At 35.6% G+C, this 69,936-nt stretch overlaps 7 protein-coding genes and 1 long non-coding RNA gene across 22 annotated transcripts in view; 4 read left to right on the top strand and 4 right to left on the bottom strand.

Moving 5' to 3' along the window:
* The window catches only part of LOC125222573 (uncharacterized), a 17,204-nt gene extending 11,620 nt beyond the window's left edge, over positions 1-5,584 (top strand). For all 3 annotated transcript variants that reach the window (XR_007176582.2, XR_007176581.2, XR_007176580.2), the window contains 5 exons: positions 3,888-4,273; positions 4,450-4,559; positions 4,643-4,729; positions 4,797-4,905; positions 5,063-5,584. The gene's annotated coding sequence lies outside the window, so the exon portion shown is untranslated. The remainder of the gene's footprint in view (positions 1-3,887; positions 4,274-4,449; positions 4,560-4,642; positions 4,730-4,796; positions 4,906-5,062) is intronic.
* A 3,918-nt stretch (positions 5,585-9,502) lies between these two features.
* Positions 9,503-15,284, top strand: LOC125187182 (uncharacterized). Of its 2 annotated transcripts, XM_089065398.1 has the most exons (9): positions 9,503-9,925; positions 10,194-10,336; positions 10,416-10,598; positions 10,678-10,768; positions 10,851-10,983; positions 12,790-12,860; positions 12,934-13,026; positions 13,702-14,076; positions 14,271-14,368. In XM_089065398.1, the coding sequence occupies exons 1-7, from the start codon at positions 9,854-9,856 to the stop codon at positions 12,964-12,966; spliced, it is 726 nt and encodes a 241-aa protein (XP_088921524.1). In that variant the 5' UTR covers positions 9,503-9,853; the 3' UTR covers positions 12,967-13,026; positions 13,702-14,076; positions 14,271-14,368. The 2 variants fall into 2 exon arrangements, with proteins under 2 accessions (XP_088921524.1, XP_088921525.1); XM_089065399.1 differs by lacking the exons at positions 9,503-9,925; positions 10,194-10,336; positions 10,416-10,598; ... (2 more) ...; positions 12,790-12,860; positions 12,934-13,026 and adding exons at positions 14,452-14,538; positions 14,606-14,666; positions 14,766-15,284.
* Positions 15,285-20,041: 4,757 nt separating this feature from the next.
* On the top strand, positions 20,042-23,923 carry LOC125222642 (uncharacterized). 5 transcript variants are annotated; one of them, XR_016135391.1, is made up of 8 exons: positions 20,042-20,443; positions 20,631-20,728; positions 20,812-20,898; positions 22,624-22,993; positions 23,182-23,280; positions 23,377-23,442; positions 23,518-23,578; positions 23,681-23,923. XR_016135391.1 is itself a non-coding variant. In XM_089064477.1 (8 exons), exons 4-8 carry the CDS (start codon positions 22,823-22,825, stop codon positions 23,736-23,738), a joined length of 453 nt encoding a protein of 150 aa, XP_088920603.1. In that variant the 5' UTR covers positions 20,042-20,443; positions 20,631-20,728; positions 20,812-20,898; positions 22,624-22,822; the 3' UTR covers positions 23,739-23,923. The 5 variants fall into 4 exon arrangements, 2 of the variants coding, with proteins under 2 accessions (XP_088920603.1, XP_047981327.2); XM_089064477.1 differs by having other exon boundaries at positions 23,377-23,440; XR_016135390.1 differs by lacking the exon at positions 23,377-23,442.
* A 5,985-nt stretch (positions 23,924-29,908) lies between these two features.
* LOC148931616 (uncharacterized) lies at positions 29,909-30,257 on the bottom strand. Its single transcript, XR_016135243.1, has 3 exons — positions 30,211-30,257; positions 30,041-30,127; positions 29,909-29,973 (listed from the first exon to the last, which is right to left on the bottom strand). It is a non-coding gene; the product is annotated as an uncharacterized LOC148931616 (long non-coding RNA).
* Positions 30,258-35,808: 5,551 nt separating this feature from the next.
* Positions 35,809-36,840, bottom strand: LOC125222623 (uncharacterized). Its single transcript, XM_089063915.1, has 5 exons — positions 36,670-36,840; positions 36,384-36,481; positions 36,214-36,300; positions 36,086-36,146; positions 35,809-35,974 (listed from the first exon to the last, which is right to left on the bottom strand). Exons 1-5 carry the CDS (start codon positions 36,838-36,840, stop codon positions 35,921-35,923), a joined length of 471 nt encoding a protein of 156 aa, XP_088920041.1. The 3' UTR covers positions 35,809-35,920.
* Positions 36,841-36,912: 72 nt separating this feature from the next.
* On the bottom strand, positions 36,913-40,595 carry LOC148931615 (uncharacterized). Of its 2 annotated transcripts, XM_089063913.1 has the most exons (8): positions 39,884-40,594; positions 39,473-39,615; positions 39,211-39,393; positions 39,041-39,131; positions 38,826-38,958; positions 37,888-37,958; positions 37,721-37,814; positions 36,913-37,044 (listed from the first exon to the last, which is right to left on the bottom strand). In XM_089063913.1, the coding sequence occupies exons 1-8, from the start codon at positions 39,953-39,955 to the stop codon at positions 36,956-36,958; spliced, it is 876 nt and encodes a 291-aa protein (XP_088920039.1). In that variant the 5' UTR covers positions 39,956-40,594; the 3' UTR covers positions 36,913-36,955. The 2 variants fall into 2 exon arrangements, with proteins under 2 accessions (XP_088920039.1, XP_088920040.1); XM_089063914.1 differs by lacking the exons at positions 37,721-37,814; positions 37,888-37,958 and having other exon boundaries at positions 36,956-37,044; positions 39,884-40,595.
* Positions 40,596-56,047: 15,452 nt separating this feature from the next.
* LOC125201369 (uncharacterized) lies at positions 56,048-64,634 on the top strand. Of its 7 annotated transcripts, XR_016135649.1 has the most exons (13): positions 56,049-56,458; positions 56,623-56,720; positions 56,803-56,889; positions 56,957-57,053; positions 57,173-57,400; positions 57,941-58,086; positions 58,166-58,348; positions 58,435-58,525; positions 58,616-58,766; positions 60,756-60,863; positions 60,937-61,030; positions 62,630-62,937; positions 64,509-64,634. XR_016135649.1 is itself a non-coding variant. In XM_048099449.2 (12 exons), the coding sequence occupies exons 1-12, from the start codon at positions 56,345-56,347 to the stop codon at positions 61,327-61,329; spliced, it is 1,503 nt and encodes a 500-aa protein (XP_047955406.1). In that variant the 5' UTR covers positions 56,048-56,344; the 3' UTR covers positions 61,330-61,388. The 7 variants fall into 7 exon arrangements, 6 of the variants coding, with proteins under 6 accessions (XP_047955406.1, XP_047955405.1, XP_088921570.1 ...); XM_048099449.2 differs by lacking the exons at positions 62,630-62,937; positions 64,509-64,634 and adding an exon at positions 61,206-61,388 and having other exon boundaries at positions 56,048-56,458; positions 58,634-58,766; XM_048099448.2 differs by lacking the exons at positions 62,630-62,937; positions 64,509-64,634 and adding an exon at positions 61,206-61,388 and having other exon boundaries at positions 56,048-56,458.
* On the bottom strand, positions 63,249-67,610 carry APE1 (acclimation of photosynthesis to environment). The gene is made up of 9 exons (XM_048099453.2): positions 67,241-67,610; positions 66,850-66,896; positions 66,242-66,344; positions 65,826-65,912; positions 64,551-64,634; positions 63,992-64,045; positions 63,691-63,771; positions 63,550-63,595; positions 63,249-63,457 (listed from the first exon to the last, which is right to left on the bottom strand). Exons 1-9 carry the CDS (start codon positions 67,529-67,531, stop codon positions 63,402-63,404), a joined length of 849 nt encoding a protein of 282 aa, XP_047955410.1. The 5' UTR covers positions 67,532-67,610; the 3' UTR covers positions 63,249-63,401.
* Between the last annotated feature and the right edge of the window lie 2,326 nt (positions 67,611-69,936).

Raw genomic sequence — 69,936 nt, 5'->3', positions numbered from 1 at the left:
TGCAACTGCATTGTCGTTGAAACAGGGGGTAGGGCTGGATAGCTGCAGGTAAGGCAAATGCAATATGTATTGCTTGAAGGAACTGAAGGTATGAAGCTATTATCTGATGTGTATTTTTTTTCCAAGTTAGACCAAAACCTTCTAAGTGTAGGAAAGTTGATGGAGAAGGGAATGAGTGTGACTTTCGAAAATGAAAGGTGTGTCATTTCCAGCAAAGATGGAAAATTTCTCTTCAAAATTCTAATGGAAAATAAAGTCTTTGCATTTGATCCTTCAAAAAGAGGGAGCACAGTCATTACGCGTTTACCAAGGAACACTAATTACTCATTCCTTGAATGCATATTCGGAATACGAGGTATTTTATATTTATATATGCCATTCAAGAATGCGTCCCACTAGAAGTAAATACGCATCAGCCAAATGTCCATATTTACACGTCAAAAAATATTCCCCTTTCAGAAATCTAAGTTTTATTTTCGCCCTAAATTACGAAAGAGCAGCCGGTACCTGCACCCGAAAATGCGTCCTTGAATGTGTATTTGGAATAGGACGTTCAGCTAAGGGAGCTCAAATTTCGCGTTCCTTGAACACATATTTGAAATACAGCATATCTGGAACACGCATTTCAAGAATGTGTCTCATTAAAAGGAAATACACATTTTCCAAATGCGGTTTTTTCCATATTTATAAGACAAAATAATATTCCCCTTTCAGAAATCTATGTTTTATTATTTCTTATTTTTGCCCTAAATTACAAAAAATCCGCGGGTATGTCACCCAAAAAATCGAAATTTCCCCTACCCTCATTTGATGCCCCGAATACCAGCAGCGCGGGTATCCATACCCGATGTATCATTTCCTATTTACATCTCTCGCGATCCCTATTTATATATATTTTTTTACTTATTCGAAAAAAAATAGTATTACCGGTTGCAATTATGACAACTCATTGTCTGCCGACACTAGTTATAACGACAATTGTCATATGTATCATTTCCTATGTATATCTTATTCAAACAAGAAAAGTATTATCGGTTGCAATTATGACAACTCATTGTTGCTTTCTGACAATGCGAACAATAGTTAAAAATTACCGTATATAACTCTCGCAATTCTCCACTAACAATACTTTAAAAACTTTTCTATCTAGCTTTCTATCTATAGATTATCTATCTATCTATCTATCTATCTATCTCTTACTTTATCAATTATACATTCAAACTCATGTCAAACCAAATTCATACTTTTCAAGGCCAGAGGGAGTATAAATTATAGCATGGCACAGTTGGTTTACCCTTTAGTCTTGTTGCTTTGAGGCTGTCGGTTTGTATCCCGGCTCCTATGATCTATGGTACTCCCTCCGTCCCAAGGGAGATGACCCATTTCTTGGGCGGCACGAGATTTTATATAACTTTATATTGTGTGTCAAGTGGAAAGAATAAAGTAGAGATAAAAGTGTTTTCATTTTGAATAATAGTCATCTTAGTTGGATAAACTAAAAAGGAAAGTGGGTCATCTTCAGTGGGACGAAGGGAGTAGTATTTTTATACTATCACTATAATATTTTATGCTCCTTAATTATTTTACATTTTTCTTAATATTTCGTATTTTTATTCATTTTATGTGAAAATGTACTTTTTATAATAACTACTTCCTACTCCGTTCACGAAAAATAATTTTATTTGTGAACATATATTTTAATGAGAAATTAGTAAATTAAGAGATGGGGTGAAAAAGTAGATTAAATAGGATAGTAAAAAGAGAAAAAGTAATAGAGAAAAGATAAAGATTGGTAAGAGGGAAAATGAGAAAATGTGAATAAAGTATGAGATAATGTTTCCATTTAATGAAATAAGGCTATTTTTCTTTGACACACAAAAATGATAAAATGGGACTATTTTTTTTTAGTGACTGGATGAAATATATATTTACCAAATTATATATTGCAGATTTATCATTTATGTTTTTGTTTAGATTTTTTTTACGTGAATTATACTTTTTAGAATTATGATTATTTACAAAATTCTACATTACAGATTTATAATATGTGGTATCATGATATATGTATTAGTAAAATTTTAAAATGTTGATTAGTTTTAAAAATAAATCTTTGCAATCTTTGCATAGTTATTTCAGTTAGAATTTAATTCCATCATGATTTTTTTTGGTTGAAGAAGCATAGAAGAATTATGAAAATAGTATTATAAAATTTTGAATCATTAATATAATATGCGAAAATTAAAGAATTTATATAGTTTTTTTGCTAATTCGAAAAGGAAGAGTATTACCGGTTGCATTTAAGACAACTATTTGTTGCTTCCTCGATCTCCTTCACTTCATTTTCCTCCGATTTCCTCTGCCTGGTGGATTTTTCCTTCAGTTCCCTGACCTGGTTGATTCTCTACGCACCTAAACTTAAAACGTGTATTAGTTTATGGAAATCGTAGAATTTAACCTCATATAGATGCAAGAAATTGGCCTTATCACCCATTCATGGCATTACCAACCTTTCCAGTCGCTTTTGCTGCCCTGGTAAGTACACCCATGGGTTGAAGGCCCCTTCTCCTCCTGAATGACACGGATGTAAAATAGTAAAACACCGGACAATCATGGATAAATAAGTCAGAAAACTCACAAGCACACACTGCAGTTGCAAGCGCCCCTGCATTTCGGGCACTTCCATTCCTGCAACCTAGCTACTTTCTCCACCTCTTCACCGTACCTGGATCCAGGAACTTCAATTCACTTTCCACTTTGAGTACCTAAATCAAGAGCTAATCCTAGTAAACAGAAAACGTTTAGAACCTGTTCCATAGGCATCTGCGACATATCTTTACTGAACAAGGTTTCTTCTTCGTAAGATTCTTGCATGCTGCCGCGGGAGCCCTGGTTTTTTTACGACACTGCAGCAATGAGTTGTCATGTGAGAAAAAGAAACGAAAACCAGTTTAGGCACATTCATTTCCACAGACCACAGCTATATAAATTTAAGAGTGAAGTGAAATTCTGCAGCTCAATGACCAGATCAATCCAAGCTTAAATGAAATACTATAAATAAAAAAAATGAATCAGGAGTTTTCGGTATGAATAGGACTTACCTGATGGCAATATTCCCCTTTAGGAAATTGTGAAGAATATTACTACAAGGTAAACTATCTTCTTATTTAAGTTTTGTGGGTTTTTCCTAGTTGCATTTTTAAAATTATGGTCAGCACCACAGAACACTATCGGAAAACTTATAAGTACACAAGATGAATTCTGACAGTTGTGAATCTTAAAGATGCCTGGGGAGAATATGCACTCATAGAAATTAGTATGCACTACAACAAAAAGAACGGCTAAACAAATTTTTAATACTAATAAGGACACTAATTTGTGTGTCCAAACTAAATAGAAGAGTCCTAGAAAACAAAAGATTAAGATAATTTGCTCTCAACTTAGACACGCTTCCTTTTGGGTTCTAAATTTTGATTATTTTTAAAAAAAATTCAAATGATAGTCGCTACGTCTCAATTTTTGTTTCCTTAATAAATAAGTTTTTTTTGTAGTGATGGAAGTTATAGGAGTTACTCAGCTGTGGCTGTTATGACTGATAAATTGCTTAAATTGTTCTTCGATTGTAATTGCCAATACCCTTAATTTTTTAGACTCAATTATGGAAATAGTACTAATTAAATTGGGTTAGTGAATGAGAATTATAAGATTTAAGCTTAATAAGTATCATTAGAGCCATTATGTCACTAAAATACAGTAATACTACTAATAAAGTTAAAAAATATGCGTATAATAATGAAGTCAATATAGAATTTTCTTTTTGTGTGTTAATAGTTAATTTTGAATGAATAAATTCAGTGTGATATATTATTATTGTACGCCTCTGTTTACAGATCATTCCTACACACAGAAAGAGCTAAGATAGAAAGGCAACCATTTCTCTTAAAGGCGGGAAAAGGAATCGGCAAAGAAAATTTAATGCAGATGACTTTGAAAGATTCTAGGGAAAAATTTCCCAATTCTGCCAATATAAATATTGAGAACTGTCACCGCTGCACATTACGAAACCATCAGAACCACAGCGCCGGCAAGTTTAGATTTCAGAATGAAGGAAAATTTCCAGTGTTGGATATCTAAATACTACACAGAAATGGCGGTTGAAGCATCCCTAGGTAGTTCCGTGCAATCTCCGTCGGCAGAGAACGTTAAATCAACCGGAAAATCGCCTGCCGGTAGCCAAGTTTGTAATTCTGGTGACGGAGTATATTATTGCCATCAGGTAAGTCCTGTTCATACTGAAAACTCCTGATTCATTTTTTGTATTTATAATATTTCATTTAAGCTTGGATGGATCTGGTCATTGAACTGCAGAATTTAACTTCACTCTTAAATTCATATAGTTGTGGACATGAATGTGCCTAAACTGGTTTTCGTTTCTTTTTCTCGCATGTAAAGTCATTGCTGCAGTGTCGTCAAAAAACCAGGGCTCCCACAGCAGCATGCAAGAATCTTGTGAAGAAGAAACCATGCTCAATAAAGATATGTTGCAGATGCCTATGGAACAGGTTCTAAACGTTTTCTGTTTACTTGGATTAGCTCTTGATTTAGGTACTCGAAGTGGCAAGTGAAATGATGTTCTTGGATTCAGGTACGGTGAAAAGGTGGAGGAAGTAGCTAGTTTGGAGGAATGGAAGTGCCCGAAATGCAGGGGCGTTTGCAATGGCAGTGTGTGCATGTGAGTTTTCTGACTTATTTATCCATGATCGTTTGGTGTTTTAATATTTAACATCCGTGTCATTCAGGAAGAGAAGGGGCCTTCAACCCGTTGGTGTACTTACAAGTGCAGCAAAAGCGACTGGATTCTCTCCCGTCACCAAGATGTCAACTGCTGAGGGTTCAGCTAATGGAAAGGTTGGTAATGCCATGAATGGGTCTCTGGAAAATGTAGGCACCTTAAAGATAACAATTGCTGATTTTGTGATCTGCCGCATTATTTTTTTTTTAATGTTGTGTGATAAGGGGGTTAAATTCTATGATTTCTGTTAACTAATACACGTTTTAAGTTTAGGTGCGTAGACAATCTGCCAGGTCAAGGAAACGTATGGAAAAATCTACCAGGCAAAGGAAATAGAAAGAAAATGGAGTGAACGAGTCAACGACAACCTGACCCAGGAGATTGAGGAAGCAGATGTGAGTGGAAAAGTATCTTTTTGAAGGACTTTCTTGGAGGGCAAAATCGACAATTCAGTAGAGAAATTACCCTTGGAAGTTCAAGCCTCAACTATAAATAGTGACAACATGAAGAGAGGCGATCATCATCGATCATCATTCACAGTTCACTTTTCACTCTTAGCTCATCACTTCACACACATTTCTCTGCGCACTTAGCAATTATGGGTTAAATTCTGGGGATACGTGGTGGCCTAGTTAAAATTCTGTGGTGTAACACTGTCCTTGTGAAGGGCGAAGATACAATTTACTGTTTTCTGTCGTTTTGAGCCGAGACTTCGACATTTTAGAAGCTCGGCGTTTATCACTTCCGTGTTGAACCTTAAATATCGTAGTTATGGAAGTTTATGTTTTCTGTTTAGTTGTTTCTGATGTTTTGAATGTTGGTATTTACTGATTTGGATGCTTTTCGCAATTGATGTTTGATTTGGAGTTAAGATCGGGTTGATCGGGTTTGATTTGTCGTTGAATCGGTTGAATCGGAGTTGAGGTGTGTGGATCTGACGTATTGGAGTTGGTTTTTGATGATCTGAAGTTGAATTGTTGATTGGAGTTGTGGATCTGAAACGTGGTGTTCTGAATTTTGCATGGTTATGGATGTTTATTGTTTTCTTCTTGTTTTGCTCGACCTAGTAGTTTAGTTCTAGTCATTTCATGTTTGATCGTACTGTTTGAAGTTGGATCTGTGATTGCTCTGTTTTCATATGCTTGATGCTCTGTTTCACCTCTGTTTATTTATATTATTGGAGAAGATGGAGGTAGAAATTAGTTAGAGATCGAATCTATCGTTGGCCGTTGTTTACTTTCTGCAACTTTTCTGTCGCTATAGCTTAATCGGGGAAATGGTCCCCACTGCACTGTCTAGCTGTTTTCGAAAACCCGTTTACCTGGTCTGGTAGTTTAGTTGTTAAATTTCTCTAGTTAACGCGGGAAGGACATGTTTGGATATGGGGTCAACCATGGCCACGTGGTGATATGTATGTTCCCATGCACTAAAGTCTGCAATAGTATTTTTGTTGTGGTGCTGCCTGATCCTTTCATTGAAGCATGCTAGGATCAGTTAGCGTTGAGTAATTGATAGCAGCTGCTTAGAGGGGAGCATGGAAGGCTGGGTTTTGGAGATGACAAAAGCAGCAAAATGGTTCCTCAAAGGGTTCAACTTCAAGTAGCCGACGAAACAGTGCAGGTTTTCCCACATATCCTCACCTTTACGCTAAATCACTAGTTTTGAGTTTCAAGTCTTGATGAGAAACAAATCAAGATGTTTTATTCAACCACATGCTTATGGAGTGCAGGTGTCTTGTGGAGGTACGCATTCTGTTGCGTTAACACAGGATGGTCGCATGTACTCGGTGAGTTTTTGCAGACTTCACTTAAAAAACAAACATTCTAGACATATATAAACAATCTTTATCACACATAATGACAACGAATTCTGAATCACTTCAGTTTGGACGAGGAGACCATGGGCGTTTAGGTTATGGACGGAAAGCAACTACTGGGCATCCAGCTGAAGTGCCTATAAACATCCCTCCTCCTAAGGATCTGAGTGCGGAAGAAGGCAGTTGGTGTGCGACCCTTGTCGCTTGTGGGGGCCGCCACACGCTGGCTCTCGTAGAATGGCGTGATCATAAGCAGCAGCTCCTCTAAAGCAAGCTTTTCTTGCTTATGAGAAAAATATAGCTAGACTTTTATTGTACTACTTCAGGAGTCCAAACTAACTTAATTACCTATCTATGAACTCTAAATATCGATAGAATAATCGTGAGAGTCTACCTGTTCATCCAAACAAAACAAGGCATAGCCAACTATATATGACTATATAATATGAGGATGTATGTTTGGCTACAAATAAACGATTTTATTATACATTAATTAGAAAAAAATGTGAAATCTGCCTTCTTTATTTACCATGAATTTTAGGACGTTGGACTTTTGGTAATTCCTATAACCGAATAAGGAGATTTTGTGGTCTCAACCCAATAACCCATATCGTTTTAGATTCTCACTTGCTTTCTTCTATCTCCTTTTTCCTCTCTCGTACTTTATTAGTGTTTTTTTTTATTAATTACACTACACATAGTGTTTTTTTATTAATTATACTACACGTATTTTTCTTAATCTCTGTGCCATAAAGAAATACCTCCACTACTACGGATCACAGGGAGTAGTAAGAAAGCAATTGAGAAAATATGAATAAAGTAAAAGAAAATGTTTCCATTTATGAAATAAGACTAATTTCATGGACACGTAAAAATAGTAAATGACTATTTTTCATGAATAGATGAAATATATATTTACCAAATTATATATTGCAGGTTTATCATTTATGCTTTGTTTACATTTTTACGTGAATTATACTTTTTAAATTTATTATTTACAAAATTCTATATTATAGGTTTATAATATGTAGTATCATGACTTATGTATTACTAAAATTTTAAAATGTTATACTTTTTAAAAAGGATATTGACTTAATATCATGGAACTTTCAAAAAGTTGGATTTTTCCCACGAATTTTGAAATGGACAAATAATATCACGAACTTTACCATGAGTTTGTTATTTTCCATCAATGAAAAAATTCTAACAAATAATTTTATTTTACGAATATTTTTTTGTAATTTCTCGATAACAACTTCGAGAGCTTCAAGTTTTTCAATCTTTGAAGATAGTTTTTCTTGAAGCACACCTTCCAGAATTTTCTTCAATCTATTAATATAGCCTGAATTTTTTCATTGGTGGGAAATAACAAACTCATGGTAAAGTTCGTGATATTATTTGTCAGTTTTAAAGTTTGTGAAAAAAATCCAACCTTTTGAAAGTTCCATGATATTAGGTGCCAATATCCCTTTTTAAAAATGAATGTTTGCATAATTATTTCAATTATAATTTAATTTCATTATGAATTTTTTTTGGCCGAAGAAGCATAGAAGAATTATCAAAATAGTAGTAATATAAAATTTTGAATCGATAATATAATGTGGGAAAATTAAAGAATTTATATAGTTTTTTTGCATATTAAAAAAGGAAGACAGGTTGCATTTAAGACAACTTATTGTTGCATTACTAACAATTCGGACACTTGTTATAATAACAATTACCATATGTATCAATTCCTAGTTATCTCTTGCAATCCAAGTAATTTTTCGCTTATTAAAAAATGAATAGTATTACCGGTTCCAATTATGACAATACTTTTATAAACAATGGCGACACTAGTTATAACAACAATTGCCATGTGCACCTTTCCTTATTTATATCTCTCACAATTCTATATTAATTTTTTTTTTCTTATTTGAAAAGGAAGAGCATTACCGGTTGCAGTTATGACAATTCGTTGTTGCTTTTATGACAATGCCGACCATAGTTATAACAACAATTACCATACGTGTCATTGCACAACTCGCGTACACATCGTGCAACACATTGTAAAAATATAGATTTACATGTCATGTTACTTTATCCAGTGTGTTTGTAGCCATTTAAATTTTTTTTGTCAAATAACCTTAACAACTACTTAACGAAGAATGGTTCATTTTAATTTTAGTTATTTAATTCTAAAATTTTGTTCACGTAATTTATAATTTTAAGATTTTAATTATGTATATTTTTTTATTTTTACGTGATCTTAGAATTCTAATGTAATTTTATTTTAATTATACTCCCTCCATCCTAATTTAAGAGTTCTATTTTTCCATTTTCATCCGTCCCAACTTAAGAGTCATATTTTATTTTTTACCATAAATGGTAAGTAGGCTCAACATTCCACCAACTTATTTCACTCACATTTTATTATAAAAAGATTATATATAAGTGAAACTCATATTCCACTAACTTATTAAACCTACTTTTTCTTTCCATTTCTTAAAATCTGTGCCCTGACTAATTAGGACTCTTATGTTAGGACGGAGGGAGTATAATTTAACTACATAGTACAACTGCAAATTAAGTGAAACATGAATGATAAAATTAAAAAATTGAAAAAATGAATTGAGAAGTGGTGATCCATTATCGTTGCTTGAATTATAGAGTGTTTTTTTATTTAAAAATCGATGCAGAGTCAGACATTCATTTATTAGATGAAAATTGCTTGAATTGTTCTTCGATTGTCACTTCCAATACCCTTTATTTACACCCAACAATGATAAATTGATAATAGTACTAATTTAAATTGGGTTAGGAACGGGAGTTATAGGATTTAAGCTTAATAAGTACCATTAGAGCCGTTATGTCACTAAAATACTTTTAATACTATTAATAAAGTTATTAATATCGTGTAAATGAGAATGAAGTGAATATAGAAATTATTTTGTGTTAATAGTTAATTTTATATATAGTGTCTGTTTACAGATCAATCCTACACACACAACAGAGCTGAGATAGAAAGACAACCATTTCTCATGAATGCGGAAAAGGGAATCAGCAAAGAAAATTTAATTCAGATGAATTCGAAAGATTCTAGGGCAAAATTTCCCAAATTTGCCAATATAAGTATAGAAAACTGTCGCCGCTGCTCATTCCGAAACCATCAAAATTCTCCACCCACAGCGCCGGCGAGTTAAGATTTCAGAAGAAGGAAAACATAATTAACATCCGTGTCATTCAGGAAGGGAAGAGGCCTTCAACCCATGGGTGTACTTACCAATGCAGCAAAAGCGACTGCCGAGATGCCAACTGCTGAGGGTTCAGATAATGGAAAGGTTGGTAATGTTATGAATTGGTCTCTAGGTATTCATAAACATTCTCAATGCTTATTGTATTCATGTAAGATAGTGATTTCTGATTTACTTTTTCATATTGCTTTGAAATCATCTAGATTTTCATGATTAGTCCGTTCTTTTGTTTGAAATGTTTTCTCGTTAGTAATCACTATTTCCAATTAGCATCTCTGGTATTATATAGTTACAAATACCTTTATCACTGTGGCTTTACTTATCTTTATGGTTTGCTTCGTCTAATGAGCAACAGATCCTAAAATTGAAAGATGGGGAAGCATTATGCGTCCTCCGAGATATATTTCATGGGCGAACTGCAAAGCATGGAAGATCATGTCCGGCTGTCCTGTTTCATGTACACCTGCTATCAGTAATTAATGAGGAAGAGGGAGAGAAGTATGTCCCTTGATTTAGTAACAATTGACAAGTCAGAATTTATTATGCTGGAATAAATGCTTTTCCATTTTGTGTATAGGGTTGCGAAGCCGAATCCGAGCTCGTGGTTCAGTGTGCTAGAGAAATACTTTGCTGAATCTGAACATGTTCTTAAAATGTTGGGGAAGCATTATTTAGAGAAGGCTGCCGACCATGACGCTTTAAATGCTTCAGAAATGCTTAGGGTCTTAAATCTACTATGCATTCATGCTCTTGGCACGAAGTAAGAATCTTTCTGTTTTATGTTATACATGCCACTCCCTCTTTAATTCTCACCTTGATTGATTTTCTTTTATTCACAGAAAGCTAAGAAATTGGATAAAACACCAAAAAACACAATTTGACCCAAAGGCAGAAGAAGCTATACATAAGGTTTTTGAAGCAAAAGGCGAGGTAATTAAACATTGTCATCAGTAAACACACCAGCTGTGAAACTAGACTTATGTCAGATTTCTTCCTCTTCTCTTTGAAGCAGAAAATAAAAGAGGACGCTGCCAAAGCTATTGATGCTAGGGATGGGGAGCTGGAAGCAATTGTTTCTCTTAATAGATCTGCTGCAGAGCAAGCTCATGGAAAGCTGCTCGAGTCAGAGGCAATGCTTTTGAAGCGTAAGTTCTGCAATATTTTTACTAATTTTTATTGTTAAATAAGCGTCCGTGTTTGTGTGTCTGTGTGAAGAGATTCAAATGAGAATCCCTATTTAAATTGGGAACATGAGTACGGAGATCTACGACAAATGCATCACTCGGGATTGAATCCCATAGATGAAAATTCCATTTTTTGTAATGCCGTTAATTTCAAGGCGAATTTGTTGTGTCATAATAATGAATAAATAAATAAATATTAAAATTAGATGAAGTTTCATATATTTAAATAGATTTGATACAACTAATCTCTTATTATAATATACATAACTAAATTATCTTTATGTTAGTAATAAAATATTAAGAATGTTTTTTTAATTTTTTCTTGATAAAATAAACATTTTTAGAAAGTAAAAAAATATATATAAAAACTAAAATTTTAAATTAAATATTCATGATACAACTTGGATCCATCTTAAAATTTTTGTTCCATGTAATAATTTAATTATATATCCTACTAAAATACTCCATGACTAGAAATGGATGGGATGATGACATGAACACTCAAACTCATGATGATTTCTAAAACCCATGAGGCTACAAGAGGCATTTCAGCTGAGGGAGCACTATTTACACGTTCGTTGAATGCGTATTCGGAATTTGGAATATGCATTTCAAGAATGCGTCTCACTAGAAGTAAATACGCATTTGCCAAATGCGTTTTTTCCATATTTACAAGTAAAAAATTGTTCCCCTTTCGGAAATCTATATTTTGTTTTCACCCTAAATTACAAACAAGCCGCTGGTACCTGCACCTGAAAATGCATCCTTAATTGTGTATTTGGAATATGGTGTTCAGCTGAGGGAGCACTAATTAAGCGTTCTTTTAATGCGTATTTGGAGTATGACGAATCTGGAATACGCATTTAAAGAATGCGTTTCATTAGAAGTAAACGCATTTTCCAAATGCGTTTTTTCCATATTTATAAGTCAACAAAATATTCTTTTTTCAGAAATCTCTGTTATATTTTTTCTCTAATTTACAAAAAAGTCGAGATTTCCCCTACCTTCATCTGATGCCCCGAATACCAGCTGCGGGTACCCATGTCCGATCGATGTGTGTACCACACCCACAATTTTTCTTGAAATAACCCTTTCTATCATTATTGAGACGATTAGTCCTGAAAATTACAGGTCAATTTCATGCATGCGAGCACTTTGGAATGTGCTGCATGAGAATTGTCTTAACATAATAGCTCTCCAGAAAGTTTGGTCTCCTATTGCTTGTATCCTCAACCTTGATTTTTCAGCTTGCCTATTAATCAATCTTTTGACCTTTTTATAAATTTCAATGCTGAGTGGGATTCAAAACCACTTTAGTATTGTGTTGTGTAACTTGTAACTAATACTCCCTCCGTCTCACTTTAGGAGTCCCGGTTGAGTTCGGCACGAGTATTAAGAAATGTAAAGGAAAGTTGGTGAAAAAAGAAAGTGGAATGTGGGTCCTACTTTTTTATATTAGTTTTATAATAGAATGTGAGTGGAAAAAAAGTTAGTGGAATGTGGGGTCTAATACCATTTATGGAATATTTCAACCGGGACTCCTAAAGTGGGACACCCAAAAATGGTAAACCGGGACTCCTAAAGTGGGACGGAGAGAGTATTTACTTTGCTTTGATTATCGCATAACCTCTCCAACTTGTCAGCAAAGTATGATTCTGGCATAATAAATTACAAATGTAGGTTCAACTTTTGATAACACAGTTTATGAAATCTATGCGGGAACAAAAACTTGTCTAACCTTTTGATGCTATCTATCATTTAAATCAGTACATCAGACAGCTGATGCTACAAGAGTAGAGCCCACTATTGTGCTGATGAATCTGATGTACTGCTTCAAGGTAAGTAACACGGCAAATATTTTATTGTGTTATTTGCTGTTGAGCATGGCTAACTATAATCTCCTACCGCTAGATGTTGGGAAAGAGGATCTCTTACCTTACATGAAAAATGGTTTGCTCTCAGTGCTGAAGAAAAAGAAGAAATTGAGAAGAATATTACTACAAGGTAAACTATATTCTCGTTCAAATTTTGTGGGTTTTTCCTAGTTGCATTTTTAAAATTATGGTCAGCACCACAGAACACTATTGGAAAACTTATAAGTACACAAGATGAATTCTAACAGTTGTGAATCTTAAAGATGCCTGGGGAGAATATGCACTCATAGAAATTAGTATGCACTACAACAAAAAGAACGTCAAGGACATTTTTAATACTAATAAGGACGCTAATTTGTGTGTCCAAACTAAAATTAGGAGACACAACTAGAAGAGTCCTAGAAAACAAAAGATTAAGTTAATTTTTCCTCAACTTAGACACGCTTCCTTTTGGGTTATAAATTATGATTATTTTTAAAAAATTTCAAACCATAGTAGCTGCGTCTCAATTTTGGTGTCTTTAAAAGAGTAAGTTTTTTTTGTAATGATGAAAGTTATAGGAGGTACTCAGCTGTGGCTGTTATGAGTGATGAATTGCTTAAATTGTTCTTCGATTGTCATTGCCAATACCCTTAATTTTTTGGACTCAATTATGGAAATGGTACTAATTAAATTGGGTTAGTGAATGAGAATTATAATGAGAATGCAGTCAATATAGAAATTATTATTTTTATTGTGTTAATAGTTAATTTTTGAATGAATAAATTCAGTGTGGTATATTATTACTGTACGCCTCTGTTTACAGATCATTCCTACACACGGAACAGAGCTAAGATAGAAAGACAAAGAAATCGGCAAAGAAAATTTAATGCAGATGATTTTGAAAGATTCTAGGGCAAAATTTCCCAATTCTGCCTATATAAGTATTGAGAACTTTCGCCGCTGCACATTACGAAACCATCAAAACCACAGCGCCGGCAAGTTCAGATTTCAGAAGAAGGAAAACAGAATGAAGGAAAATTTCCGATCTTGGATATCTGAATACTACACAGAAATGGCGGTTGAAGCATCCCCAGGTAGTTCTGTAGCATCTCCGTCGGCAGAGAACGTTAAATCAACCAGAAAATCGGCTGCCGGTAGCCAAGTTAGTAATTCTGGTCACGGAGTATATTGCCATCAGGTAAGTCCTATTCATACCGAAAACTCCTGATTCATTTTCATTTTTATTATATATTGTATTTCATTTAAGCTTGGATGGATCTGGTCATTGAACTGCAGAATTTGACTTCACTCTTAAATTTATATAGCTGTGGAAATGAATGTGCCTAAACTGGTTTTCGTTTCTTTTTCTCACATGTAAACTCATTGCTGCAGTGTCGTCAAAAAACCAGGGCTCCCGCAGCAGCATGCAAGAATCTTACGAAGAAGAAACCCTGTTCAGTAAAGATGTGTTGCAGATGCCTATGGAACAGGTTCTAAACGTTTTCTTTTTACTAGGATTAGCTCTTGATTTAGGTACTCGAACTGGCAAGTGAACTGAAATTCTTGGATCCAGGTACGGTGAAAAGGTGGAGGAAGTAGCTAAGTTGGAGGATTGGAAGTGCCCGAAATGCAGGGGCATTTGCAACTGCAGTGTGTGCATGTGAGTTTTCTGACTTATTTATCCATGATCGTCTGGTGTTTTACTGTTTAACATCCGTGTCATTCAGGAAGAGAAGTGGCCTTCAACCCTTGGGTGTACTTACCAGGGCATCAAAAGCGACTGGAAAGGTTGGTAATGGCATGAATGGGTGATAAGGCCAATTTCTTGCATCGGTTATGGGGTTAAATTCTATGATTTCCATAAACTAATACACGTTTTAAGTTTAGGTGCGTAGAGAATCTGCCAGGTCTGGGAAACTGAGGAAAAAATCCACAAGGCAGAGGAAATCAGAGGAAAATGGAGTGAAGAAGCCAGTCTGCAGCCTGACCGAGGAGATCGAGGAAGCATGAGAGCGGAAAATATCTTTTTGAAGGACTTTCTAGGAGGGAAAAATCAACAATTCAATAGAAGAATTACCCTAGAAGTTCGAGCCTCGGCAATAAATAGAGACATGAAAGAGATTGAAGAATGAAAGATCATTTATCGCCTTCACTTTTCCGCTCTTAGCTCATCACTTCACACACAATTCTCTATGCATTTAAGCATTTATGGGGTAAATTCTGGCAGATTGGTGGTAGTCTAGTTCATTTCCAGTGGTGTAACACCGTCCTTGTGAAGGGCGAAGATACAATTTACTGTTTTCCGTTGTTTTGAGCCGAGACTTCGACGTTTTAGAAGCTCAGTGTTTATCATTTCCGTATTGAACCTTACGTATTGTTGCTATGGAAGTTTATGTTTTCTGTTTAGTTGTTTCAGATGTTTTGATTGTTGGTATTTACTGATTTGGATGCTTTTCGCAATTGATTTTGAATTGGAGTAGAGATCGGGTTGATCGGGTTTGATTTGTTGAGAATCTGTTGAATCGGAGTTGAGGAGTATGGATCTGACGTATTGGAGTTGTTACTGTTTTTATTATATGTTGGTATGTTGATTGGACTTGTGGATATGAGACGTGATGTTCCGAATTTTGCATGGTTATGAATGTTTATTGTTTCTGCTTGTTTTAGTGGCCTAGTAGTTCAGATCTAGTTGTTCTGTGCGCAATCATAATGTTTGAAGTCGAATTTGTTTTCATGTTCTTGATGCTTTGTTTTCACCTTGTTTATTGGGATCGTTGGAGAAGATGAAGGAAGAAGTTAGTTAGATATCAAATCTGTCACTGGCATTGGTTCACTTTCAGCAGCTTTTCTGTCGTTATAGCTTAATCGGGAAAATGGTCCCCACTGCATGTTTACGTATTGTCTAACTGTATTCGGAAACTCGTTTACATGGTTTGGTACTTTACTTGTTAAATTTCTTTAGTTAAATCTCATTTCCGTTAGCCATGCATGCTTACGTACTTTCTATGTACCCTAGGTCCAGCAGATAGATTAGTCATTTCTTAATTTCCTCTTAGTCTAGTAGTTAAACAAGTCTTAACCCATGAGTTGCGTGGCAGCAGCCGATCCCTCCGTATTGAACCTTACGTTACATATCGTTGCTATGGATGTTTATGTTTTCTGTTTAGTTGTTTCAGATGTTTTAATTGTTAGTATTTACTAATTTGATGCTTTTCGCAATTGATGTTTGAATTGGAGTAGAGATCGGGTTGATCGGGTTTGATTTGTTGAGAATCTGTTGAATCGGAGTTGAGGAGTATGGATCTGACGTATAGGAGTTGAAACTGTTGTTGATTGGATGTTGGATTGTTGATTGGAGTTGTGGATGTGAGACGTGATGTTCTGAATTTTGCATGGTTATGAATGTTTATTGTTTCTGCTTGTTTTACTTGGCCTAGTAGTTCAGATCTAGTTGTTCTGTGCGCAATCGTCCAAAGGAAGATGACCCATTTCTTGGGGGCACGAGATTTTATACAACTTTATTTTGTGTGTCAAGTGGAGAGAATAAAGTAAGAGAAAGAATAAAACAGAGATAAAAATGTTTTCATTTTTAGTAATGAGTCTTCTTAGTTGAATAAACCAAAAAGGTAAGTGGGTCATCTCTCCAGTGGGACGGAGGGAGTAGTGTTTTTATACTATCTCTATAATATTTTATGCTCCTCAATTATTTTACATTTTTTCTTAATATTTCATTGTTTTATTCATTTTATGTGAAAATATACTTTTTATAATTATTACTTCCTACTTCGTTCACGAAAAATAACTTTATTTGTGAACATATATTTTAATGAGAAATTAGTAAATTAAGAGATGGGGTGAAAAAGTATATTAATAGGATAGTAGAAAGAGAAAAAGTATGAGAGAGAAGATAAAGATTAACAAGAGAGAAAATGAGAGAATGTGAATAAAGTATGAGATAATGTTTCCATTTAATGAAATAAGGCTATATTTTATGGACACACGAAAATGATAAATTGAGAATGTTTTTCGTGAATGGATGAAATATATATTTACCAAATTGTGTATTGCAGATTTATCATTTATGTTTTTGTTTAGATTTTTTTAACGTGAATTATACTTTTTAGAATTACGATTATTTACAAAATTCTACATTATAGATTTATAATATGTGGTATCATGATATATATTACTCCCTCCGTCCCCATTAGGAGTCACACTTCCGTTTCTGCACTCATTTTATAAAAATGGTAATAAATATTTAAAGTGGAGAAATGATAAAGTAAGAGAGAGAATAATGTAGAGAAGACTTTTATCTATATTATTCTTTCTCTTACTTTACCATTTCTCTATTTTAAATATTTATTATCATTTTTATAAAATGAGTGCAGAAATAGAAGTGTGACTCTTAATGGAGGACGGAGGGGGTAGCTGTTTTACTAACAATGTTGATACTTAGTTATAATGACAGTTATTCTCTTGCAATCCAAGTACTAGTTTTTTGCTTATTCAAAAATGAAAAGTATTACTGGTTACAATTATGACAACTAATTGTTGCTTTTATAGACAATGCGACACTAGTTATAACCACAATTGCCATATGTATCATTTCTTATTTTTTATCTCTTGCAATTATGTATTATATACTCCCTCTGTCCTAGCCTAAGCGCGATGTTTCATTTTCGCACATGTCTTGCAAAAATAATACTCCCTCTGTCCCACTTTAGGAGTCTCGGTTGAGTTCGGCACGGGTTTAAAAAATACAAAGGAAAGTTGGTGAAAAAAGATAGTGGAATATGGGTTCTACTTTTATATATTAGTTTTATAATAAAATGTGAGTTTAAAAAGGTGAGTGGAATGTGGGGTCTATTACCAATTATGGAATATTCCAACTGGGACTCCTAAAGTGGGACACCCAGAAGTAGTAAATCGGGACTCCTAAAGTGGGACGGATGGAGTAAAAAATAGTTAGAGCGAAGAGAAAAGTAAAGTAAGAAAGAGAACAGATAAGACTATCTTCTACTACAATATTGATACGAACTCACGTGGCGGAACCACAACGAGGGCCATGACGAGGCGGCTTCGAGAAGGACTTGCCACGTTCATTCAAAAATCCACGCGGGAGGGGCCTATGAAGACGGAGGAGCCGCCGGTGAAGATCGTGCTGAAAAATGAAGGCCAACCGGGGAAGGAGGAAGCCGTAAGTCAAAATTTGCACATGCAGCTGGATTCATTAAGCATTATGCCTATCGAGATAGCGTCCAAATGCTCTGAAAGTGGCACCAATGTCTTCCCCCTCGAAAGAGCTTCGCGTGGGTACCTTGCACGCCTCGATCGGAGTCCGGTGGAGAGAGTTATGGGCGATTTACTAAAGCCGCGCAGAGAAATGCGGGGAGCTCCAGAAGGAACACCCGGGCGGGTTTTTTGCACCCTGAAAATCACCCGACCGGGTGAAATGGCGAATGGCAAGGAGGAGTCCAGAAAGAACACCCGGGCGGGTTTTTTGCAGCCCGAAATTCACCCGACCGGGTGAATTGTCCGATACTTAAGATTTTGTGGGCCAAATTTGCTATTTTTGGTCCCTTAGTATAAATACCTTTTGATGTCATTTCTTTTCCTAGGTTTTTGCTGAATTAAAGTTTCTACCCTAGAGAGTTTCCTCTTTGAGGATTGTATCCAATTCCTTCCTTGAAGGTTGCTTGTTTCCATCTTAGATTGATTCAAGTAGAGGTATGCATCAATGGAGTGTATCCATTGAGTAGTGGAGCCAAGGGGTGATAGAGCTAATGAAAGTTGCCTAGGGTTGTCTCCATCTTTTTTGTTAAGATCCTATGGTTGTAGCTCTCTTATCTCATCTTTATACACATTCTTTCCATTCCTAATCTTCCATCCATTCTTGTTTAGATTCAATTTTTGTTGGTTGGATCTTTATTATCTTTTGCCTTGTGTTGATAAATTGAAAATCAATATCACAAAAATAGTTAGATCAAACATCATTAAATGGGTAATCCTTGGGAAATGGATCATAAAATACATGGATCCTTATCAAATATTATCTCTCTTGTGATATTTCCTCTTCATTCTAACTATTTATTATCATTTTCCGAAACACATGAGAAAATGAAACGTCTCGCTTAGTCTGGGACAGAGGGAGTAGTTTTTTTGCTTATTTGAAAAGGAAGAGTATTATCGGTTGCAGTTATAACAACTCATTGTTGCTTTTATGACAATGCGAACCCTAGTTATAGCAACAATTGTAATATGTATCATTTCATATTTATTTATCTCGCAATCCCCTATTATCTAGGTTGCAAACAATGCAAGCACCTAAAAGTTCTCAATATCCCATTGTGGAAATTTTGGATCCGTTCACTTGCATTTGGTTACATATGACTTTATATTACACATAGTGCAAACATCAATGCAAAAATAAGGATTTACATGTCCTGCACTTTATACGGTGTGCTTCTAGCCGTTTAATTTTTTTTTGGTCAAATAACCTTATCAACTGCTTAACGAAGGATGAGTCATTTCAATTTTAGTTATTTAATCCTAAAATTTTGATCACGTAATTTACATATTTAATCATATTCCCTCATTCCCATAAAAATATAGGCAATGTGTATGACATGAAAATTAAGCCAAAATTAAAGTAAGAGAGAGGAGGATAATGGTATGATAAAATAAGAGAGATCGGGAGAATGGTAGTTAAAGTAGTGTTAGTAGAAAATTGGACCTACATTATTAAATTGATATATCATTGCAAAAATGAAATGCACATATTTTTATGGGTCGGACGAAAATGGAAAGTGGACATATTTCTATGGTACGGGGGTAGTATAATTATAAGATTTTAATTATGTAATATTTTAAATTTTTACGAGATCTTAGAATTTTAATATAATTTTATTTTAATTATATATTTTAACCACACAGTACAACTGCAAATTAAATTGGAGTGAATGGGAATTACTATTGGATACTATTAGCTTAATAAGTATCATTAGAGCCATTATGTAACTAAAAATCTAAAATACTGTAATAAAGTTATAAATATGCGTATTAATGAGAATGAAGTCAATATAGAAATTATTATATCTATTGTGTTAATAGTTAATTTTGAATAAATAAATTCAGTGTGTTTATGTGAGTAGACTATGACTGTACGCCTCTGTTTACAGATCATTCCTACACAGAACAGAGCTAAGATAGAAAGACAACCATTTCTCTTAAAGGCGAGAAAAGGAATCGGCAAAGAAAATTTAATGCAGATGACATCGAAAGATTCTAGGGAAATTTCCCAATTTTGCCAATATAAGTATTGAAAACTGTCGCCGCTGCTCATTCCGAAACCATCAAAACCACAGCGCCGGAGATTTCAGAAGAAAGAAAACTGAATTAAGTAAAATTTCCGGTGTTGGATATCCGTATACTACACAGAAATGGCGGTTGAAGCATCCCTAGGTAATTCTGTGGCGTCTCCGTCGGCAGAGAACGTTAAATCAACCGGAAAATCGGATGCCGGTAGCCAAGTTAGTAAATCTGGTGACGGGGTATATTGCCATCAGGTAAGTCCTATTCATACCGAAAACTCCCGATTTACTTTTTATTTATTGTATTTCATTTAAGCTGCGATGGATCTGATCATTGAGCTGCAGAATTTCAATTCACTCTTAAATTCATATAGCTGTGGAGATGAATGTGCCTAAATTGGTTTTTCGTTTCTTTTTCTCACATGTAAACTCAATGCTGCAGTGTCGTCAAAAAAACAGGGCTCCCGCAGCAGTATGCAGGAATCATACGAAGAAGAAACCCTGTTCAGTAAAGATATGTCGCAGATGCCTATGGAACAGGTTCTAAACGTTTTCTGTTTACTAAGATTAGCTCTTGATTTAGGTACTCGAAACGGCAAGTAAATTGAAGTTCTTGGATCCAGGTATGGTGAAGAGGTGGAGGAAGTAGCTAGTTTGGAGGAATGGAAGTGCCCGAAATGCAGGGGCGCTTGCAACTGCAGTGTGTGCTTGTGAGTTTTCTGACTTATTTATCCATGATCGTATGGTGTTTTACTGTTTAACATCCGTGTCATTCAGGAAGAGAAGAGGCCTTCAACCCATGGGTGTACTTACCAATGCATGTATAGTTTAATTTTGATTGATGCAATCAATAAAACGTGTTTCAAAAATGCATACATGGAAAGCGTAACTAGTTTTTCAAATTCGTTAAGTCATTTATTCTTTCTTAGAATTGAAGTTGTAGGCCTTTGGAGAAAGGTGATGGAGAGAGTTATAAATCATGGTGACCTTATCAGTGTATATAGTACGGAGTATTATATATTTATTACCTAAGAGCATCTACAATGGATGCCCTAGTAGAAGCCCTAGTGGTTGCCACGTCAGCATGCCCTATCTTTCTGCAATGGTGGAGCCCTAGTGCATGCCCTATCTCTTATCCACTTTTCATTTCAATTTTAAATCATTGTTTTTTAATTTTGTTTTTATTTAAACTAAAATACCAAAATAGTATATTATATTAAACACCACAAATGCAAAAAATAAAAAACTACATTACTTAATTTAAAAGTGAAACTACATCATATACTTTGCTTAAAAAAAAAACTACATTAAAACTAAAATACTAAATTAAAAAAAACCAAACTAGTCATCTAAATTTGGTGTGTGAAAAGTGAAAAAAATGGAGTATTTATAGTGTTTTTAATTAGGATTTATATAATTTATAAAAATAAAATAGTGACGAGGGTATAAGCTAATTTCAATCACTAAATTAAGTTTTTACTCTCTATTCCCTTTGTCAATAAACAGTAGTCTCCTTTTTCTATTTTGGTTGGTTCTACAAAATTAGCCCATTACCCTGTTTGGCAACTTTTCACTCTTATGGCTGGGTTCATTCTTCACAAATAATATTTCAATTACTTTATAGAATCTCTTTTATACTTTAACAATTTTGTATTAAAAACTGTGTCATTCCGAAATCCCTAATTTTAGGGGACAGTTGATTGCAAAATAATTTGTTGTATCATAATAATGAATAAATAAATAAATAAATATTAAAATTAGATGAATATTAAATAGATTTGATACAACTAATCTCTTATTATAATATACATAACTAAATTATCTTCAAATTATAATAAAATACTAAGAATGTTTTTTAAAAATTTTCTTGATAAAATAAACATTTTTAGAATGTAAAAAAAATATAAAAAATAAAATTTTAAATTAAATATTCATGTTATAACTTAGATCCATCTTAAATTTTTGTTCCATGTAATAATTTAATTATATATCCTACTAAAATATTCCATGACTAGAAATGGATGTGATGATGACATGAACACTCAAACTCAGGATGATTTCTAAAACCCATGAGGCTACAAGAGGCATTTCAACTGAGGGAGCACTATTTACACGTTCCTTGAATGCGTATTCGGAATACGGCGTATTTGGAATATGCATTTCAAGAGTGCATCTCACTAGAAGTAAATACGCATTTGCCAAATAATAACTCTACACATCATTCCACTAACACTACTTTTCACTTACTTTTTCTCCAACTCTCTTACTTTTTTCTCTTCTCTCTTACTTTACCAATTATACATTAAAAACCGTGCCATACACAAATTACTCTATTTTTTGTGGACGGAGGGAGTATTATTTTTATTGAGTTAATAGTTAATTTTGAATGAATAAATTCAGTGTGATATATTATAACAGTACGACTCTGTTTACAGTTCACTGCTACCCATAGATACAAAGACAACCATTTCTCTTGAAGGCGGGAAAAGGAATCGGCAAAGAAAATTTAATGCAGATGACTTCGAAAGATTCTACGGCAAAATTTCCCAATTCTGCCGATAAGTATTGAGAACTGTCGCCGCTGCACATTACGAAACCATCAAAACCACAGCGCCGGCAAGTTCAGATTTCAGAATGAAGGAAAATTTCCGGTGTTGGATATCTGAATACAACACAGAAATGGCGGTTGAAGCATCCCTAGGTAATTATGTGGCGTCTCCATCAGCAGAGCACGTTAAATCAACCGGAAAATCGGCTGCCGGTAGCCAAGTTAGTAATTCTGGTGACGGAGTATATTGCCATCAGGTAAGTCCTATTCATACCGAAAACTCCTGATTCATTTTTTTTATTTATAGTATTTCATTTAAGCTTGGATGGATCTGGTCATTGAACTGCAGAATTTAACTTCACTCTTAAATTCATATAGCTGTGGACATGAATGTGCCTAAACTGGTTTTCGTTTCTTTTTCTCGCATGTAAACTCATTGCTGCAGTGTCGTCAAAAAAACCAGGGCTCCCGCAGCAGCATGCAAGAATCTTGCGAAGAAGAAACTCTGTTCAGTAAAGATGTGTTGCAGATGCCTATGGAACAGGTTCTAAACGTTTTCTGTTTACTAGGATTAGCTCTTGATTTAGGTACTCGAAGTGGAAAGTGAATTGAAGTTGTTGGATCCATGTACGATGAAAAGGTGGAGGAAGTAGCTAGTTTGGAGGAATGGAAGTGCCCGAAATGCAGGGGCGTTTGCAATTGCAGTGTGTGCATTTGAGTTTTCTTACTTATTTATCCATGATCGTCTGGTGTTTTACTGTTGTAAATCCATGTCATTCAGGAGGAGAAAGGGCCTTCAACCCATGGGTGTACTTACCAGGGCAGCAAAAGCGACTGGAAAGGTTAGCAAAAGCGACTGGAAAGGGCCTTAAAGATAATAGTTGCTGATTTTGTGATCTGCCGCATTATTTTTTATCTAATGTTGTGCTTCTGAAAATTAACAGGATGTTTTATCTGCTAGAAAGAAAGGAAGAAAGGGAAGGAAAGTTTGGATATAGATGATAATACCTCTTTGAAGAGAATGAAACATTCTAAACTGGCTGAAACCAGCCATACTATTCGTGAAGAAATTGTGCTGCCACTGGAAACCGGCCAAACATTCAAATTGTGTTGAATTGATAATTATACTTGTACTTTTTACTGTGTGTGTGTGTTTGAAGAGATTCAAATGAGAATACTTATTTAAATTTAGAACATGAGCATGGAGATCGACGACAAATGCATCACTCAGTTGTTCCAGGGAGCTCCTCTTCTTCATAAAGGCCTGCTGCAAATGCCTTCGCCATCTCACTCAAATTAGCCTTAGCCAGATTTGCCACCGAATATCGGCTTTTAGTGTTAGTCCTCTCAGGGCTGTAGCGCTTAGCCGGTATCCCACGAGCGCTTCTTGGTGGAAGTATGTACCGCCCAGTGTCACCATTAATGGCTGCATTTTCATCTTCACCAGAACCGTTAGGAATAACAATTGTACAATCTGAGTTGGTTTCAGGAATTACCTCGGATATCACTAGAGGAGGACTTAACTGCGGTGTAGCCGGCTGAGGAGGCTCTACAATAGACGAGATAGGCTCGGCGGTGACACTAACTTGCTCTGTTGGTTCCACTGTTGAGTTGCCTAATTGTGGTGACGCAGCCCAACTAAGGGGTCTAATGCTATCACTCGAATTCTCCCCTTGGCTATCAACACTCTCTTCCTGACCCCGGTCTGGGCTTGGAAAAAATATTCACATTTTAGGAAATTACAGTTCATGGTCGTTATTATTTTCCTAGAAACCGGGTCATAGCATCGGTACCCTTTTTAGTTAATCCCATACCCCAACAAAACACATTTAAGAGCACAAGCAGAAAATTTACTTCTTTCATGTTTGGGAATGTGCACATAAACAGAGCAGCCGAAGACATGAAGGGGAAGCGTGGGGGGTTCGGAAATTTTAGCTAGGGCCCAAAGAACCTGTAAGGGGGTTTTCATTTCCAAAATTTTTGTAGAAAGGCGGTTTATTAGATACACAGCAGTGGCAACAGCTCCTGGCCACAAAAGTTTTGGGACATTTGAATCAAAAAATAGGGCACGAGTGACTTCCAAGATTAACCAATTTTTTCGTTCTACTACTCCATTCTGTTAGGGGGTATAAGGGCAAGTTATTTGATGAACTAGACCTTTATTCCTAAAAAACTCAGCCATCTCCTTATTAACAAACTCCCCACCGTTATCATCAGATCGAAGAATTTTAATAGGAGTTTGAAATTGTGTTTGAATCATAGTGAAGAATAAGACAAATTTTTCAAAAACTTCAGATTTATTTTTCAAAAATATATCCAAGTTAATCTCGTGCAATCATCCACAAATATGAGAAAGTATCTAAAACCGTGATCACCAATAATAGGCGTAGGGCCCACACATCAACATGCACTAAAGAGAAAATATCTTGAACACGAGCCTCACTAGACTTGAAAGACTGTCTGTGGCTTTTCGCCAAAACACAAGATTCACACGAAATGTCTTTAAACTTAGAAAATTTGGGAAAAAGAAATTTAAAATAACCCGAGGAAGGATGTCCCTATCTGCGGTGCCACAACTAGGCTTCTCGGTCAGCAGATTCGTGAGCAAGCATCGTCGTGCCAACTTGTTGAGTAATCTCATCCACATAGTAAAGACCTTGACGCTCAGTGCCATGCCCAATTATCCTCCTGGTCCTGATATCTTGTAACACACAAAAATTGAGATGCATCAGTAATGTACAATTGAGATCTTTAGTCACATGGCTAATGGACATGAGTTTATGGGATAGTTTGGGCACATAGAGGCAGTTGGAGAGTTTTAGGGTTGGCGAAATTTCTATGGTCCCACTCCCACGAACGACAGTTAATTCCCCATCAGCGGTCTGGATTGAACTTTTAGTTGCCTCATCAAACATTGAAAAATCATTTTTATCATACGACATCGTATCCGTAGCCCCACAATCAAATATCCATCCACTCTCCTTAGGGTCGGTTCTACTTTGAGCCATACATGCAATTGAAATTTTTTCTAAGGGTTTGGGGTGGCATATGATATTTTAGGCAATTTTGGAACTGATTTTCGAGATTTAACATGTTGGGGGCCAATTTGGACACAAGGAGTTGTATAGGGGTCAAATTGCACATTTATCACATGATGGGGTGCTATTTCAGTATCACAAATAAACTGAGGACCTGATTGCAAGAAAATTGGTGGATTAGGGCTGGTATACCCTAAGAGCATCCCCAGTGGGGATGGACTTCCCATAGCCTTCCCGACGGACTTCCCAAAAACACCTCCTGCCACGTCATAAAGACCTCTCATAGCCTTCCCAGCACTGCCACGTAGTATAAAAATACTACTCCCTCCGTCCCACTGAAGATTACCCACTTTCCTTTTTGGTTTATCCAACTAAGATCACTCATTACTAAAAATGAAAACATTTTTATCTCTACTTTATTCTTTCTCTTACTTTACTCTCTACACTTGGCACACAAAATAAAGTTGTATAAAATCTCGTGCTGTCCATGAAATGGGTCATCTTCCTTGGGACGGAGGGAGTACCATAGATCATAGGAGCTGGGATACAAACCGACAGCCTCAAAGCAACAAGACTAAAGGGTAAACCAACTGTGCCAAGCTATAATTTATACTCCCTCTGGCCTTGAAAAGTATGAATTTGGTTTGGCATGAGTTAGAATGTATAATTGATAAAGTAAGAGATGGATAGATAGATAATCTATAAATAGAAAGATAGATAGAAAAGTTTTTAAAGTATTGTTAGTGGAGAATTGCAAGAGTTAATGAAAAACATACGGTAATTTTCAACTAGTGTTCGCATTGTCAGAAAGCAACAATGAGTTGTCATAATTGTAACCGATAATACTTTTCATGTTCGAATAAGATATACATAGGAAATGATACATATGACAATTGGCGTTATAACTAGTGTCGGCAGACAATGAGTTGTCATAATTGCAACCGGTAATACTATTGCTTTTCGAATAAGTAAAAAAATATATATAATTAGGTATCACGAGAGATGTAAATAGGAAATGATACATCGGGTATGGGTACCCGCTGCTGGTATTCGGGGCATCAAATGAGGGTAGGGGAATTTCGATTTTTAGGGTGCAAGTACACGCGGAATTTTTGTAATTTAGGGCAAAAAATAAAACATAGATTTCTGAAAGGGGAATATTATTTTGACTTATAAATATGGAAATAACCACATTTCAAAAATGCGTATTTACTTCTAGTGAGACACATTCTTGAAATGCGTGTTCCAGATACACCGTATTTCAAATATGTGTTCAAGGAACGCGAAATTTGTGCTCCCTAAGCTGAACGTCGTATTCAAAATACACATTCAAGGACGCATTTTCGGGTGCAGGTGCCGGCTGCTATTTCTTAATTTAGGGCGAAAATAAAACTTAGATTTCCGAAAGGGGAATATTTTTTAACTTGTAATTATGGACATTTGGCTGATGGGTATTTAGTTCTAGTTGGACGCATTGAATGGCATATATAAATACGCCGTATTCCGAATATGTATTCAAGGAACGCGTAATTAGTGCTCCTTCAGGTGAACGCTTAATTAGTTGGACGCGTCTTTGCTGGAAATGACACACCTTTGATTTTCGAAAGTCACACTCGTTCCTTTCTCCACCAACTATCCTACACTTAGAAGGTTTTGGTCTAATTTGGGAAAAAAAATTGACATCAGATAATAGCTTCATACCTTCAGTTCCTTCAAGCAATATATACTGCATTTGCCTTACCTGCAGCTATATAGCCCTACCTCCTGTTTCAACGACAATGCAATTGCCAATATCTCTTAATAGGTGCAGTGGTTGTAGTGGCTTGAAACTCTCTATTGTTTCTAATTATCTTTTAACTACTATTTAAGATTGGAGGGAACTGATTAACGAGTTTTGCAATAGCCTCTTGCGATTAGAGATTTTTCTATTTTATCTTTTGTTTTTTTCTGTCCAGCGCCAATCACATGTAATCTATCATTCTCTAGCTTTCTACATATATAGGGGTTTAGGCCTGTCAAATTGGGTACCCGCGGATACCCGATCCGAAATTTTCAGGTACCCGATCCCGAAATTCCCAAAATCCAATACCCGATACCCGACCCGAATTTTATTTCGGGTACCCGAATACCCGACTCGGGTATCTAGTCCTGAAAGATCGGGTATCCAGTCCCAATTGTGATTTTTATTTTTTATTTTTATTTTTTGAAAATTAACTACAAACTTTTAGAATTTATTTAATATTATTTAATTCAAATTTAATACAAAGTTGAAGTACTAATATTCAAGTAAAAATAACTACAAACTTTTAGAAATTCAAAATTCTTATAGTAGCTCGAATTTAAGAGAAAATAACTACAAACTTTTAGGAATACAAAATTCGTGTAGTAGTTCGAATTTAAAAGAAAATAACTACAAACTTTGAAAAATACAAAATTCATAAGTTATACATATTAACATGTTTCGTCCATCCACAATAAGTCAATAACCATCAAAATTCATAAGTTCAAACATTCATCCTTTATAAATATCACAATTCAATAATTCATAAGAATCAAGATCTAACAATAATATCATCAAAAAATTCAAAATTATAAATATTACAAGTCAATGAAATTAAAATGTAATTAAAAAGTTAAATTACATATCTTATATGCTAACTATTAAGTACTCCCTCCGTCCCAGTGAAGATGACCGACTTTCCTTTTTAGTGTGTCCCAACCAAGATGACCCGTTACTTAAAATGAAAACACATTTATCTCTACTTTATTCCCTTTCTCTTACTTTACTCTCTCATCTCAACAAACAAAATAAAGTTGCATAAAATCCCATGTCACCCAAGGAAGGGGTCATCTTCCTTGGGACGGAGAGAGTATTAATTAATTTATAGTTAAGAAATTAAATTACATTTAATTATAATAAAAATATAATTTATTAATTTTAGAAAATAAATCGGATAATTCGGGTATACCCGATCGGATATCGGGATAGCCGATACTCGATAATCCAAAATTCATACTACCCGATCCCGATCCGATACCCAAAAAATCGGGTTTCGGGTATCCACTTATCCGACTTTTTCGGATTTGGATATCGGGTATCTATAGGGGTTAGTTCCATAGTGAGAATTACATTTTATGTAAGAATGGGAGAACACCACCCGGAGCATATAATATTTTAATGATATAAATCACCACATTCGTCGTGATATTATATGCATTACAAAAAATGGAATTTTCATCTATGGGATTCTATCCCGGAGTGATGCATTTGTCGTCGATCTCCATGCTCATGTTCTCAATTTAAATAAGGATTCTCATTTGAATCTCTTCAAACACACACACACAAATACGGACCCGTATTTAACAATAAAAATTAGTAGTATATTACAGAACTTATCAGGTCAACACAATTTGAATGTTTGGCAGGTTTCCACAGGCAGCACAATTTCATCACGAATAGTGTGGCTGGTTTCAGCCAGTTTGGAATGTTTCATTCTCTTCGAAGAGGTATTATCATCTACATCCAAACTTTCCTTTCCTTTCTTTCTAGCACATAATACATCCAGTTAATTTTCAGAAGCACAACTTTAGATAAAAAAAATTATGCAGATAGTATGATTTGTTTCATGCAATGTGTGTGCAGGGTGCAGATCAAACAGGTCTAGAGGATTCATCTTCTCCACTTGGCACACAAAATAAAGTTGTATAAAATCTCGTGCCCCACAAGAAATGGGTCATCTTCATAGGGACGATTGCGCACAGAACAACTAGATCTGAACTAAGAGCGGAAAAGTGAAGGTGATGAATGATGATTCATTCTTCGATCTCTCTTCATGTTGTCTCTATTTATTGCCGAGTCTCGAACTTCTAGGGTAATTCTTCTGCTGAATTGTCGATTTTGCTCTCCTAGAAAGTCCTTCAAAAAGATATTTTCCGCTCCCAGCTGCTTCCTCGATCTCCTCGGTCAGGTTGCAGACTGGCTTCTTCACTCTATTTTCCTCCGATTTCCTTCAGTTTCCCTGACCTGGCAGATTCTCTACGCACCTAAACTTAAAACGTGTATTAGTTTATGGAAATCATAGAATTTAACTCCATAACTGATGCAAGAAATTGGCCTTATCACCCATGAATTACCAACCTTTCCAGTCGCTTTTGATGCCCTGGTAAGTACACCCAAGGGTTGAAGGCCCCTTCTCTTCCTGAATGACACGGATGTTAAACAGTAAAACACCAGACGATCATGGATAAATAAGTCAGAAAACTCACATGCACACACTGCAGTTGCAAATGCCCCTGCATTTCGGGCACTTCCATTCCTCCAAACTAGCTACTTCCTCCACCTTTTCACCGTACCTGGATCCAAGAACTTCAATTCACTTTCCACTTCGAGTACCTATATCAAGAGCTAATCCTAGTAAACAGAAAACGTTTAGAACCTGTTCCATAGGCATCTGCAACACATCTTTACTGAACAGAGTTTCTTGCATTTTACCCGCCCTACCTCGCTACCTCCTGTTTCAACCACAATGCCATTGCCAACATCTCTTAATAGGTGCAGTGGTTATAGTGGCTTAAACTCTCTATTGTTGCTAATTATCTCTGAGCTAGGGTTTAAGATTGGAGGGACCTGATTAACGAGTTTTTCAAGTTTATAATATGACTGTGGCAGATTTGGGTCGTTTCTAATATTTTCTTCCACCTTTGTGTACATGCTTGTTTTGACATAGTGCCGCAGTTAATAGAGATGCAGTAGATTAGATAGAGATGTTATGTTTATATTCTGTAATGTTTGTCTTCTGATATTTGGCTGATTAGGTTAAACTATTGTTCGGTTGATATGGGTCTAGGCTTTTATTAAGGTTTGTTAGTATTTTATTTATAAGACAATGTTTCCTACGTTGCATTGATCAAAAAAATTTAATTTTAGAGATCAGCGTCTATGATCATGCCTCTTGCGATTAGAGATTTTTCTATTCTATCTTTTGTTTTTCTTCTGTTCTTTTACGGCGCCAATCACATGTACTCTATCACTCTCTAGCTCTCTACATATATAGGAGTTGGGTCCGTAGTGAGAATTACATATTATGTAAGAATGGAAGAACACACCCGGAGCATATAATGATATAGATAACCACATTCGCCTTGAAATTAACTGCATTAGAAAAAATGGAATTTCCATGTATGGGATTCAATCCCCGAGTGATGCATTTGTCATAGATCTCCATACTCATGTTCCCAATTTAAATAGGGATTCTCATTTGAATCTAAGTATGAGAAGATGAAGACATCTGATATAAGACTAGTTTCATAACTGGTGTATTTACTGATGAGAATGTTTAATTACCTGGCCTCTTGCTTCAAAAACCTTATGTATAGCTTCTTCTGCCTTCTGGTAAAATTGTGTTTTTTGGTGTTTTATCCAATTTCTTAGCTTTCTGTGAATAAAGGAAATCAATCTAGGTGAGAAATGAAAAGTGAGTGGCATGTATAACTTAAAACATAATGATCCTTACTTTTTCCCAAGAGCATGAATGCATAGCAGATTTAAGACCCTAAGCACGTCTGAAGCATTTAAAGCATCATAGTCGGCAGCCTTCTCTAAATAATGCATCCCCAACATTTTAAGAACACGTTCTGATTCAGCAAAGCATTTCTTTAGCACACTGAACCACGATCCCGGATGCGGCTTTGCAACCCTATACACATTTGGACTTATAAATATGGAAAATATTTACACATTTGACTTATAAATATGGAAAGAACGCATTTGGCAAATGCGTATTTACTTCTAGTGAGACGCATTCTTGAAATACATATTCCAAATTCCGAATACACATTCAACGAACGTGTAAATAGTGCTCCCTCAGCTGAAATGCCTCTTGTAGCCTCGTGGGTTTTAGAAATCATCATGAGTTTGAGTGTTCGTGTCATCATCCCATCCATTTCTAGCCATGGAGTATTTTAGCAGGATATATAATTAAATTATTACATGGAACGAAAATTTTAAGATGGATCCAAGTTGTATCATGAATATTTAATTTAAAATTTTAGTTTTTATATATATTTTTTTACATTCTAAAAATGTTTATTTTATCAAGAAAAAATTTAAAAAACATTTTTAATATTTTATTACTAACATAAAGATAATTTAGTTATGTATATTATAATAAGAGATTAGTTGTATAAAATCTATTTAAATAGCATATAATAAGAGATTAGTTGTATCATATAATAAGAGATTAGTTGTATCAAATCTATTTAGTTATAATATTTTCCGGTTGATTTAACGTTCTCTGCCGACGGAGACGCCACAGAATTACCTAGGGATGCTTCAACCGCCATTTCTGTGTAGTATTTGGATATCCAACACCGGAAATTTTACTTAATTCAGTTTTCTTTCGTTTGAAATCTCCGGCGCTGTGGTTTTGATGGTTTCGGAATGAGCAGCTGTGACAGTTTTCAATATTTATATTGGCAAAATTGGGAAATTTCCCTAGAATCTTTCGAAGCATCTGCATTAAATATTTACAGTCACATAAACACACTGAATTTATTTATTCAAAATTAACTATTGACACAATAGGTATATTAATTTATTATATTTTGACTTCATTCTCATTTATACGCATATTTATAACTTTATTACAGTATTTTAGATTTTAAGTTACATAAACGGCTAGAAGCACACCGTATAAAGTGCAGGACATGTAAATCTTTATTTTTGCATTGATGTTTGCACTATGTGTAATATAAAGTCATATGTAACCAAATGCAAGTAAACGGATCCAAAATTTCTACAGTGGGATATTGAGAACTTTTCGGTGCTTGCATTGTTTGCAACCTAGATAATAGGGGATTGCGAGATAAATAAATATGAAATGATACATATGACAATTGTTGTCATAACTAGGGTCTGCATTGTCATAAAAGAAACAATGAGTTGTCATAACTGCAACCGGTAATACTCTTCCTTTTCAAATAAGCAAAAGAACTACTCCCTTCGTCCCAGACTAAGCGAAATGTTTCATTTTCGCATGTGTTTTGGAAAATGATAATAAATATTTAGAGTGAAGAGAAAATAACGTAAGAGAGATAATATTGTAGAAGAGAGTTTTATCTACGCTATTCTCTTTCTTACTTTACTTTTTTCTTCGCTCTAACTATTTATTATTATGTTCGCAAAACATGTGCGAAAATGAAACATCTCGCTTAGGCCAGGACAGAGGGAGTATATAATACTTAATTGCGAGAGATAAAAAATAAGAAATGATACATATGGTAATTGTTGTTATAACTAGTGTCGCATTGTCTATAAAAGCAACATTCATATGTTATAATTACAACCGGTAATACTCTTCATTTTTGAATAAGAAAAAAAATTAGTAGTACTTGGATTGCAAGAGAAAAATAGGAAATTTATACATATGGTAATTGTCATTATAACTAGTATCAACATTGTTCGTAAAACAACTAATATATATCATGATACCACATATTATAAATCTATAATGTAGAATTTTGTAAATAATCGTAATTCTAAAAAGTATAATACACGTTAAAAAAATCTAAACAAAAACATAAACGATAAATCTGCAATATATAATTTGGTAGATATATATTTCATCCGTTCATGAAAAATAGTCTCATTTTATCATTTTTGTGTGTCCATGAAAAATAGCCTTATTTCATTAAATGGGAACATTATCTCATACTTTATTCACATTTTCTCATTTTCTCTCTTACTAATCTTTATCTTCTCTCTCTTACTTTTTCTCTTTTTACTATCCTATTTAATCTACTTTTTCACCCCATCTATTAATTTACTAATTTCTCATTAAAATATATGTTCACAAATAAAATTATTTTTCGTGAACGGAGTAGGAAGTAATAATTATAAAAAGTATATTTTCACATAAAATGAATAAAAATATGAAATATTAAGAAAAATGTAAAATTATTAAGGAGCATAAAATATTATAGGGATAGTATAAAAATACTACTCCTTCCGTCTCACTGAAAATGACCCACTTTCCTTTTTGGTTTATCTAACTAAGATGACTCATTACTAAAAATGAAAACACTTTTATCTCTACTTCATTCTTTCTCTTACTTTACTCTCTCCACTTGGCACACAAAATAAAGTTGTATAAAATCTCATGCCGCCCAAGAAATGGGTCATCTCCCTTGGGACGGAGGGAGTACCGTAGATCATAGGAGCCGGGATACAAACCGACAGCCTCAAAGCAACAAGACTAAAGGGTAATCCAATTGTGCCAAGATATAATTTATACTCCCTCTGGCCTTGAAAAGTATGAATTTGGTTTGACATGAGTTTGAATGTATAATTGATAAAGTAAAGGATAGATAGATAGATAGATAGATAATCTATAGATAGAAAGCTAGATAGAAAAGTTTTTAAATATTGTCAGTGGAGAATTGCGAGAGTTATATACAGTAATTTTCAACTAGTGTTCGCATTGTCAGAAAGCAACAATGAGTTGTCATAATTGCAACCGATAATACTTTTCATGTTCGAATAAGATATACATAGGAAATGATACAAATGACAATTGTCGTTATAACTAGTGTCGGCAGACAATGATTTGTCATAATTGCAACCGGTAATACTATTCCTTTTCGAATAAGTAAAAAAATATATATAATTAGGGATCGAGAGAGATGTAAATAGGAAATAATACATCGGGTATGGGTACCCGCTGCTGGTATTCGGGGCATCAAATGAGGGTAGGGGAAATTTTGATTTTTTGGGTGCAAGTACCCGCAGATTTTTTGTAATTTAGGGCAAAAATAAAACATAGATTTCTGAAAGGGGAATATTATTTTGACTTATAAATATGGAAAAACCGCATTTGGAAAATGCATATTTACTTCTAGTGAGACACATTCTTGAAATGCGTCTTCCAGATACGCCGTAATTCAAATATGTGTTCAAGGAACGCGAAATTTGTGCTCCCTTAGCTGAACGTCGTATTCAAAATACACATTCAAGGACGCTTTTTCGGGTGCAGGTACCGGCTGCTATTTCATAATTTAGGGCTAAAATAAAACTTAGATTACCGAAAGGGGAATATTTTTTTACTAAATATGGTCATTTGGCTTATGCGTATTTACTTCTAGTGGGACGCATTCTTGAATGGCATATATAAATACGTCGTATTCCGAATATGCATTCAAGGAACGCGTAATTAGTGCTCCTTGAGGTGAACGTGTAATGGTTGTGCTCCATCTTTTTGAATGATCAAATGCAAAGACTTTATTTTCCATTGGAATTTTGAAGAGAAATTTCCCATCTTTTTGTTGGAAATGACACACCTTTGATTTTCGAAAGTCACACTCGTTCCCTTCTCCACCAACTATCCTACACTAATTAGAAGGTTTTGGTCTAATTTGGAAAAAAAAAATAGACATCAGATAATAGGTTCATACCTTCAGTTCCTTCAAGCAATACATATTGCATTTGCCTTTCCTGCGGCTATTCAGCCCTACCTCCCTACCTCCTTGCATTTGCCTTTCCTGCAGCTATTCAGCCCTACCTCCCTACCTCCTGTTACAACGACAATGCAATTGCCAACATCTCTTAATAGGTGCAGTGGTTGTAGTGGCTGGAAACTCTCTATTGTTGCTAATTCTCTTTCAGCTACGGTTTAAGAATGAAGGGAACTGATTAACGAGTTTCGCTATAGCCTCTTGCGATTAGAGATTTTTCTAATTTATCTTTTGTTTTTTTCTGTCCAGCGCCAATCACATGTATTCTATCAGTCTCTAGCTTTCTACATATATAGGGGTTAGTTCCATAGTGAGAATTACAATTTTATGTAAGAATGGAAGAACACCATCCGGAGCATATAATATTTTAATGATATAAATCACCACATTCTGCATTACAAAAAATGGAATTTTCATCTATGGGATTTAATCCCGGAGTGATGCATTTGTCGTCGATCTCCATGCTCATGTTCTCAATTTAAATAAGGATTCTCATTTGAATCTATTCAAAAACACACACACACACAAACATGGACCCGAATTTATCAATAAAAAGTAGTATAAATATTACAGAACTTATCAAGTGAACACAATTTGAATGTTTGGCTAGTTTCATTCTCTTCGAAGAGGTATTATCATCTACATCCAAACTTTCCTTCCCTTTCTTCCTTTCTTTCTACCAGATAATACATCCTGTTAATTTTCAGAAGCACAACATAAGATAAAAAATAAAGCAGCAGATCACAAAATTAGCAACTGTTATCTTTAAGCATTCTCCAGAGACCCATTCATGCCATTACCAACCTTTCCAGTCGCTTTTGATGCCCTGGTAAGTACACCCAAGGGTTGAAGGCCCCTTCTCTTCCTGAATGACACGGATGTTAAACAGTAAAACACCAGACGATCATGGATAAATAAGTCAGAAAACTCACATGCACACACTGCAGTTGCAAATGCCCCTGCATTTCGGGCACTTCCAATCCTCCAACTTAGCTACTTCCTCCACCTTTTCACCGTACCTGGATCCAAGAATTTCAGTTCACTTGCCAGTTCGAGTACCTAAATCAAGAGCTAATCCTAGTAAAAAGAAAACGTTTAGAACCTGTTCCATAGGCATCTGCAACACATCTTTACTGAACAGGGTTTCTTCTTCGTAAGATTCTTGCATGCTGCTGCTGGAGCCCTGGTTTTTTGACGACACTGCAGCAATGAGTTTACATGTGAGAAAAAGAAACGAAAACCAGTTTAGGCACATTCATTTCCACAGCTATATAAATTTAAGAGTGAAGTCAAATTCTGCAGCTCAATGACCAGATCCATCCAAGCTTAAATGAAATACAATATATAAAAAAAATGAATCAGGAGTTTTCGGTATGAATAGGACTTACCTGATGGCAATATACTCCGTCACCAGAATTACTAACTTGGCTACCGGCAGCCGATTTTCTGGTTGATTTAACGTTCTCTGCCGACGGAGATGCTACAGAACTACCTGGGGATGCTTCAACCGCCATTTCTGTGTAGTATTCAGATATCCAAGATCGGAAATTTTCCTTCATTCTGTTTTCCTTCTTCTGAAATCTGAACTTGCCGGCGCTGTGGTTTTGATGGTTTCGTAATGTGCAGCGGCGAAAGTTCTCAATACTTATATAGGCAGAATTGGGAAATTTTGCCCTAGAATCTTTCAAAGTCATCTGCATTAAATTTTCTTTGCCGATTTCTCTGTCTTTCTATCTTAGCTCTGTTCCGTGTGTAGGAATGATCTGTAAACAGAGGCGTACAGTAATAATATACCACACTGAATTTATTCATTCAAAAATTAACTATTAACACAATAAAAATAATAATTTCTATATTGACTGCATTCTCATTATAATTCTCATTCACTAACCCAATTTAATTAGTACCATTTCCATAATTGAGCCCAAAAAATTAAGGGTATTCGCAATGACAATCGAAGAACAATTTAAGCAATTCATCACTCATAACAGCCACAGCTGAGTACCTCCTATAACTTCCATCATTACAAAAAAAACTTACTCTTTTAAAGACACCAAAATTGAGACGCAGCTACTATGGTTTGAAATTTTTTAAAAATAATCATAATTTATAACCCAAAAGGAAGCGTGTCTAAGTTGAGGAAAAATTAACTTAATCTTTTGTTTTCTAGGACTCTTCTAGTTGTGTCTCCTAATTTTAGTTTGGACACACAAATTAGCGTCCTTATTAGTATTAAAAATGTCCTTAGCCGTTCTTTTTGTTGTAGTGCATACTAATTTCTATGAGTGCATATTCTCCCCAGGCATCTTTAAGATTCAGAACTGTCAGAATTCATCTTGTGTACTTATAAGTTTTCCAATAGTGTTCTGTGGTGCTGACCATAATTTTAAAAATGCAACTAGGAAAACCCCACAAAATTTGAACGAGAATATAGTTTACCTTGTAGTAATATTCTTCTCAATTTCTTCTTTTTCTTCAGCACTGAGAGCAAACCATTTTTCATGTAAGGTAAGAGTATCCTCTTTCCCAACATCTAGCGGTAGGAGATTATAGTTAGCCATGCTCAACAGCAAATAACACAATAAAATATTTGCCGTGTTACTTACCTTGAAGCAGTACATCAGATTCATCAGCACAATAGTGGGCTCTACTCTTGTAGCATCAGCTGTCTGATGAACTGATTTAAATGATAGATAGCATCAAAAGGTTAGACAAGTTTTTGTTCCCGCATATTCCAAAACACAATTAAGGATGCATTTTCAGGTGCAGGTACCAGCGGCTTGTTTGTAATTTAGGGTGAAAGATTTCCAAAAGGGGAACAATTTTTTACTTGTAAATATGGAAAAAACGCATTTGGCAAATGTGTATTTACTTCTAGTGAGACGCATTCTTGAAATGCATATTCCAAATTCCGAATACGCATTCAACGAACGTGTAAATAGTGCTCCCTCAGCTGAAATGCCTCTTGTAGCCTCATGGGTTTTAGAAATCATCATGAGTTTGAGTGTTCATGTCATCATCCCATCCATTTCTAGTCATGGAGTATTTTAGTAGGATATATAATTAAATTATTACATGGAACAAAAATTTTAAGATGGATCCAAGTTGTATCATGAATATTTAATTTAAAATTTTAGTTTTTATATATATTTTTTTACATTCTAAAAATGTTTATTTTATCAAGAAAAAATTAAAAAAACATTCTTAATATTTTATTACTAACATAAAGATAATTTAGTTATGTATATTATAATAAGAGATTAGTTGTATCAAATCTATTTAAATATATGAAACTTCATCTAATTTTAATATTTATTTATTTATTCATTATTATGATACAACAAATTCGCCTTGAAATTAACGGCATTACAAAAAATGGGATTTTCATCTATGGGATTCAATCCCGAGTGATGCATTTGTCGTAGATCTCCGTACTCATGTTCCCAATTTAAATAGGGATTCTCATTTGAATCTCTTCACACAGACACACAAATACGGACCCTTATTTAACAATAAAAATTAGTAAAAATATTACAGAACTTACGCTTCAAAAGCATTGCCTCTGACTCGAGCAGCTTTCCATGAGCTTGCTCTGCAGCAGATCTATTAAGAGAAACAATTGCTTCCAGCTCCCCATCCCTAGCATCAATAGCTTTGGCAGCGTCCTCTTTTATTTTCTGCTTCAAAGAGAAGAGGAAGAAATCTGACATAAGTCTAGTTTCACAGCTGGTGTGTTTACTGATGACAATGTTTAATTACCTCGCCTTTTGCTTCAAAAACCTTATGTATAGCTTCTTCTGCCTTTTGGTCAAATTGTGTTTTTTGGTGTTTTATACAATTTCTTAGCTTTCTGTGAATAAAAGAAAATCAATCAAGGTGAGAATTAAAGAGGGAGTGGCATGTATAACATAAAACAGAAAGATTCTTACTTCGTGCCAAGAGCATGAATGCATAGTAGATTTAAGACCCTAAGCATTTCTGAAGCATTTAAAGCGTCATGGTCGGCAGCCTTCTCTAAATAATGCTTCCCCAACATTTTAAGAACATGTTCAGATTCAGCAAAGTATTTCTCTAGCACACTGAACCACGAGCTCGGATTCGGCTTCGCAACCCTATACACAAAATGGAAAAGCATTTATTCCAGCATAATAAATTCTGACTTGTCAATTGTTACTAAATCAAGGGACATACTTCTCTCCCTCTTCCTCATTAATTACTGATAGCAGGTGTACATGAAACAGGACAGCCGGACATGATCTTCCATGCTTTGCAGTTCGCCCATGAAATATATCTCGGAGGACGCATAATGCTTCCCCATCTTTCAATTTTAGGATCTGTTGCTCATTAGACGAAGCAAACCATAAAGATAAGTAAAGCCACAGTGATAAAGGTATTTGTAACTATATAATACCAGAGATGCTAATTGGAAATAGTGATTACTAACGAGAAAACATTTCAAACAAAAGAACGGACTAATCATGAAAATCTAGATGATTTCAAAGCAATATGAAAAAGTAAATCAGAAATCACTATCTTACATGAATACAATAAGCATTGAGAATGTTTATGAATACCTAGAGACCAATTCATAACATTACCAACCTTTCCATTATCTGAACCCTCAGCAGTTGGCATCTCGGCAGTCGCTTTTGCTGCATTGGTAAGTACACCCATGGGTTGAAGGCCTCTTCCCTTCCTGAATGACACGGATGTTAATTATGTTTTCCTTCTTCTGAAATCTTAACTCGCCGGCGCTGTGGGTGGAGAATTTTGATGGTTTCGGAATGAGCAGCGGCGACAGTTTTCTATACTTATATTGGCAAATTTGGGAAATTTTGCCCTAGAATCTTTCGAATTCATCTGAATTAAATTTTCTTTGCTGATTCCCTTTTCCGCATTCATGAGAAATGGTTGTCTTTCTATCTCAGCTCTGTTGTGTGTGTAGGATTGATCTGTAAACAGACACTATATATAAAATTAACTATTAACACAAAATAATTTCTATATTCACTTCATTCTCATTTACACGATATTAATAACTTTATTAGTAGTATTACGGTGTTTTAGTGACGTAATGGCTCTAATGGTACTTATTAAGCTTAAATCCTATAACTCCCGTTCCTAACCCAATTTAAATTAGTACTATTATCAATTTATCATCGTTGGGTGTAAATAAAGGGTATTGGAAGTGACAATCGAAGAACAATTCAAGCAATTTTCATCTAATAAATGAATGTCTGACTCTGCATCGACTTTTAAACAAAAAAACACTCTATAATTCCACCAACGATAATGGATCACCACTTCTCAATTCATTTTTTCAATTTTTTTAATTTTATCATTCATGTTTCACTTAATTTGCAGTTGTACTATGTAGTTAAATTATACTCCCTCCGTCCTAACATAAGAGTCCTAATTAGTCAGGGCACAGGTTTTAAGAAATGGAAAGAAAAGTAGGTTTAATAAGTTAGTGGAATATGAGTTTCACTTATATATAATTTTTTTATAATAAAATGTGAGTGAAATAAGTTGGTGGAATGTTGAGCCTACTTACCATTTATGGTAAAAGTAAAATATGACTATTTTGGACGGACGAAAATAGCAAAAATGGACTCTTAAGTTGGGACGTATGGAGTATAATTAAAATAAAATTACATTAAAATTCTAAGATCATGTAAAATAAAAAATATGCGTAATTAAAATCTTAAAATTATAAATTACGTGAGCAAAATTTTAAAATTAAATAACTAAAATTAAAATGAACCATTCTTTGTTAAGTAGTTGTTAAGGTTATTTGACAAAAAAAATTTGAACGACTATAAACACACTGGATAAAGTATAGGACATGTAAATCTATATTTTTACAATATGTTGAACGATGTGTACGCTAATTGTGCAATGATACATATGGTAATTGTTGTTATAACTATGGTTGGCATTGTCATAAAAGCAACAACGAATTGTCATAACTGCAACCTGTAATGCTCTTCCTTTTCAAATAAGCAAAAAAAACTACTCCAGTATATAATAGTATAGAATTGCGAGAGATATAAATAAGAAATTATATATATGGCAATTGTTGTTATAACTAGTGTCGCCATCGTCTATAAAAGTAACATCGAGTTGTCATAATTGCAACCGATAATACTCTTCATTTTTGAATAAGCGAAAAATACTTAGATTGCGAAAGATAACTAGGAAATGATACATATGGTATGTGGGTGTGTGTGGGTGAAGAGATTCAAATGACAATCCCTATTTAAACTGAGAACATGAGTATGGAGACCTACGACAAATGCATCACTCCAGGATTGAATCCCATATTTGAAAATTCCATTTTTTGTAATGCAGTTAATATTTTATATCATTAAAATGTTATATGCTCCGGGTGTGATAGAGTACATGTGATTGGCGCTGGAAAAGAACAGAGAGAAAAAGAGAGAATAACCCCATATTGTTTCTGATTCTTTTTGACATAAAGATTTTGGTACTTTCCAAGTAGTACTATTACTCAGCAACTTACACAAGTCATGGCTCCTTATGCGTTTACAGTCTCATGTTCCGTTGTAACAGTTAATCAAATTGGTCTTGCAGTATGTATATCTATTATTTCACCACATATCTATTCATGTAGCATATTAATAGGTATTAGTAATTCATAATTAATATGGTTTCTCAAAGAGAGAATGAATGTTTTATTTAATTCATTATTCTTAATCATAATAAAAGACTCAACACATATTTATAATATGTGTAAAAGATTTTTTATAAATTAGGAACAAATAAAATCCTAACGCTACGAAATAAATAAAAGCCAAACAACTAGGCCTGTCAAATCGGGTATCCACAGATACCCGATCAGAAAATTTCAGATATCCGATCCCGAATTTCCCAAAATCTAATATCCGATATCCGATCCGAAAATAATTTCGGGTATCCAAATACCCGACTCGGGTATCCAGTCCCGATAAATCGGGTATCCAATCCCGATTTTATATTTTATTTTTATTATTTTTTAAGAAAATTAAAAATTCATAAGTTATAACATTCATTATTCATCCATAATAAACATCACAATTCAAATATTAATCCTAAATTTGACTTAAAAGTGAAGGATTTTGAGAGTATATTTAATTATTTAATTTTTTAAAATAAAAGAATGAATATTTAATTTATTAGATTAATTAAAAATTAAAAAAATCGGGTAATTCGGGTAATTTGGGCATACCCGATCGGATATCGGGTAACCCGATACCCGATAATCCAAAAATCTTATACCCGAACCCGATCCCGAAACCCGAAAAATCGGATATCGGATATCCAATTACCCGATATTTCGGGTTTGGATATCGGGTATTCAATATCCGATATCCATTTTGACACCCCTACAAACAACTATAACAATAATCATAAAATAAGCTAAATAATACTCCCTTCGTTCCATAGTAATGGAGGCATTTTTTTTCGGCACGGAGATTAAGAAAATTGTGTTAGGTGAGAGCATTCCCAATACTCTCCCTAAAAACTCCCTTATTTCTCCCTAACTCCTGCCACATCAGCGCCACATCAGCACCAAAATTTATCCCCAGTTTTTAGCCAACTTTTAGCCAACTGCTCCAATGGTTTCTCCCTTATTTTTCCCTAACTCAACATTTCATTTTTACATCATCACTAATATTGTTTCATTTTCCCTACAAATGTGTTTAATAAATAGATTTATAATGAACAATTCATCGTTGTATTAATCATTGGAAAATATAATATAACGAGAAAAAAAAAACTACAAAAAAAAAAAACGCCGAAAAATCGTCAAATCGCGCCTACAGTGGGCGCCGATGATTCGGCGATAAATCAGCGATGAAACGGGAGTTGGCGTTAATTCGGTAGAATTAATGCCGAAAAAACGCCGAAACACTCCCAACGGTCGGCGATAACTCGGCGATTTTCGGCGAAAAATCGCTGAGTGTTATCGCCGGACCATTGGGAATGCTCTGAGTTAAGTAAAGGAGAATAAATTGGAAAATGAAAAAGACAGAGAAATGAAGAGAGAAAAAGTAAGAGGGAGTAAAATAGGTGTGGAAAAATGTGTTGACTTTTACTTATAAGGGAAATGACTCTATTACTATGGAACGTACTAAAATGGCAAAATGACTCTATTACTATGGATTGGAGGTAGTAATATAAAGATTATAAGTTCACTTCTAAAATAAATAAATAATTTCTATGCCTCTGTCACATAGTATGCCTCAAATATATAAAGCATGTACTACAGACAGCAGTGGAATCTGGTAGGCCCTCGGCATTTGTTACTGATATTATATACTCCTATTTTTAGCAGTGGTTCGGTTTGCAGGAGTATATATATTATATTTGGTTTCTGAGATTGAATCTCACAACCAATCCTGGATAGATAATCATTTGATAATTAGTCACAGTCCATCATTAATATCTATTAATGACATTTGACGTTTGTCAATATGTTCGTTTATCAAGTAAATGCTTATATTAAAGTGAGTAGTACTTTAAACTACTATCTTTTGTTGCTATAATTCCTTTGGGGTTTTATTAACCAAGTGATCACTGTAAAAAAAAAGAGTAATTATGCTTAATGAGTTTGTCGTGCAAAGAAATTACAATTTAGTGAATAATTGTCTGAATACAATTATAGCTCAAATAGATGTTAAATGTCTATTTATAAAATAGAGTCATTTCTCTACAATGGGAAATGATCCAAGTGTTACAAGAGTTGTGGCTTTTCTAGAAAGCTAGTGCTCCATTTTTCAAGAAACTCCAATCCCCAAAGCATGCTCCTGCAAATGATGGGACAAGTCAATAAATTGTACACGGTCAAAAGGTATAATGAATACTTCATCCGTCCCAAGATAAGTGACCTACTTTTTTTGGCACGGAATTTAAGGAATGGTATTAAATAAGTTAAAGTGGAGAGAGTAAAGTATGAGAGAGGAAAAAATAGAGGAGAGAAGAGAGAATAAAGTAGGTGGAGAATAAAGTAAGAGAGATAATTTTTTGCTAAAAATGGAAATAGGTCACTTATAGTGGGACACTCCAAAAAGGAATACAAGTTACTTATCTTGGGACGAAGGGAGTATGAAATAGTGTATGAATAGTGGAATAATGTGGAATAGTGTTGCAGATGACTTCTCCAAAATCTACCACTCTCCCTTTTGTTTCAACATGTGCAAAATGGGTAATAGACTGATAGGAATGGTTGGGCATTATCAGCTACACGAATATATGTGTAGTAGTCAATGATCACATATTTTTGAAACGATCACATTTCATTCAAGTTCACTACGAAACAGGGAAAATTCTTCTTTTATTCTAGGAAGCTAATTGCATTCCATCTTAATAAAGAGGAATAGATTTATTCCAACTCAGGGAGTGACGCATAAGCATTATGCGTCACTGTTAATGAAACGTATAAGCGTTGTGCGTTTTTACGCAGCGACGCATAACACTGATGCGTCTCTACAGATGAAACGCATAAGAATATTGCGTTTTACAGTGACGCATAACACTTATGCGTCTTTGCGTAATAACGCATAAACATTATGCGTCTTTGGTCGGGTTTAAAAGACGGGCAGAGGCAGCAGAACAGAACAGAACACTTCTAAATCGGGCAGAGGAGCAGCGGCGAATTTCAACATTTTCAACCGGCGATTTCCAGCTTTTTCCGGCGAATTTCAATGGTTTGCAAACATCTTCCAGTAATTGTTCTTCAATTTGGCTACATTCATCTTTTATTGCTTAATTTGTGTAGATTTTCCCTAATTTATCAAAATTAGGGTTTATGATTGTTGAATTTTGGACTCCTTGCTTTGGGCTTTCCTTATTAATTGTTTGGGCTAGGTTTATGTCAAGCCCATGTGATTAATTGTTGGCCCAAATCGAGCCTGGCCCGTTTACTTATCCAGAGCAGCTGGATGTGTGACACCTGGCACCTCCACTCGGATCCTGGCTCCCAGCCGTTGGATGTGTGTTGTGTTTGTTAAGTGAGAGAAGCCTGTTAGACTTCTCTCATTCAGATACAATCTCTCTCTCTCTTTCTTGCTTTCAGAAACCGCCGTCTCTCTCCCTTCTCTCTAGTTTTCCGGCATAACTAGCCGGAGTTCTTCTTCGAGCTTTCAGTTCCACTGATGATACTCAGTTTCTAAGAGTTCTATCGGTGTAGATTGAGTGTTAGGCAACTTCTTCGGTTTCCTTCTCATTCTAGGATTTGGTCTTCTGTCTGTAACCAATCCCGAAGTGCTTGGAGTGTGTGGAAAGGGTTCTTGTGTTCTTGGCTGTGTTCTGGGGCTGTGTTAGTGAGTCTGAGTGTGAGACGGCCGTGGTGTACGTTGACCGGTGAGATCTAGGGTTTCACTGATCTATGGTTTGAGTTCGTTCAACGGTGCTCTCCTTTGTGACTTGCTGTGAGGATTGGGGAGGTCTGAGGCCTAGTGCAGTCACTGCTGTGACCTGAGCCACTCGTGGCCCGATTCTCTGACTTAGTCTCTTTTGTGTTCAGATCCTTCGGGATCAATCTCTTGTGTGACTAACTCATCTACTAAGTGTGCAGGTACAACCAGAAAAGATGGACTATCAAGAACCTAGGAGTTCTTAAGCGTAGTCTAGGGTTTCTGCTTGTAACATAATTACTTAGCGTGTAATCAAGATACCACTGTTGTATTTGGCTTGTATCTCTGAGACTAGCCATCTCAGAACCAATCAATAAAAAGAGGTCCCGGTAATTAGCGAATCCCGAGTGGTCTGATCCCTACAGTGGTATCAGAGCCACGGGGGGATCACTTGGGCGCGTCGGGTCGCAAATTTAAGGAGGTGGGCTCGTCAGAGTAAAGCTCGGCCTCCGGTATAGGCCCTGAGGTAAGACGGTTACACCTTAACGAAGGGTAACCGCTCTGGTAAATTGGCTAAAACCTCTCTTTTCTGCTTTCTTAGAACCCTAGGCTTGGGCTTTTGTTGCTGGTAGTAACCGCTGGCTGCGGTCTAGGCTCTGTGCTCTTGTCTTCCTGCATGATCTTGGTGCTTTTAGCTTTCTTGCTTGTTTTTTCATTTCTTTCTCAAGGTGTGTATCTCAGAACCTTTGCTTCTGTGTCTTGAGTAAATTACCTATCCACCCTGTGCCTTAACCGCCTTGAGTGACCCCCTGCGCCCCCATATATTGGGTGATTGTGAACTGGGAAATCCTCTTGCCGGGGTACACGTGACAGATAGGGAGGAACTCACCTAGACTTGATCTTTGTGTGTCTGGGATCACCTTGAGTTGTGTTGCCTGTGGTGTGCTTGCTGCTAGCTGCATCTGTGATTATTGCATGAAAAATCTCTGCATCTGTGTTCCTAGTGGATTCCTTGACTGTTATTTGTTTAAATCTACTATCTGTGAAAGCAGAGTTGCTTGCTTTGCCCTTGGAGTGTTGAGTTCTTTTGTGTGTGTTAAAATCTTTCTCAAAATGACTCAGCCAATTGGCATTGACCCCTTCAATGGAAAAAATGATTTTGTTATATGGAAACAAAAGGTTAAATGTGTTCTGATTCAGCAAAAGGTTTTCAAAGCTATTGAAGGGGTTCTTCCTGAAAATATGTCTGCTGAGAAAAAGACTGAAATGAATGAATTAGCTAGGTCTTCAATTATCCTCAACCTCTCTGACTCTGTGATCAGAAAGGTTGGGGCTATTGAATCTGCCAGTGAGATGTGGACTAAGTTGGATACTCTCTATACTGAAACTTCTATGTCCTCCAGGATGTATCTCCTGGAAAAGCTTTTTAAGTTTAAATTGGATCTTTCAAAGGACATAGATGATAATATTGATATTTTTCAAAAACTGGTCCAGGACATTAAAAGGTCTGGAGATAAAAACATTAATGAGTATACCAGCATAGCCCTCATGAATGCTATCCCTGATACTTATGGTGATGTTAAGGCAACTATAAAGTATGGAAGGGATAGTGCCCCTCTAGACATGATAATCAGTTCTTTAAAGTCAAAAGAATTGGAACTTAAAGAAAACTTTAACCCTAAATCTTCTCAAACTAAGGCTTTGAATGTGAGAGGGAGGTCTAAATCTAGAGGGGATGGCAGTAATTCCTCTGGGAATGGTAAGAAGTCAAACAGAGGCAGGTCTAGGTCTAAAAGTAAAGACCCTAAGTTTAAAAGAAAATGTTTTAATTGTGGGGAAGTGGGTCATTACAAGGCAGAATGTACTAGACCCAAGAAAGGTAAGAATCCACATGGTAATAACCAGTTGGAGTCTGTTGCAAATCTGGCCAGGGATGATGGTGCAGATGGTGTTTGTTTTATGAACCATGATGTGTTTTCTGTAAACTCTGCCTCTGAGTGTTTCTTCACCAAATATGACTGGCTAATTGATTCTGGATGCACTTTTCACATATGTCCTTTCAAAGATGCTTTTACTTCTCTCAAACCTGTGGAAAATGCTTTTGTGTCTATGGCTAATGACAAGAAGTGTAAAATTCTTGGCATTGGTACTGTGCTTTTAAAGTTTGAGAATGGATACTTGCTGCCTTTGAAAAATGTGAGATATGTGCCTGATCTGAATTACAATCTGCTATCTTGCTCTTGTCTTGAATCTGAGGGTTTTGAGGGTAAGTGGGGGCAGGGTACTATGAAGATCTGTAAGGGTGTGATGTGCCTGTTTAAAGCTGTGAAAAAGTGTAATCTGTATGTGTGTACTGCTAAGCCTCTAACTAGTTATGATCATAGTGTAAATCTGGTTAAAATGGATAAGGCTTTACTGTGGCATAATAGACTAGGGCACATGAGTCAGAAGGGGTTAAAACTTTTGAAAAACTCTGATATTTTGAGTGAGTTGGATTTCAAAAATGAGCTTCCCTTTTGTGAAACTTGTGTTATGGGAAAACAGCATAGGGTGTCTTTTCCCACCCCTGTGACTGAAAATGTTAGCCAAGTTGTCTTAGAGTACTTGCACATGGATGTTTGGGGCCCTACCTCTGTCTCTACCCACTCTGGATCTGTGTATTTTCTATCCATTGTGGATGATTTTTCAAGAAAAGTTTGGTGTTTTCTTTTAAAACATAAGTCTGGTGTTTTTCAAACCTTTTCAAATTGGAGAGTTTTAATTGAAAATCAAACTGGAAAATGTATCAAGACCATTAGGACAGATAATGGCCTTGAATTTTGCAATGCTCAAATGGATTCTTTGTGTCAAAAATCTGGAATTAGGAGACACAAAACTACTCCTTACACCCCTCAGCAAAATGGTGTTGCTGAGAGGATGAATAGGACTTTACTTGAAAAGGTTAGGTGTCTCCTGTCCAAAAGTGGTTTGTCAAAAAGGTTTTGGGGTGAAGCCCTTTACACTGCTTGTTATTTGATAAATAGGTCCCCTTCTGTTCCTCTTAAGGGCAGATGCCCTGAGCATGTTTTCACTGGAAGAAAACCCAATCTGTCACACCTAAGGGTGTTTGGGTGTAGTGCTTTTATTCATTCAAAAACTGACAAGTTAGATCCAAGGTCTAGGAAGGGTGTTTTTGTTGGCTATCCAGATGATGTTAAGGGTTATAGGGTGTGGGTTAGGGATGAACCTGGTTTCAAGGTTGTGGTCAGTAGGGATGTTATCTTCAATGAAGATGACTTCCCCTGTGGTGTCCCCAGGTCCCCTGCTTCTCCATCCTCAGATGGTGAACCTCTTAGTGAGGTGGAGCAATCTGAGGAGTGGCCCTCAAGTGAGGTGGAGTCCAAGGGCAGTGATGCTTCCACTGAGGTGGAGCAGGTGTGGAACTCTTCCCCTATCAACCCAGATCCTATACCCCCTGAGCCTCTAGAAAACCAAGACCCTGACCATGAAAATGTTTTTAATGATGAGCCACAACCCAGTAATAATCCAGATTTACACAATTATCAGTTAACTAGGGATAGAGCAAGAAGGGTTGGTAAAGCCCCTGATAGATTTGGTTCTTATGTGAATTTAGTTACCCTAGCTTTCAATGTGTTTGAATCTGATGGAAATGAGCCTCAAGCCTTTAAGCAGGCTCAAAAGTCCAAGTACTGGGATTTATGGTTTAAAGCTATGCAAGAGGAAATCCACTCCCTATTTGTCAATAATACTTGGATCCTTGTGCCTCTGCCCCCTAGTGCCTCTGTAGTTGATTGCAGGTGGCTGTTTAAATTGAAAGATGAGATTGAGGGGTTGAGGTACAAGGCTAGGTTGGTTGCCAAAGGTTTTACTCAGCAAGAGGGGATTGATTATACAGAAATTTTTGCTCGTGTGGTTAAGTTTACTACTGTAAGAGTGATGCTTGCCTTATGTGCTCATTTTAATTGGGAATTAAAGCAAATGGATGTCAAAACTGCTTTTCTTCATGGTGACTTGGATAAACCCATATACATGAAACAACCAGAGGGATTTGTGGATCCAAACTTTCCCAATCATGTGTGTTTGCTTAAAAAGGCTCTGTATGGTCTTAAACAATCTCCTAGGCAGTGGAATATTAAGTTTAATGCATGCATACAGAAGTTAGGCTTTATTAGGAGTACCTTTGATGCCTGCTTGTATGTGAAAAATCTTGACAAAGTGCCTGTGTTCTTGCTGTTGTATGTGGATGATATGTTGATTATGGGTCCTTGCATTAAGTCTATTAAACATGTGCAAAGTGCTTTATGTGAAAATTTTGACATGAAAGATCTTGGTGATGCTAAAAAGATTTTGGGGATCAATATCCTTAGGGATAGGAAGTCCTCTTCTCTGGTCCTTCATCAGGAACCTTATGTGCAAAAAATTCTTGAAAAGTTTAATATGCTTGGTGCTAAAATTGCTTCTGTTCCTTTAGCTGCTCATTTTATGCTAAGTAAGGACCTTTGTCCTACAATTGAATCTGAGGTTAAAGCTATGCAAAAGGTCCCTTATTCCAATGCCATTGGCTCTGTGATGTATCTTATGGTTAGTACTAGGCCTGATATTGCCTATGCTGTCTCTTGCTTGAGTAGATACATGTCTAACCCTGGGCCAGTGCATTGGGAAGCTCTTAAGTGGTTGCTTAGATACCTGAAAAATACTTCTAAGTATGGTTTGTGTTTTTCTAAGCATGATCAAGGTGTTGAGTTGTGTGGTTTTGTTGATTCTAACTATGCTAATGATAAGGACAAGAGGAAGTCCACAACTTCCTATGTGTTTCAGGTTTGCAGGTCTTGTGTTAGCTGGAAATCACAACTACAACACATTGTAGCTCTGTCTACAACAGAATCAGAGTATATAGCCATTACAGAGGCTATGAAGGAGGCAATCTGGTTAAAGGGAGTTCTCTCTGAACTCAAGTTTATTAAGTCTGCTCCTGTGTTATACTCTGATAGTCAGTCTGCCAACCAACTTTGTAAAAACCCTGTTTTCCATGATAGAACTAAGCATATAGATGTTAGGTTTCATTTTATTAGAGATGTTGTGGAAAAAGGTGAAGTTCTTTTACAAAAAGTGCATACTGATCATAACCCTGCTGATATGGGTACTAAATGTCTTACTGTGGATAAGTTGTTGTCATGCATCAAAAAATTGCACTTTGATTTTGGTTAGCATGTGCATTGCATGTCCCTGGGGAAAGACCTTGTTGACTCTTTGAAGTCACAAGGCAACTAAAGTCCTACAAAACTAATTGGTTTACCATATGGTGTTTTGTTAGGCAACCTGGCATCTTCTATCTAATGAACTTTGTGTTCTTTGGTGATAGGAATGCCTTGTAGGCAATGATGAAGCAGCAGTAGACCAAGGCTCTCCCCTGTTTCTCCAGAAGTAGTCCAAAGGTGGAGAATGTTGAATTTTGGACTCCTTGCTTTGGGCTTTCCTTATTAATTGTTTGGGCTAGGTTTATGCCAAGCCCATGTGATTAATTGTTGGCCCAAATCGAGCCTGGCCCGTTTACTTATCCAGAGCAGCTGGATGTGTGACACCTGGCACCTCCACTCGGATCCTGGCTCCCAGCCGTTGGATGTGTGTTGTGTTTGTTAAGTGAGAGAAGCCTGTTAGACTTCTCTCATTCAGATACAATCTCTCTCTCTCTTTCTTGCTTTCAGAAACCGCCGTCTCTCTCCCTTCTCTCTAGTTTTCCGGCATAGCTAGCCGGAGTTCTTCTTCGAGCTTTCAGTTCCACTGATGATACTCAGTTTCTAAGAGTTCTATCGGTGTAGATTGAGTGTTAGGCAACTTCTTCGGTTTCCTTCTCATTCTAGGATTTGGTCTTCTGTCTGTAACCAATCCCGAAGTGCTTGGAGTGTGTGGAAAGGGTTCTTGTGTTCTTGGCTGTGTTCTGGGGCTGTGTTAGTGAGTCTGAGTGTGAGACGGCCGTGGTGTACGTTGACCGGTGAGATCTAGGGTTTCACTGATCTATGGTTTGAGTTCGTTCAACGGTGCTCTCCTTTGTGACTTGCTGTGAGGATTGGGGAGGTCTGAGGCCTAGTGCAGTCACTGCTGTGACCTGAGCCACTCGTGGCCCGATTCTCTGACTTAGTCTCTTTTGTGTTCAGATCCTTCGGGATCAATCTCTTGTGTGACTAACTCATCTACTAAGTGTGCAGGTACAACCAGAAAAGATGGACTATCAAGAACCTAGGAGTTCTTAAGCGTAGTCTAGGGTTTCTGCTTGTAACATAATTACTTAGCGTGTAATCAAGATACCACTGTTGTATTTGGCTTGTATCTCTGAGACTAGCCATCTCAGAACCAATCAATAAAAAGAGGTCCCGGTAATTAGCGAATCCCGAGTGGTCTGATCCCTACAATGATGAAATTGATGGATTTAGGGTCGATTTTTGTTGTTTTGTTGCCTATTTGTGTATTTCACATGTATATAATTCAATGGTTATGCATCACTCCCTGAGTAGGAATAAATCTAATCTTCTTCATTAAGATGGAATGTCATTAGCTTCCTAGAACAAAAGAAGAATTATCCCCTACGAAACACGAAGTAGAGTTTGTTTACAAAAACATCATAATGAGTTATCACAAATATCATGCAAAGGAGTATGTGTGCTATAGTAATAATATTTACTTCTTTATCGGAAAAGAATTACTCCCTCCGTCCCGGCTAAGATGACCCATTGCTTAGCCGGCACGGGGTTTTATGAGTTATTGGATAAAGTGTTTAATTGGAGAGAGAGAAAGTGAGTTAAATATTAAAGTAAAGAGATAAAGAAAGATGTATATTTAAATAGGAGTGAGAAAAAGTGACTGAGTGTATTAATTGGAGAGAGAAAGTTATCAGAAAAGGAAATGTGTCATCTTAGTTGGGACAAACTAAAAAGGAAAACGTGTCATCTTAAGCGGGACGGAGGGAGTGGTATAAAACGAAGATGGTTTCTCACCTCCAATCACCCCTCAAACACTTAATACACTTATTTTCTTACCGAACTATATTTTATCCAAGTTTTAAGCACGGAGGGAAGGAGGCACCTGATAACTGAAGCCCTCATTGGCATAGCTCAATCCAAAATCTCTTCTGTTCTTCCTTGGGTTATTAAAATTTTATATTCTTTTAGCATGTAGAAAAACTATATAGAACATAGATCAAAGTCAAGCATGGTCTCTTAATTATCAAATACGCTATGTTTTTATTTCAAACTCAAGAAAGCAGAAAAGCTCCTATTATGTTTCAATTTAGGAATAAGCATATTGAAATAGTAGTGACTTAGAAAATTAATAACGGTACATCTAACCGATCAAATGTAATTTCCTTTGGTAAAAATGAAGTAGAATGAATTTGTTTACCTTTCCTTAAAATTTCAGAACGATCGGACAATGTTTGAACCTCCGATCGTGTACAAAACCAACGTTGCTACTGTTGAAATGATAGCCACTTAAAAGCTTAGTATCAGAAGATCAAACCGTTAAAATTTTGATCTACTTTTGTAGGAATGATACTTTATGAGTATACACCTTTGGTTAAAATTTCGTAACGATCGGATATTGTTTGGACCTCCGATCGTGAAGGAAACTAAGACTATCTCTTGTTTGGCAAAAATGAAAAAGAAAGAGAAAGGGAGAGAGAGAAAGATATGTTGTGAGAGAGTGAGAAATAAAAAGATGGAAGCGTGAGTGATAGTGCACACTCTTTACTGTGTTCTTTTCTGTTGATGGACTTATACAATTATTTTTGAAGTGGGCTTGGATGAATTAATTTGTTGGACTACAACTATATAAATTTTGGGCTGGAATAAGATAACACGTGAGCCCATGTCTTTAATTAATTACTTGGGCTTAATTTTCTTTCGACTAGTTTAAATAAGTGAGTTTGCATGATTTGAAGTTCTCGGATTTACTAAATTAATTAATCTCTCTCGATTAATTAATGTCAATAATTAAATCTTCGGATTTAATTAAAGCAAAATAGTTAACGTTTGAAAGAACGAGAAGATAGGATGCATATCATAGGTGCATATCACCTGCTTGTAAATAGATTATTATCTTTTATTGGACAAGGTCTATCGCACGGAATTAAACTCCAAGTGAGTTAATATTGTTATACGGAGTCGGAAGCATACGAGGTGGACTTTTCTATTCTACATATAAATGTGGATAAAAATATGAAGTACATTTGAGTTAATATTTATTTACGCAAATAATGTTGTCTTGCCAAAAATGATTTGTTTTATGTGATGTGATGCCTATCTGCTTTGGTTATACCGAATGTGCTTGCCAGATACGACGAATTACAGAAAGAACTTAGATTGCGCAATCGAACATTTAAGTATGAGAATTTGGTAAGCTCGGGCTTTTATGAAAAAACTGTGAGTATTACTGTGATTGATGGCTTGACACTATTTTAAATGTAAAATTGTATTTTTTGGCAATGTGTTTCACTAAGTACTTTTGTAGTCAGCCCTGCACGTATCTATATGTGCAGGTTGAGTTGTGATAAAGTGGAGGGTGCTAATCCAAGTGGGGCTTACTCCTGTGTCTATACAGTACTCTCGGAGGCTCATGTCTTCATACATGGAATCGCGTTCAATTGTTTCTGATGTCCAATAAGCAAGTTAAATCCTGCTTTCCCCTTATGACTCTGGCAATTAATAAACAGTATTGTATTAACCTTTAACTCGAATCTGTATGATCGAGCGTATCCTATTTAGATATTCGAGATGCTTCGTAATCAGGTGAATTGTCCATATACCTCTTCTAAATTTCCACACCTAATCACGGTTAACCGAGTTTTACTATTCTTAGTAAATGCGGTCGTGAAACCACCCATCAAACTAAAATAATTTCACAACTCAATCTTATATTACATCTTATGATTATTTTGTCTAATAAACCGAACATCCACTTATAGAATATAAATTATAGCCTGGCGGAGTTGGTTTACCCTTTAGTCTTGCTGCTTTGAAGTTGTCGATTTGAATCCCAGCTTCTGTGACCTATATGGTACTCCCTCCGTTTCACCATAGTTGAGTCATTTTTCCATTTCGGAAAGTTTCTTCATAGTTGAGTCATTTCCATATTTGGTAACTTTTTACTCTCTCTTACTTTACTCTCTTTTACTTTACTTTCTCTACTTTATTTTCTTTATTCACTTTATACTTTATTCTCTCTACCTTTTCCTCTCTCTTACTTTTTTATCTATTTATTTAACGCACTCAATATTCTTATCTAAAACTGCGTGCCGAAAAGTTTCGCCTCAACTATGGAGAAACTATGGGAGTATTTTTGTGCTATCTCCTTAATATTTTATGCTCCTTATGTACAATTTCTCTTAATATTTTATGTTTTTATTCATTTTATGTGCAATATATTTTTTATGATTATTATTTGTGGTTTTCATGAAAAATTGATAAAGTAAAAGAGAATGAATAAAAAGTACTTAAGATGATTTAGGAAAGAAAAAAAAGTAAGAGAGAGAAAGGGAAAATGTGAATAAAATATGAGAAAATGTTTCCATTTTTGAAATAGGACAAATTTTCGTTGATCCCATAAAATGGCAAAACGAGACTATTTTTCGTGGGCACTAGTTATAACAACAATTATCGTATGTAACATTTTCCTATTTATATCTCTCGCAATTCCCTTGTTTGAAAAAGAAGAATATTAACGGTTGCAGTTATGACAACTCATTTTTGTTTTTCTGACAATACCGACACTAATTATACACCAATTACCATTTTTCTCATCTCCTATTTATATATCTCGCAATTCCCAATTGTTCATTGTGTTTCTAGCCATTTTAAACTTTTTCGTAAAATAGTCATGACAACTGCTTCACGTAAAATGGGTCATTTCAATTTTAGTTTTTTAATCCTAAAAATTTGATCATGTAATTTAAATTTTTTTAATGCAGTTACGTAATTTTAATTTTTTGTGACCTACAATTTTAATATAATATTTTATTTTAATTACACATATAATTTAACTACATCGTATAATTGCAAATTAAGCGAAATATGAATAATAAAATTAAGAAATTGGAAAAATGAATTTAGCTGTGGAGATCTATTATTATTGGTGAATTTATAGAGAGCGTTTTTTTGTTTAAAAGTCGATGTGAAGTCAATCCTTTCACATTTCACCAATTGTAAATTGGTTAAATTGTTCTTTGATTGTCATCGTCAAAATTAGTAAATGGGAATTATGGGATTTAAGCTTATTTAGTTTCATTAGAGCCATTATGTAACTAAAATACTGTAATACCACTGCTATAAACAGAGTCATAATATGCGTATAATAATATAGAAATTAATTATATAGTTAATTTTGAAATAATATATTCATGTGTGTACTGTTCTGCGCTGTTTTGTGTTTACAGATCATTCACAAAACCGAGCTAAGATAGAAAAACAGCAATTTATCTTGAAGGCGGGAAAAGGAATCGGAAAAAAATTTAATGCAGATGACTCCACCCTCCAAAAATTCTAGGGCAAAATTTCCCAAATCTGCCGAATATTAGTAATTTAAAACTGCTGCCGCTGCTCATTTCAAAACCATCAGAAATCCTCCAACCTTTGCGCCGGCAAGTTCAGATTTTAGGAGGAGGAAAACCTAATTGAGTAATATTCCCGTTGTTGGTGTTCAGAATTGCTAGACGGAAATGGCGGTTGAAGCATCCCTAGGTAGTTCAGTGGCGTCTCCGTCGGCAGAGAAATTGACCGGAAAACCGGCTGTCGGTAGCCAAGTTAGTGGTGACGGGGTACACTGCCATCAGGTAAGTCCTTCTCATACCTACAATTCCTGATTTCATTTAAGCTGCGATGGATCAGTTTATTGAGCTGCGGAATTTTCCCGAAGGCTGATTTCACTTTATTAATTCTTCATATAGCCTAAACTGGTTTTCGTTTCCTTATCTCGGATGTAAAATCAATGCTGCAGTGTCGTCAAAAAGCCAGGGTTCCAGTAGCAGCATGCAAGAATCACATGAAGAAGAAACCGTGTTTAGTAAAGATATGTAGCAGATGCCTATGGAACAGGTTATAAACGCTTTCTGTTAACTAGGATTAGCTCTTGATTTAGGTACTTGAAGAGGCAATGAATTGAAGTTCTTGGATCCAGGTACAAGGAAAAGGTGGAGGAAGTAGCTAGTTTGGAGGGATGGAAGTGCCCGAAATGCAGGGGCATTTGCAATTGCAGTGTGTGCATGTGAGTTTTCTGACTTGTTTATCCATGATCGTCTGGTGTTTTACTGTTTAACAACCGTGTCATTCAGGAAGAGAAGGGGCCATCAACCCACCGGTCCAGCAAAAGCGACTGGATTCTCTTCCGTCACTGAGATGCTAACTGCTGAGGATTCAGATAATGGGAAGGTTGGTAATTCCATGAATGGGTCTCTGGAAAATTTAGGCACCTTAAAGATAACAGTTGCTGATTTTGTGATCTGCTGCATTATTTTTTTTATCTAATGTCGTGCTTCTAAAATTAACAGGATGTATTATCTGCTAGAAAGAAAGGGAAGGAAAGGTTGAATGCAGATGATAATACCTCTTCAAAGAGAATGAAACATTCTAAATTGGCTGAAACCAGCCAGACTATTCCTAAAGAAATTGTGCTGCCTGTGGGAACAGACTTGACCAGTGTGGCTGGAATTGATGTACCTGCAGAAGATGTTGGCAATGCTTTGGAGTTTCTCGAATTCTGTTATGTTTTTGGAGAGGCAAGTGACTCTACTCATATAGTACTAATTAATAGCTACTGATGGTTTTTTGATAGCAAGCTGTTATCATGCATATGGATTTTCCTATTACAAATACACTGCATCTCCCATATTCAATCTTTTTAGGTTGCTGTCCTTATCTAGATATTCATAAACATTCAACTCGCATATTAACCCAATATTCTCAGTGCTTGCAGCTATTGTATTCATGTAAGATAGTGATTTCTGGTTTACTTTTTTATATTGCTTTGAAATAATCTAGTGTTTCATGATAAGTCGTTCTTCTGTTTGAAATGTCTTTCTCGATAGTAATCACTATTTCCAATTGGCATCTCTGGTTTTATATATTACACCGGTACCTTTATTGTTATGGCTTTACTTTTTTTTTTGGATGGTTAAATAACTTTAAATATAAAGGTCCCGCCACGGAGGACTTGAACTTGAGACCTTTGGCTTTGGCCTCAGGCATTAACCTCTATACCGCTTGACCAGTTATGGCTTTACTTATCTTTATGGTTTGTTTCCTCTAATGTGCAACAGATCCTAAAATTGAAAGATGGGGAAGCATTATGTGTCCTCCGAAATATAGTATTTCATAGGCTAACTGCAAAGCGAGGAAGATCATGTCCGGTTGTCATGTTTCATGTACACCTGCTGTCAATAATTAAAGAGGAAGAGGGAGAGAAGTATGACCTTTGATTTAGTAACAATTGACAAGTCAGAATCTATTCTGCAGGAATAAATGCTTTTCCTTTTCGTGTATAGATTTCCAAAGCCGCATCCGCGCGAGTGGTTCAGTGTGCTGAAGAAATGCTTGGCTGAATCTGAACGTGTTCTTAAAGTGTTGGGGATGAGTTATTTAGAGAAGGCTGCTGACTATGATGCTTTAAATGCTTCACAAATGCTTAGGGTCGTAAATCTGCTATGCATTCATGTTCTTGGCACGAAGTAAGGATCTTTCTGTTTTAAGTTATACATGCCACTCCCTTTTCATTTCTCACCTAGATATATTTTCTTCTACTCCTTATGCACAGAAAGCTAAGAAATTGGATAGAACACCAAAAAACACAATTTGACCAGAAAGCAAAGGAAGCTAAACTTAAGGTTTTTGAAGCAAGAGGCGAGGTAATTAAACATTCTCATCAGTAAACACACCAGTTGTGAAACTAGACTTTTATCAGATATCTTCCTCTTCTCATACTTTACTCTCAATAGATAAAGATTTTGAAGCAGAAAATAAAAGAGGACACTGCCAAAGCTATTGATGCTAGGGATAGGGAGCAGGAAGTAATTGTTTCTCTTAATAGATCTGCTGCAGAGCAAGCTCATGGAAAGCTGATTGAGTCAGAGGCAATGCTTTTGAAAAGTAAGTTCTGTAATATTAACACTGTTGTTTATTATTAAACATGTGTCCGTGTCCGTGTGAAGAGATAAAATGAGAATCCCTATTTTAATTGAGAACCTGAGTATGGAGATCTACGACAAATGCAGCACTCGGGGATCGAATCCCATAAATGAAAATTCCGTTTTTGGTAATGCAGTTAATATCACAGCGAATGTGGTGATTCATATCATTATATGCTCCGGGTGGTGTTCTCCCATTCTTACATAAAATGTGTTAACTGCATTACATAAGATGAACATAACATCTCTATCCTGTCTACTGCATCTCTATTAACTGACCCATCTCAAATTCTTAAAATTCATTCATATGTAAAGTTCCCCTCGCTACTACACATTCCTGCCTCTATCCCAAGGTAGATGTCACATGATGTATCATAATAATGAATAAATAAATAGATATTAAAATTAGATGAAGTGTCATATGTTTGAATAGATTTGATACAACTAATTTCGTATTATAATATACATAACTAAATTATCTTTATATTATAATAAAATATTAAGTATGTTTTTACAAATTTATAACATAAACATTTTTACAATGTAAAAAAATAAAATATAAATATCAAAATTTATAAATTAAGTATTCATGTAACAACTTAGATTTGTTTTTTCCATTGTAAAATTTCCATGTAATAATGTAATTATAAATCCTACTACTAAAATACTCCATGACTTGAAATGGATGGGATGATGACATGAACAGTCATGATGACTTCTAAAACCCATGAGGCTAGAGGCATTTCAGCTGAGGGGGGCACTAATTATGCGTTCCTTGAATGCGTATTCGTAATACGGTGTATTTGGAATATGCATTTTAAGAATGCGTCTCAGTAGAAGTAAATACGCATTTGCCAAATGCGTTTTTTTTCCATATTTATAGTCAATAAAATATTCCCCTTTCTCAAATCTATATTTTATTTTCGCCCTAAATTACAAAAAAGCCGTGGCTACCTGCACCCGAAAATGCTTCCTTGAATGCGTATCTGGAATACACATTTCAAGAATGTGTCTCACTATAAATACACATTTTCCAAATGCGTATTATTCCCATATTTATAAGTCAAAAAATATTCCCCTTTCAGAAATCTATATTTTATTATTGCCCTAAATTTACAAAAAAGCCACGGGTACCTGCACCAGAAAAATCGAGATTTCCCCTACACTCTCATCGGATGCCCTGAATACCAGCAGCGGGTACACATACCTGATGGATGTTGGTACCCACACCCACAATTTTTCTTGAAATAACCCGTTCTATTTCTCTATTGGGATGATTAGTCCTGAAAATTACACGTCAATTTCATGCATGCGAGCACTTTGAAATGCTGCTGCATGAGAATTGTGTTGACATAATAGCATCCCAGAAAGTTGGTCTCTTATTGCTTGTATCCTCAACCTAGAATTTTCAATGCTGAGTGGGAGTCAAAATCACTTTAGTACTGTGTTGTAACTTGTAACTAATACTTTTACTAGATTTACTTTGCTTTATCACATAACCTCTCCAACTTGTCAGCAAAGTATGATTCTGGCATAATAAAGAGTCTAGGTCAATTTTGGTCCTAAACATATAACCAAAATACGAATTTAGTCCAAAAAATTCACTTTTTAAAAAACAAGTCCATAACAAATGAAATCCTGGTTGGAGTGGTCCTTTTTTTACGGTTCCATCAAAAAGTAACGATCATGCCACTATGTGCAATTAGCGTTGACCGTTAGTTTTTTATGGAACCGTCAAAAAAAGGACTACTTCGGCGACAATTTCAATTGTTATGGAACTGTTTTTCAAAAAGTGAATGTTTTGGACCAAATTCGTATTTTAGTCATATGTTTAGGACCAAAATTGACCTTTACTCCATAATAAATTACCAATTGTAGCTTCATTGATAACACAGTTGATTAAATCTATGCGGGCACAAAAACTCGTCTAACCTTTTAATGCCATCTACAGTTGATCAGACAGCTGATGCTATAAGAGTAGAGCCCATCTTCACGGACTGCAGTGGTCATATGTATTGGAAATTGAAATGTGCTGATGAATCTGATGTACTGCATCAAGGTACGTAACATGGCAAATGTTTTATTGTATTATTTGCTGTTGAGCATGGCTAACCATAGTCTCCTACTGCTAGATGTTGGGAAAGGGGATACTCTTACCTTACAAGAAAAATGGTTTGCTCTCAGTGTTGAAGAAAGAAAAGAAATTGTGAAGAATATTACTACAAGGTAAACTATGTTCTCATTCAAGATTTGTCTTTTTATGTGTTTCATAATAGGTTCCTAATTGTACAAATATGGGATTGGGGGGGGGGAGGTATTCTCCAATTACTGTAGTTGGCATTTTGAAATAATCACAACTGAGGTCTGAGGGTGATAAGGATTGGCATTGATGTGACAGCAGCTATTGGGAGTTGAAGAGGATAAAGTCGACTTTGTTTGTGGTCTTTTCTTTAGTTCTTTGTGTTTTAGTTGGATTCTTGGAGGCATGCTTATCTCTAGTACTTTGTTTTGATAGGAGTCTTTAGTTTTCATAACTTTAGTAGTATTTGATTTTGTTAGGAGTCCTATTTACTCCCTCGAGGTTTGACAGGGAAGAGTGGTCTGGAAAATATATTCTGTAGTAGCATTGCCCTCGCCTCACAAGTGGTGTTCGTTTTCCCCATTCAATCGTTCGCCTCACAAGAGGTGTTCGGAACCTTATATTTTGTTCTTTGGTTTCCTGTTGGAGTCTTGCAGTCATGTTTATCTCTAGTAGTTTGTTTTGATTAGGGTGGCAAAATGGGTAGCGGATAATGGGTAATTCTCATCTCGACCCGCTACCCGCCGGTTATTGGGTACCCACTACCCGACGATAACGGAAAACGGGACGGGATCGGGTAATGCGTTTTAGAGTTTTACGGGTAGCGGGTATACCCACTACCCACGCGGGTATACCCGTTAGTCCCGATAATACCCGTGGAAAAATAAAGTAAGAGAGATAATAATGTAGAGAAGAGTATTTCTATTATTATTTTTTCAAAATGAGTGAGAAAATGAAATGCCTCTATTAAGGTGGAACAATGGAAGTACTTTATCTAAGAGTTCTTTTGAAACATTTATATATTCCAACGAACATACAATTGAAAACTCACCAAGCTAGCTATAGAGTGTTCCCTAACTTTTATTCCCAATCTATTCAACGTTTACCATCGATATTAATAAAGTAAATTAGGGAACATTGACGGTTGTTATGGTTTTCAAATTTTTTATTAGGATTTTGGGTCGGGTACGGGTACCCGCAATGTCGGGTACGGGATACCCGACACGGGTATCGGGTAATCCCGGTATGTCGCGGGGCGGGTATCGGGACAACAATTTGGCTAAAGTCGGGTACGGGTACCCGACTTGTCGGGTACGGATACCCGCGGTTAACCCGTTTCGCCACCCCTAGTTTTGATAGTAGTCTTTACTCTTTACTTTTTTTTCATCTTTAGTGTTTGATTTTGTTAGGAGTCCTTGCTCGAGGTTTAACAAGGAAGAGTGGTCTGGAAAATATAGTTTGTAGTTCTGTTTTCCTCTCAGCAAAAGAATATTTATACTTTTGGGCCAAAATACAATAAAGATTCCCTAAACTCTAAAGCCGCCTACCTAAAACCTGAAACACAATTTTTAACTGTTTTGCAAATAAAAAAGGTTCCCAATTAGGCAGCCATTATTGTATTTTCGGCCTAAATTAGAAAAAACCTGCACAATATTATTTACAAAATCCCAATAAAGCTTCCACCTTGAATGTACTTGAAACAGATTTCTGTCCAGTTTTGACCTCACTAATGCTCTTTATTACAGGGGAGAGTAACAGCACCAGGTCCTCATCATTCTCTCAGTTTGGCATCCTGAACGGAATCTCTTATTCCCTCCATCCCAAGGAAGATGACCCTTTCCTTGGGCAGCACGGGGTTTTATGTAGCTTTATTTTTGTGTGTTAAGTGGAGAGAGTAAAGTAGGAGAGCGGGAATATAATGCGTCATCTTGGCTGGGACAAACTAAAAAGGAAAGTGGCTCATCTTCGGTGGAACGGAGGGAGTACATACAGTAACTCACAAACATGCTAACGTTGTGGGCATTGGTTTCTCCTAACTACAGCTGTGCACTAGGTACTTGTTTAGACCATCGTCTTTTTTTTGTATTCAAGACAATATATGCAGTCAACCAACATTCTTTGATTACCTTTACCAGTCAATGTACACTTATACCATACACTGATATATCTATTGGGGGTTAGCATTATATGTTAATACAAATTGGAGGTTTTTAGAATTGTTTTTGTATTGTAGTCTCCCTTGATGCATCTTGTGCAATATATTGACTTGTTTGCAGGGTTTGCCATACATGTATATCTGATAGTATATAATAATTATTTGAGTTCCAAATATGACTTGAGCAATTTCTGTAAAAGAGAGGGATATGGGACCAGAGATAATCCACTTGTTGCTTCCACTATAGATTATACAACAGAAATAGCTTGTGATATACAACAGGGTAGCAAAAATGTAGAATAACCCAACCCCTGAATGGTATATTCTATTGAATTTCCGACAAGAGCTCGTAGGCTGTCTGCTTACAATGTTGTGTTGGAAATTAGTTTGACCTCGTATGAACCGTTCCCACTTTCGACTGCATTTAGAAACAAGTGGTTATTAGCCTTTTGTCTATTTTCTTAGTGTTAAAATTTTGACAATGTGAAGCAAAAAATGTACAGAACTTACTAATTTCAGCAGTGATCCCCGGCCCAAAGAAGGAAGCAATTTTTGCCTACATTTTTTGTTTTTAAAAGTGAACAGGGAGGAGTTAGCCTTGCACCTAATATACTGAAATACTTGAGTAGATGGAAGAAAATAAAAAATCACCTTTCTTTTTTCAAAGTCGGACAACTCCAGTGCTTTGGCCTCAAATACTAACACCAATGAATATTTCCCATCTTCAGTAACCTAAACATGAGAATAATTCATTAAATCACCAGAGCATCTGAGGCAACTCATCACATTGGTATACCAATAGAATAGATGTCCTTCCATATTGACGTTATAGAGCATTTATAAGGGGAATACTCTTTAGAAACAAAAGGAGGAATCAAGATGGTAAGTTCAGTGTGAAATACTATCAAATAGTGAAAGAACGACTTAAAACAACCAAGTTTGAGGACCATACTTCTTCCCGGATACTTTGTAAAATTGGAGCACTCCTCCGAGGAATACCTCCACCCTGCAACAATAGCAGAACAGTAACCATATTTAGGTTAAGCAAAGCTGTAGTCTTTGCATACAGCAACTTTCATAGTTGAATGCTAAACTCTAATAGGAACTGCAAGATTTTTGTATGATTTCATCGAGGAAAAACCAGAAGGGTTATAGTGCAATTTCTGATTCAGTTTTTAAGCCTCAAACTCCTAAATCCTTCCGCTAATATCAAATATCAAGTTTATGATGGCAGATCGAGATACAATAACTAATCTAACTTCAGCAGCAATAAAAATGTTCATGCATCCAATGTGCTTTGGTCTACTCCAAGTTAAAAGGTCACAATCATGATCTACCTTTTTATACAAATTGTTTTGTTGAAAACATTAAATCTTCAATCCTTGTAGTCCTAAACCCATTCAAATCATTTTGTTATGAAACACAATCTTTCATTAGAAAATGACTGCTGTAAAGTTATTTGTCTGTAGGGAAGGTTGGCATGAAGAAAGCAAGGAATATGTGTTGGCTACCTGGCCGTATTGGAAAATTCGCTTTAATGCTTCATCCAGATGCTGCTCATCCCCATAACGGTATCTTGTTACATCGTTTCTGACCTAACAGATATAATGAGATGTACTTAATTTACAGTCAGTGGAAACTGGAGGCTTATGCGTCTGAGCAAGGGTAGACCCATATATAGTAGTCACTGGGGGCTCAAGCCCTTAATAAAACCATTTTTTGGTATTTTTCTTCAATAAAATTTTTATATTTATCCAAATTTAACATAAACTACTATATAAAGCTCGTGTTAATAATCTAAATCATACAAAAATACACTTTTAAATAAAATTTAGGAAATATAGCCACTACCGACATTACTTTCTGCGTCCGCCCATGCATCTGAGCATCTCTAACAATGGCAAAATTATGGGAGGCCGATGTGCAAAACATGAGTCTGAATGCAAGAATCCATCAAGAAGGAATATATTTATCATAGACAAACACAAGGCTTGTCCTAATGATTCCAATTTTCAAGTCATCACCCATTAGAGTTAGGTGAAAATCTTTACAAGAGCATCAATAATGGTTTCACATTTACCCCCATGACCGTGGTGACTCGAACCCCCGACCTATTGGTTGGAGGAGAAACATCTTATCAATGGTTATTGCGGTCCATAACCAAAAGTTTAAAATGTGACTTGAAACTGTTTTCTTAAACCATCCAGACTCCCATTTGAAAAAGAAGAACTGCACACGTCAATGTCCGTTTTGAGAACAAGCATATAAGGAGGTGATGGGAACATCATAGCACAAATGGCTCCTTGCATACTCACATCTATGCCCATACATGCAGTAGATTTTATCATATGGAGTATATAATAATTATCTACTTGCATCTGCATGCAAGGAATAATCCTCATCGGGCATCTTTATAGTAAGCATTCATAATATTTTTCAATACCTATGACGGCAGTACAAGTCTTCATCACTTTAGTGCATCAGTTAAGCAAATAACACTTGACATCAATACTACCATCCAACAAAATTAAGCAATTTAAAATTAGAAATGTATAACGTATTGCGATACACAAAAACAACTTGGCTGTCAGCAGTAAAAGCAGACAACAAGGAAGCACATCAAACTTGATGGAAGAAGACAAAGAGGCACAGGGTTCCGTTATGAAGGTTATGACAGAAGCAAACATGGATATCAGAAGAGAAGTTAGCATCATAAATGGGCACAATATCATGCACAGAATGAGAATTGTATAGATGAAAAAGAAGAAAGTAAACATAAAAACTACCTGATTGAGAATCGGAGTTGAACATTTTTCTCTCATTGCTAGAGCATCTGAATAAGTCAAGCAGGGTACAGGCTTAAGTTCTGCATACTAGACACCAATATCAAGATGAAGTTATCATAAGTTAGGGGTGGATACATAATAAACGAATAAGTTCTGGGCACAAACTTAAGTTCTGCATACTAGACAACAATATCAATCATAAGTTGGGGAGGATATATAACAAATGTGAAGTTCTACTTGCAGTCAGTAGGCAAGCTAAGCTTAGTCTTGTAGCCATATCCTCATGGAATAATAGCATGCTATGTAAAAGTGACAATATGTATATATAGCATAGATTAAAACAAATAAAATTAAACAGTAAAAGATTAATATTTGAAGTTGTATGTATAATGTGAATAAAGGAGATAATAAAGAACCTTGAGAGCCATGCCAATGATTGCTAGAGGAAAGCCATAGGTCAGCATCAGCGCCGACCATTCAGACCCTGGGAGGATATTGAAGTAAGCCCCAAAACCATACCTACAGGAAGAGAAGTGAAAAATTGGCAATGCTCAGTTGAGGTAAGAAAGAGGAACAAACTTGAGATCCAATTCCTCATACTTAAATCATTTGGACAATTTGATGCACATAAAGAAGCATGGAATCCTTGTTCAATATTTAGCACCGAGACAGTCATACATATACTTGTTGCTTGTTTGACTGCGTTACTTGCCCCAGTCAAATTTCACTTTGGGAAAATGTTGGTAAATCACAGAAGGGCTCATCAACACTTGCCGAGTGTCGCAGAATTTGATTTTGCAAGAGGGGCAGCTTCCAACACATAGGTAAATCATGGTTTCCCTCAAGGTAACCATCATGCGAGCTTTAAAAGACTTACTTAGCTCGCACAGTCTACATGTTCTTCTTTATTTTTACGTAATCTAGTAAGCAGGCACAAGAATACTGATTGTTTATACGTAAGATTCATATTCTTTCACCTGACAATGATTCAATTATAAAGGATAAAAGAACAGAGTATACTCACGAGAGAAGCCCAACGCCAAGTCCTAATCCAATAACACCGAAAGAGACCTGGACATAATAGTATAATTTTTAGTAATTGTGAAGAAACATAATCTAACTCCTTTGAATTCCACAAAATGATTAACATTCTTGGCAAAATAACAAGCATCTAGACTTGAGAATTGACAAGTCTATCAACAGCGAGTTAAAACAACAAATACAGAAACACTATGCTTCTCCAATAGATGCAGGCAGCCGACTACTTAAGTTCTTAAATCTTAACATAGCACGATCACTCACAGTTCAATCACGATGTTCTCCACCTTATTTGAAAGTAAATAAAAAAATGGAATCGTTTAACACAGGCTTGTAGCAATAACAGACACGCTCCAGCTCAGAGAAGAAATTGTTACTTTGGCGAGCGTGAATTCAGAATCGGGGATTACTGTCTTGTCAGTATTAGCAGTGGCAATGGAAGAAGACTGCGTTGAATCGGCAGCTCGGGCCAATTTAGGGCTCCGGTAGAGTTTGAGGTGTGTTTTGAGTGGAAATTGGGTGTGATAAATGGATAGGTTGGGTCCGGGAATCCGAGAAGAAGCAAAGCAAGGCAGAGAGCGCGAACAGATGCAGCCCGGGCATCGGACAAGTATTCCTCCTCCGCCGCCGCATCCAGCCACCATCCCCGCCGTGGATGTCACTGCCATCTTCTATCAGAGTATGTGTGTAGAGAGAGAGCAGTTGGGAGATTGGAGGGAATGGTGAAGTAAGTATGGCCACTCAACTGCCAAAATCTTGGATGATGACGTGGAACTCTGTTATCTTCTGATATTCAAAATACAAAAGAATGTAAATCCAAATTAGGAAATGGGCTTATGACCTGGGTTTACTTACTATAATTCTATGAAAAATAATATAGTGCAATAATATTTTATCGACGGATCACAATGACAAATGTGGCAATATTTGGTGGACGGATGGATATTTTTAGGGATACAGATAATTGTAAATAGCGATATATTGCTCTAAATTGACACTGAATTTTTTGATCTTTTCGCTCAGAGTGTCTCCAATGGCGGACGTCCCGGTAGGACGTCTGCCGTAGTGGCTCCGAAGGGCGCCGCGCCCATCCCATATGCCCGTCGCATGGGCTCGTCCGTCCTCCCCATGGGCGGGCGGACGTCCCGTTCGGACGTCTGATTTATATATATATATATATATATATATATATATATATATATATATATATAGGGTCTTGTTAGGTTGAGATTATTTAGCTAAATTGAGAAATGAGATGCAATATGGGCCACTAATCCACAAGATTAACAAAATGTCAACAAATACCACATTATGTCAACAAGGGGGTATAATTGTCTTTTTATTAAATTGTGTTTGAAAACATTTTCTAAAATCCTCTCTAAAACTCTAGCCGCAAAGTCTTCAAATCTTCAAATCTTCAACATTCATATCTTCAAATCTTCAAATCTTCAACATTCAAATCTTCAAATCATCAAATCTTCAACATTCTTCAAATCTTCAAATCTTCAACATTCAATAAAATAACACTTATTAAAATGTCAACAACTAAAAAGAACAATTATAATTCACATATCAATACCCGGGAATATCGAATGTCAACAACTCGTATGAAAATGTCAACAACTAACAAATAACACTTACTATTCACATATTAATACCGAGAATATCGAATGTCAACAACTCGTATGAAAATGTCAACAACTAACAAATAACACTTACTATTCACATATCAATACCGAGAATATCGAATGTCAACAACTCGTATTAAAATGTCAACAACTAACAAATAACACTTACTATTCACATATCAATACCGAGAACATCGAATGTCAACAACTCGTATTAAAATGTCAACATCTAAAAAATAACACTTATAATTTACATATCAATACCGAGAATATCGAATGTCAACAACTCGTATTAAAATGTCAACAACTAACAAATAACACTTACAATTTACATATCAATACCAAGAATATCGAATGTCAACAACTCGTATTAAAATGTCAACAACTAACAAATAATACTTACAATTCACATATCAATACCGAGAATATCAAATGTCAACAACTCGTATTAAAATGTCAACAACTAACAAAAAACACTTATAATTCACATATCAATATATCGAATGTCAACAACTCGTATTAAAATGTCAACAACTAACAAATAACATTAATATTTCACATATCAATAGCGAGAATATCGAATGTCAACAACTCGTATTAAAATGTCAACAACTAAAAATAACATTTATAATTCATATATCAACTACGATATCAACAACAAACATTATTCATGTCAACTACGATGTCAACTGCAAACATTATTCATGTCAACTATGATGTCAACAACAAACGTTATTTATGTAAACAGCAACATTTTACAAATTATTAATGTCAATAACAAATATTTTCATGTCAACGACCTATATTATTTATGTCAACAACAACGTTTTACATATAATTCATGTCAACAACAATGTTTTACATATAATTTATGCCAACAACATTTTTCATAAAATTTATGTCAACGACCTATATTATTTATGTCAACAACAACATTTTACATATAATTCATGTCAACAACAATGTTTTACATATAATTTATGTCAACAACATTTTTCATAAAATTTATGCCAACGATCTATATAATTTATGTCAACAACAAACGTTATTATGTCAACAAGCTATATAATTCATGTCAAAAATAAACATCTTCATGTCAACAACTTATATAATTTATGTCAACAATAATATTTTAGGCAATATCACAAACACCTTATCTACACAGCTCAAAAATTCCAGCAACACACCTTAGCCAAACATTAAAAACGCGATACACATCAGTAGGTGTATATCTATGTGAATATAGCCACAACTCCCCAAAACTAGGTTTTTGCACACATCATCAATGAATTTTATGATGTTCTCTATTAAAAATCCCAACAAAAATAATTTGATCAGCAGCAATACCAAATAACCAATGTAAAAGCAAATATTCAACAACATTGGGTACAATTAACAACAACATCAAAACAATTTGAACTTATCGAAGAATTATTGCCAATTGA

This window comes from Salvia hispanica, chromosome 2 (genome assembly GCF_029641045.1).
Source record: "Salvia hispanica isolate PSC_SH4W2 chromosome 2, Shi_PSC_v1, whole genome shotgun sequence".
In the NCBI taxonomy this organism is placed as follows: domain Eukaryota; kingdom Viridiplantae; phylum Streptophyta; class Magnoliopsida; order Lamiales; family Lamiaceae; genus Salvia; species Salvia hispanica.
Note: the sequence above shows the minus strand (reverse complement) of the source record. Positions and strands in the feature narration are given on the sequence as shown.

Bases quoted from the DNA above. Each gene is read 5' to 3' on its own strand.
- LOC125187182 (XM_089065398.1), top strand. From the start codon at position 9,854: ATGGGTGTACTTACCAATGCAGCAAAAGCGACTGCCGAGATGCCAACT. The intron at 10,984-12,789 runs GTAAGTTCTGCA...CATTTAAATCAG, and splicing joins AGAGGCAATGCTTTTGAAGC to TACATCAGACAGCTGATGCT. The intron at 12,861-12,933 runs GTAAGTAACACG...TCCTACCGCTAG, and splicing joins ATCTGATGTACTGCTTCAAG to ATGTTGGGAAAGAGGATCTC.
- LOC125222642 (XM_089064477.1), top strand. From the start codon at position 22,823: ATGAAGGAAAATTTCCGGTGTTGGATATCTGAATACAACACAGAAATG. The intron at 23,281-23,376 runs GTTCTAAACGTT...TACGATGAAAAG, and splicing joins TGCAGATGCCTATGGAACAG to GTGGAGGAAGTAGCTAGTTT. The intron at 23,579-23,680 runs GTTAGCAAAAGC...GAAAATTAACAG, and splicing joins CAGCAAAAGCGACTGGAAAG to GATGTTTTATCTGCTAGAAA.
- LOC125222623 (XM_089063915.1), bottom strand. From the start codon at position 36,840: ATGAAGGAAAATTTCCGATCTTGGATATCTGAATACTACACAGAAATG. The intron at 36,147-36,213 runs GTGAGTTTTCTG...CGTGTCATTCAG, and splicing joins TGCAACTGCAGTGTGTGCAT to GAAGAGAAGGGGCCTTCAAC. The intron at 35,975-36,085 runs GTTGGTAATGGC...GAAAATTAACAG, and splicing joins CATCAAAAGCGACTGGAAAG to GATGTATTATCTGGTAGAAA.
- LOC148931615 (XM_089063913.1), bottom strand. From the start codon at position 39,955: ATGGGTGTACTTACCAATGCAGCAAAAGCGACTGCCGAGATGCCAACT. The intron at 39,394-39,472 runs GTATGTCCCTTG...TTTTGTGTATAG, and splicing joins AATGAGGAAGAGGGAGAGAA to GGTTGCGAAGCCGAATCCGA. The intron at 37,959-38,825 runs GTAAGTTCTGTA...CATTTAAATCAG, and splicing joins AGAGGCAATGCTTTTGAAGC to TTCATCAGACAGCTGATGCT.
- LOC125201369 (XM_048099448.2), top strand. From the start codon at position 56,345: ATGGCGGTTGAAGCATCCCTAGGTAGTTCAGTGGCGTCTCCGTCGGCA. The intron at 58,087-58,165 runs GTATGACCTTTG...TTTCGTGTATAG, and splicing joins AAAGAGGAAGAGGGAGAGAA to ATTTCCAAAGCCGCATCCGC. The intron at 58,349-58,434 runs GTAAGGATCTTT...CCTTATGCACAG, and splicing joins ATTCATGTTCTTGGCACGAA to AAAGCTAAGAAATTGGATAG.
- APE1 (XM_048099453.2), bottom strand. From the start codon at position 67,531: ATGGCAGTGACATCCACGGCGGGGATGGTGGCTGGATGCGGCGGCGGA. The intron at 64,635-65,825 runs GTAGTTTTTATG...TATATCTGTTAG, and splicing joins CAACTCCGATTCTCAATCAG to GTCAGAAACGATGTAACAAG. The intron at 63,596-63,690 runs GTGATTTTTTAT...CAAAAAATGTAG, and splicing joins CCGACTTTGAAAAAAGAAAG to GCAAAAATTGCTTCCTTCTT.